This window comes from Molossus molossus, unplaced genomic scaffold, assembly GCF_014108415.1.
Source record: "Molossus molossus isolate mMolMol1 unplaced genomic scaffold, mMolMol1.p scaffold_m16_p_8, whole genome shotgun sequence".
Taxonomy (NCBI): Eukaryota; Metazoa; Chordata; class Mammalia; order Chiroptera; family Molossidae; genus Molossus; species Molossus molossus.
Window position 1 is genome coordinate 20,469,481 of NW_023425402.1, and position 72,089 is coordinate 20,541,569.

Below are 72,089 nucleotides of genomic sequence, written 5' to 3' on the forward strand. Positions count from 1 at the left end.
AACCGAAGGGCCATTTCTGGGAGAATATAGGGTATTTAGCTCACCTGCTTAAGTGACATAGTAACTCATGTTTACAAAGTGAGGGGTCACATCTGGCCGGTGTGGCTCAGTAGTTGAGCATTGACCCATGCACCAGGAGGTCGCCGATTTGATCCCTGGTCAGGACACATGCCCAGGTTGTGGGCTCAAACCCCAGTGGGGGACATGCAGGAGGCAGCCAGTCAATGTTCTCTCTTGTCGATGCTTCCATCTCTCCCTCCTTCTCCCTTCCTCTCTCTAAAAAACCAATGAAGAAAAAAAAAAAATTAAACAAAACAAAGTGAGGGGTCACTCTGATAAATAGCATCTGTCCATTTAATATATTTGTTAAACATCTACTATGTGCCAGGCACCGTGTTCAGAGACCTGCAGGAAATAAAGCAAGTGAGACAGATTCCAGCGAGGTGGAGCGTCCACATGGACGAGAAACCACGGATCTGTAAACACGCGGAAATGAGCCTTACAGGTGCTCCGTGCACTGTGAGAATGAACATATGAGCCTCGGTACTTCAAATCAACAAGAAGGGAAAATAACTACCTCCTGTAATAAGTCTTGAACAATGGGGTGAGAATAAAATAATGCCACTAGAGGAAAAAATTAATCAAAGTGAATGAGGTAGGTTATATTATTTTGACTGCAACTCCCACAGCATGTGTCTAAACAGCCCGGATGTTTTCCCCTCAGATACTCTCTGTTCTACCCTTTCTTTTATCAGCTTCATCGGTCAGGAAAGTAAGTGGTTGTTGTATCAATATATTTCTTATATTAAGGCCATCTGCCAGCTCAATTACTCGAATACATTCTCACAGTATGAGATTTCTCGGAGGAGTAATTCTATTGTAACACTGCAGAAATTATATAAATGTCCTATGTGACTGAGAGGAAAGAAATATTCAGAATGACAATTGCTGATAACCTAAAGAGATCTGGAGCGCATTGTTTTATTGTGTTTTTTCCCCTGGACTTTTGAACTTTATTTTGATTTTGACATTTTAAAACTGAATATTGAGCTTTTGTTTAGTTTCATTTAATTTAATGAGATAATATATTCACGTTGTAAAATTAGAAAGACACAATGTGTAGACATTTAAAGGCAGTACCACTTAATGAGATAAATAATGGTAGAACTGAGAAATAAATCTATTTCTGTCTCTATGATTAAAGTTATGCATGACCTTTACTTCTATAAGCCTCAGTTTCTTCGTCTCTAACAGGATGAGATTAATTGGGAATTTGTGGTTGAGGTGCTAGTACCAGGGGGAGCTTTATTCTGAATTATGGACCTACCTGATACTCTCTTTCCACATATAAAAAAAATGTTTAATTTTAAAAATAGATTGTTAAAAACTACAAACACAATTTACAGTACTTTAATGACTTGATAGAAAAAAAATATATAGTATAAGAAATTACAGTTTTAGCCCAGCTGGTATGGCTCAGTTGTTGAGTGTCGACCCATGCACTAAGATGTCTCCAGTTTGATTCCCAGTCAGGGCATATGCCCAGGTTGTGCACCAAATCCCCAGTGGGGCGAGTGCAGGAGGTGGCCAATCAATATTCTCTCTCATCGATGTTTCTATCTCTCTCTCCCTCTCCCTTCCCCTCTCTCTAAAAATCAATGAAGAAAAAAATGTTTTAAAAAAATAATTACAGTTTTATAATGTAAAAGGGAATACTTGGTAGAAATAGTCATGGAAAAGAAGGAATGATGTAGAAAATATGTTCAAAATGCATCAGGGGATTTGATTTAAACACAGAATTATTGTTGTGGGTATGAAACTGTAATAAAGGCTTCTGTTGAAGGTTATGACATTCTTTTATCTTAAAGAATATAATTGTTCCTGAAACAAACAAATACTGCATCAACTCAGCTCCAGGAAGCATATTCTTATTTTGTTTATGTTCAAGAAAAAAATCTCCACATTTAGATGTAGTCAAGCAGTCTTAATTTTTTTTTTTTTTTAACTTTGAGTTTTGGCAAAAGAATAGAAATGAGTTTAATAGGAATCTGAGTTCAGCAATTCTGTACTTATTGCTCATACCACATTTTGGCTTAAAATTCAGCATATACCTGGGTGTTTAGTAATAGGTGTCCATGTGATCCTGCTATGAAGCTGAGATAAAGACAGGTGACTTCTGGTACTGTCTCCCACAGCCGAGAGTCTGTCTGTTGGTTTACATTCAGTAATCGGTAGGAGTGTCCAAACTACTCAATCTAATTGTTTCCATTTTCTCCTGGGATGATGTTCCTCTGTGCCCAGGTAAAAATGTGTCAATCCAAACTGAGACCTTTCATTTTCCTCCTGAAATTCTCTCTCTGCTCCAGGGTACTCTAGACATCTTGAACAAGTGCCACTGCATGGATTTTCTTTATTACATACACAAGAAGTTGTAGAGGAAAAGTCACTGTTCTGCTCTTTCTTATATTTTTAAGGTGCCCAAAGTAATTTTTAAAAAAAATTAATCCCCACCCCCAAGGATAGCTCTATGATTGCGTAGGGTGATGGGTCAGTTCAGATTTTTTTTTGAACTGAGAAAAGGTCATCGGTATAATCCAGCCTCTACACACATTTCGTGAAGAAAAGAGCTCGTCTTTCCAAGCCATAGACGCAGCCTTCCCTGCCTTTGCTTTAAATGTAGGTCTCTGTTTTTTTAGAGAATATAGTACAGGAACAATTTTCTGAGATGATTTTTGAAAAGTTTTCCTGGAAGTACTTACATGAGTAATAGACAAGATATTTTTTCCCTTTATTGATTTTAGAGAGAGAGGAAGGGAGAGGGAGAGAGAGATGGAAACATCGATGAGAGAGAACATCGATTGGCCGCTTCCAGCAGGCCCCCAACTGGGGATCAGGCCCACAACCTGGGCATGTGTCCTGACTAGGAATCGAACTGGCGACCTCTTGGTGCATGGGTCAAAGTTCAACCACTGAGCCACACTGGTCAGGCAACAAGATTATAAACTACGATAAAATATATAAATGGAAAGAATTGCAATTACTTTATTAATAGGTTGAACCTAAAAGTTATGAAAATTCTGCCCCTTGTGGGTCTGTTTTCAGCGCAGGGGTTCCACCCTGTGTGTGCGTACCTGAAGGTGGAAAGAACACTCTGCTGACACCTAGAGGAGGCTTGTTCTGCACAGAGCTAATCTTGCGTGAGTTTAAGATTCCAAGATTGCCTTGACTTCTTCACCAAAGGCCATGCCTTAGAAATTATTATTATTAGGGTGACTAATGGGTTAGTCCAGGAAAAGCTTGCCAACTTTCCTTAAGTAAAAAATAGCATGTAATAAAGATAAAATAATATTGTTTATAAGTCACCCTTTTCATGAACAGAGCAGCTCAAGGTAAGGGCAACTGCTCCGGGAACTCTGGTCACTTCAGGCCCCTGAAACTACCCCAAAGATTTAGGTAAATATTTGTCCAACTTGTAACCCACTGAGGGCATGTTAATATTAGCCAACAAAGTAAATAGCTGTAGAATAAAGAAAAGTATAGATAAATATATTTTTTATTTCCATCATGAGAGTTTCATTGCCACCATAGGCCCTAAGAATAAAGAAAAGTAAGCCAGAAAACACAAAACTCTTAGTAATAGAAGAAAATCACCTTCGACGGTGCTGGTACATCATGGATAATGATGCCTACAAATGTTCATGAGTTCATGAGTATGTGCTTAGTGTGGATTGTGTATGAAGTATACATCCACATGAATGTCAGAGGTAGGTGTGTGTGTGTGTGTGAGTGTGTGTGTGTGTGTGTGTATGTTTGGGCGTGCACCTGCATTGGAGCTTTGAAATAGGGAAGAAGAATCCTGTAAATCAAACCTCTATCTTCTTGTTTCTCGGGCCAGTCCTATCTACAGTATCTGCCTCTAGGATGACTACATCAAAGGATCTCCCACACCATATGGAGACGAGATACTCACCTGGAGCTACATCTGAGCAGAGTTTTGAAGCAGAGGAGTAAAGCATAGACCATTTTCTTTAAAAAGTGTTTAAAAATGGGAGAAGTACTAAGAAACAGAAATGCTAGAAGTAGAAAATTACAAAGAAGAGCATTTAGAAAGTCAGAAGGAAGATGGCAACTGAGAGTAGGGGGTCATCCCTTCTGTGCCCCTCACCGTTACCTGAACCTCCACTGAGCAAGCTAACACTCACAGATGCCAGTTTCCGTGTGCATTAAGGAGGGCTCTAGGGATATTGAGGACACTGACATAAACCTACACTACTCCTGGGGATCCCCAGAAAATTCTAAAGTAACAATAGGCCGAATGCAGGATTCAGAAGAAGATAAGCAGTATCTCACATTTCAAGAGGCTTTTTACAACAGAAGTATTTTTTTGTTTTTTTTTTAAGGTCTTGGTGGAAGACAGATTTTATTTTTTTCCCCCTAGGCCGGCTGTGCTGCAAATTTTCTCAGTCTTTTGGAATTTACTGCTCTTTTCACCTAAAATCACTGTAAATGTTGTGATGTGTCTAAAAAAGTGTCTGCCTCTCTGCTTGATCTAGCTCCAAACTCTTATTCTTTCTAATTTGACCATGCACTTTCAAAAAAGTTCCTTACTATATTCCTTGCTATGGCCTGGTGTTTATTTTTCATATGGGAAACAGCTTTTTATTTGACTTGAGTGAGGTGCCACAGAAGGAGATTCACTGATCTATAAATCAAATTATTTTTTACACATTCTGAGCACAGGAAAGACATAACAAGCTAGAGAAATAAACTTTCTTGCATCAAACAAATTAAGGTAAAAAAAAATATGGGAAAGCAGAACTGTAATTTAAATTGTATTGCTAAATTGACAAATAATGTTGGTAACACTGACTTGGTTTTTAGAGTGGAAAGGGACAGTATTAATACTTATTCAAGGACAATAATTTAAACTGAGATTTTTCCCAAACTGGAAAATATGGTCAACCTATAGATAGTCTTTATCTTTCTCTGCACTTAGTTGTATAACTTGGGTGAATTAGTTAATCTCTATGAGAATTAACTAGTGATTAAGAATGTGAGTTCCAGTGCTGGACTTAAAACTTGGCTGTATCACTTACTAGTTATGGGAGCAAAGGCCCCCAGGTAGAGTAGGGTACATGGTGAGTAACATAGATTAAAGCAAATTGAAGTGGATTAATAAGGAAGCATTTATTCTGCCTTGCCACACCACCATTACACACTAAATAAAGAGCTATGGGAAATGTCCTTGGAGTTATATTTCAGAAGATATTTGGCCATTGCTTTTTCTCCTAAAATTCCTCACTCTCAGAAATAAAAAAAACAAAAACAAAAAAAACCAGGCCTAATGATATTGATGAACTAGTCAATTTTCTGTTATTCTCCTCACTATTATACCTACCCTCCCACCTATATCCACTCTATCTGAGCTTTACCCAGCCCAGCTCAAGAAGAAAACCAGGATATACACATGCAAATCAAAGAATGTCTATAGACTTCCCTTTTAATATTATTATGAGAATATAATATTTATAAATGTGGGAAATTTAGCATAGTGTTGAAAACCAGGAAGATTTTCTTCTATTACCTTGTCTTACAATTACTCTTGTTTCTAAAGAGTAACAGTGACTTATTTACTTTTGGTTAAATCACCTTATTATTTTACGTTGCGTATTAGTTGGGGGAAGTGTAAAAGTTCTTTCCCACCAAAATGGAGTTATACAACTTGAAATTAGGAAAAAGAAAATGTAAGTGACTTTTATTCTTAGGCCCAAGTTTTCCAATTAAGAAGTTACCACACATTTCTTGAGTTTTCTCCACTTTCATTAAAGTGTTAGGAAATCTTAGTCTTTTTTGTGCGTAGAAAAACAAGTTCCTCTTGGATTACACACAGGCCCAGCTTACAGCAGTCATTCAATCAAAAGGAAGTGCTTCCTGTGCGTTTTACTGCTTTGTAATATTCTGTAAGAAGCCATAAGCTACTTCACTAGATGAAAGGAAGCAAATGAAGACACTCTGTGTGTGTGTGTGTGTGTGTGTGTGTGTGTGTGTGTGTGTCCCAAAGAAGCTTCCTTCTTCTAGATCATCAGCAGGAACCAAGGAGTTGATACAGGTTACTTATGCAAAAATTCCCTAGTCATAAAAAAAAACCACTGGGTTTAATGAGGCCAGTTTATGATATAAAAATGGAATGCTATTTTTCAAACAGCTCATAAGAGAAAATTATATAGAAAAATGGGGAAATCAAAATACCGAAGATGATTGAATAAGAAGAAATTACTTCTAATATTTCCCCCTCAAAAAAGGCACTTATAGACCTAGTTTAATGGTCTAGTTGCTTTATTTAACGTGCAGATTTGTGAAACAAAATTCAGTGGCTGATGTATAATATCATTAAGCTATGAAGAAAAAATCCAACTGGGCTTTGCAGAGGGTTGGTTAAATAAATAATTCTCTAATATTAGTGAGTTTGTGACTTAATATATTATCAAAAGAGCTTTTAAAATTATTTTATTGATTTTTTTTTTTTAGAGAGAGAGGAAGGGAGAGAGAGATAGAAATATGGATGTGAGAGAGACACATCGATTGGCTGCCCCCTGCACATGCCCCACAGGGATCGAGCACACAACCTGGGCATGTGCCCTAACCAGGAAATCGAACCAGGACCTTTCAGTCCATGGGACAATGCTCAGTCCACTGAGCCACATTGGCTGGGCTCTAAAGAGTTTTTGTTGTTAATTGTTGTTTGTTTGTTTTGTTCTTCACCCAAGGATAGTTTTCTATTTAGCATTAGATAGATAGAGTGGGAGGGAGGGAGAGAGACAGAGAGAAACATCAATGTGATAGAGCCACATTGACTGGCTGCCTCCTGCATGACCCGACCAGGGCCGGGGATGAACTGCAACCAAGGTACATGCCCTTGACTGGTCTTGAACACACAAGTCATTGGTCTACAAGCCGACACCATCCACTGAGCAACCAGCCAGAGCAAGACAGGTTTTTAATAATCATTTTTTAGAGCTAGCAATAGAAAAAAAAAAAAATATATATATATATATATATTTGCAAATATATGTAATTATAGGACTTTGAGGCACTAAATTCTTGATTACATATACATATAAGGGCAATACAAAATATAAGCAACAGTAATTCAAAATAGTTTTTGTTAATTGAAATGCATCATGTATGCTTCTTCAAGTGTTTTTTGAAAAGCAAATATTAAAATAAATTGATAGGAGAAAGAATCCTCTCAGTATTATACAGGTGTTACTTAATTTTTGTATAGTCAATGACACTTATTAAAATATAAAAAACCACAAACTTAAGTTACAAGCAGGTTAAATGGGCTGCCTAGGTCACCCAACACCTGGTATAAATACCAGCTCTGTTACTTTCTAACTGTATATCTTTGGGAATGGGGTCGAAATTCTTGGCTCCTCAGCTTTTCTCTCTTTGTTTTCCATGTCTAAAGATTAAATGGAAGTTATTAATAGAATTACTAATCTAGAAAAGCATTTTGCCCTGACCGGTTCGTTCAGTGGTTAGAGCGTTGGCCCACAGACCAATGAGTCGGGGGTTTGATTCTGGTCAAGAGCACGTAACTACCTGGTTACAATTTGTCCTCGGCCCTGGTTGGGGTCATGTGGGAGGCAGCCACTTGATGTGTCTCTTTCACATAGATCTCTCTCTCTCTTCCTGTCTCTCCTTCCCACTCTATCTGAACAAAAATGAAAAAAAGTCCTTGGGTGAGGATAAAAAAAAAAAAAAAAAAAGAAAAGCATTTTGATATCAACTAGTCCAATACTTCATTTTACAGGTGATAGGTCTAAGGTCTAGAGATTTAACTGACTTTACCAAGGTCAAACAAAGCATTATCAGCACAGGTGGTGTCTGGCCAGTTTCCTTCATCACATTCATGTGCTTTCTATTCTAGCAGAATGTCTGCAGATAGTTTAGCAATTAGAATTCTTGATTCAATTTCTGAAACACTTAGGTTCAAACCTACAAATACTTAATTTTTCTATATGTTTTTCTCCAAAGCATTTTCACTATTTGGGGTATTATTCAACCTAAACTGAGAACTTCAAACATCAATAAAACTTTAGTTAGACTTGGTTATATCCATCTGATGAAATCTCTCAGAAGTAACACCAGTGGTTTCTGTTTTCCCTAAACTGTAGCTGATGTTTCTCTGAACTGGAGACTTCAGTATGTGCAATTACAGAATGTCTTCACATAGAATTAATATACATAAATTCAAATACTTTTAAAGTTACTGTAATAGAATGCGCTGTTTGTTGTGTATTTCATTTTTTAAGATATTGGGCTTAAAATCTCCATTTATTGAAGTAAAGAACATGTGGCTGTTTGGAACTATCCATTCTTTTCTAATACTTTCTTTTCTTTTTAAATACTTTTTAATTGATTTTTTAGAGAGAGAGGAAGGGAGAGAGAGAGAGAAACATCAATGTGAGAAATATCCATTGGCTGCCTCCTGCACACCCCCTACTGGGGATCAAGCCCACAACCCGGGCATGTGCCCTGATTGGGAATCAAACCAAGACTTCTCAGTCCATGGGATGATGCTCACTCCACTGAGCCATACCAGCCAGGCTCTATGTGTGTGTGTGTGTGTGTGTGTGTGTTTCAAGTACTAGCTGTTTTGAGGAAAAGATAATATAAACAAATTCATACAAAATTATAAATTATTGTCAGTAGTTTAATCTACTATCCTTTCCAAAGAGAACAGAATTTTATTAGGCAATAGCAAGACTTAAGCAGAAAGAACAGAACTATAATGATTGAGTTCTACAGAGGAAGACAATCAAGGTCAGTAGATCTTTCAAGTCATGCTAGAGTGACTATCTCCTTAATCCAGACTCTGAACAAATTATTCTCTACCATTAGTGCATATCAGAAACACCTGAAGGGCTTATTAAAATATCCACTCATTGGTCCCACCCTAAGCATCTGATTTAAGTTTCTGAGGTGATGCTAATGCTGCTGGTCAGTCAGTGGGTCATACTTTGAGAAACTTTGGCCCAGACTGGCCACCAATATAAATGATAATATGATAGTTTAAAAAATACTAGCATTACTCTTATAGGCAACTGTGTATTATAGATACAATATAGAAAAGTGGGACTGGGATGTTTAAAGATCAGATCTGTAAAATGATCATAGCAGGAAGGCGGTCATTGGCCATGGAACCTGTAATGTATCCCAAATCAAATGGAACACAGGAACAAATGAGTGGGAAATAGTTGTTCTGACACCAGTAAAGTATACAAAACTGGGTAAATTGAAGTATCCAAGACCTGAGCTACTAACCCTCAGAATCTGAAGAGGCAACCTGCCCACACAGTGGGAATATAAAACTCCGCTGCAGCAGAAGTTACTTCCTTTGGAGCCCATATCTAGAGTCCCTATCTCCCTTCTTGCTTTCTTAACCTAATAACGCTCTTCACCATCAACCTCTAAGTTTGCGCTTCCAATATGGATTCTGCTGTTCACCAGAAGGCCTTGATTATTAACTCTTTCAAACCTTAGCATGTTAATCTCTGAATTAGGCACCCAGAGAGTACAAGTTCTTGACTACGGCCTGTACCTTGCTCTCAGCTTGTAAAGAAAGCCAAGCATTTATTCTTGTTACCATCTCCAAGGTTGCAAGCTGTGAGTGATATTGAGGATATCCACTCAGAAGACTAAATGATCTGTGAGAACTGACAACCCTCCCAGACACACCCTCCCCCTACATCCAGGACACTTTCTGGGGAAGCAAGAAGAAATTGTACCATGAAGTGTTAGTAATGGATTTGAGAGGTGGAATTAAACAATTTTTCCAGGTCTATGTGCTTTTCAAGTGCTCTGAATTTATTAGCATATTATATGTTTTGCATATTGTACTTTTACTTTTACAATATTCTTTGAAGATAATTTCTTTTATCACTATTTTACCAATGAAGAAACTAAGACACAGAGGGGATTTGCTGTAGGTCAGCAAGTAATGGGAAACTAGAATGAAACCATATGTAAGCTTATTTCCTTAAAAATTATCATTAATATTTGAAATTAAAATCAAGTATGTCATTGAAATTCATAATTACTACTAGTGTTCTCATTTTTCTAAATGAAGAAGAATCAGAATGCCACCAGAAACCACATTTCTTACTGCCTTTCTCAACAGTAATAAGTACCTCACAGGCATTACTTTAAATATTTTTACATACTCTCACAAAAGCCTTATGAAGGGTTGCTTTTTGTTTTTTTTAAGAATGAGTAAACTGGGGTATCAAGCCCTTCAGAAAGACATTCATCTAAGTGACAGTTGAAGTATTCAAATCTAGATCTGTATGATTCCAGAGACTAAGATTGTATCCACTCAACTCTTGGACTTCTGATACAGGTAATTTATCCATTAGTATCCTGAGAGGCTAAGATCCTACAAAAATAATGAAATCCAAGGGCACCAATGAATATATCTTGTGCCAAGACTGGCTTTGCAGTGAGTATTCCTAAAACATAAGTATGATATGCTGACTTGCTACAGGGTTCAGTGTCTTCTTTCTACCAAAGAATTAATAAATAGATTATTTTCACTGTCTGTAAAGCTCTTCATAGTTCTTCATGTGCCTGCAAGGCCATGTCCCCTCTGAAGATGTCTGCCCACCAACAGACCTCGAGATAGCCGATTAGATAAGGAATATGCATCCGACCCAAAGGCAGCAATCCACAGGCTTTCCAGGGTCCACTAGCTTGGGGTCCTATGAGCTGTTTCAATCAGAACTTCTAAAATGTAAACTGAGAACAAAGGGAAGATGTAAAGTAAAAACGGAGACAAGGAAAGAATAACTCATGAGTGGGACATGGCATGTGCCTCAGGTTGGGCTCCAGAGACAAACTCTAGGGTGAAACTCCCGACAGGGAGCACATGAATAAACTCTGAGGCATGAAACATTGCAGTTTATGTGCTCCACTGCATACTTTTTTTTTTTTTTTAATCCTCATCTGAGGATATTTTTCTATTTATCTTCAGATAGAACTGGAGGGAGGTAAGGAGGAAGAGAGAAAGTGAGAGAAACATCGATGTGAGAGAGACACATCGATTGGTTGCCACCTGCAGGACCCCAAGTGAGGCCAGAGACAAACCATAACCAAATTACATGCCCTTGGACAGAATCGAACCCAGAACTCTTTGGTCTGCCAGCTGATGCTCTAACCGCTGAGCCAAACTGGCCAGGGCTCCACTGCATACTTTCAAAGCATGTGTTAATATTCTCCTAATATTTATTAAGAAAATGAGTTTTACTGGAAAGACACAAGCCAAGCAATGAAATTGGACCCCTATCTTACACCACTCACAAGAATGAACTCAAATGGATGAAAAACCTTATGCATAATTAACACCAACACTATAAAACTCCCAGAAGAAAATGTAGAAAAGAAGCTCCTTGACATTCGTCTTGGTAATGATTTACAGGGATGACACCAAAAGCACAAACAAAAAAAACAAAAATTGGCAAATGGGACTATGTGAAACTTAAAATCTTGGTTCAGCAAAAGAAACAATTAACAAAATTAAAAGCAACCTGTAGAATGGGAGAAAATGTTAGCAAATCATATATCAGACAAAGGCTTAAAATTGAAAATGTATAAAGAACTCATAAGTCCAGCCGGTGTGACTCAGTTGAGCTCCATGCACCAAGCCGTTGCCGGTTTGATTGCTGTGGGCCAAATCCCCAATGGGGGATTGCAGGAGGCAGCCAGTCGATGTCCTCTCTCATCAATGTTTCTATCTCTCTCTGTCTCTCCCTTCCTCTCTCTCTAAAAATCAAAAGTAAATATATAAATATATATATATATTTAAAAATGAAGAACTCATTAAACTCAACATTTAAAATCCAATTTAAAAAGGACAGAAGAACTAAATAAACATTTTTCCAAAAATGATATCTAAATAGTCAAAAGATACATGAAAAGATTCTTAACATCACTAATAATCAGGGAAATGTAAATGGAAACCACAATGAGATATCACCTCACACCTGATTAAATATCCATCATTAAGAAGACAAGAGATAGTCCGGCCGGTGTGGCTCAGTGGATTGAACGCTGTCCCATGGGCTAAGAGGTCCCGATTCCTGGTCAGGGCACATACTCAGGTTGCAGGCTCAATCTTCAGTGAGAGGCACGCAGGAGGCAGCCAATCAATGTTTCTCTCTCACATTGATATTTCTATCTCTCTGCCACTTCCTTTCTCAAAAAAAAAAAAAAAAAAAAAATCAATAAAAAATATTTTTAAAAAAGAAAAATAAGAGATAAAAAATATTGTCAGGATGTGTTGAAAAGGGAACCCTTGTGTAATGTTTGTTGGAATGTAAATTGGTGCAGCCATTATGGAAAACAGTATGAAGGTTTCCAAAAAAATTTTTTTAATCTACCATAGGATCCAGCAACTCTACTTCTGACAATATACTTAAAAGAATTTAAAACAAAATTTCAAAAAGATATGTGCACTCCAATGTTTATTGCAGTATTATTCACAGTAGTCACAGATGGAAACAACCTAAGTGCGTCAACAGATGAATGAATAAAGAAACTGTGCTGTCTATCAATCGATCGTGCCACAGTGGAATATTACTTAGCCTTGAGAAAGGAAGACATCCAGCTATTTGTAATAACATGGGCGGATCTTGACCACATTACACTGAGATAAGTCAGAGAAAGACATTTATAGTATGATCACACTTTTATGTGAAATTTAAAAAATCCAAACTTCTGCAAACAGAGGATAAAATGGTGCTTACCAGGAATAGAGAGTTAGGGGACAGGGCAGTTTAGGGTACCAACTTACAATGAGTAGTAATTAAACCCTAGTGATCTAATGTACTGTATAGTGAATATAGAGCACACTTGCTAAGGGATCAGAACTTAATTATTCCAATTACTAACAAGAAAGAATAATTATATAATGTGAAAGGGATACTAATTATCACTACGATGCTAATCATATTACAATATATAAATAAAACAAATTAGCATGTTTTGTACCTTACTTTTATACAATGTTATATATCAAACGCATTTCAATTAAAAAAGAAAAAATGAAATGAATTTTAAATTCCATGTCAGAACCGTAAAATAACATTAGTCTGTTTTGTCAGCTATTATCCTTTAAGAATCACTCAAATTAAAAAAAAAAAAAAAAAATGGTCATAGATATATAGAATTAATATAAATTTTTTTCTTTATTAATTTTTAGAGAGAGAGGAAGGGAGAGGAAGAGATAGAAACATCAATGAGAGAGAACATCAATTGGTTGCCTCCTATACAACCCCAACTGGGGATTGGGCCCACAACCTGGGCATGTGCCCTGACCGGGAATCAAACCTTTTGGTGCATGGGTCGATGCTTAACCACTGAACCACACTGGCCAGGCTAGAATTAATATTAATATTTAAGTGATTTAAAAAAAATCTATAAAGTAAGAAAAGGGAAGACTTTATGCTCCCAATGTCCTTTAATAAATATGAGTAATTTTAAACTATATAATGGATTTAAAAATATATGTATAAATACACTTGCTTTGTCAGTCTCTGATTCTTCACATGGATTTAAGGTCATAACCCAGTATCATGGTTTCCTCTCCAATAAGACACAAAGGAAAACCCAAGGACTCTGGGGTCATTCCTGGGTTCAGATCATCCCCTGATACTTATTAGGTAAATGACTGCAGACGAGAAGCATTCACTCTGGCCAATTCGTTACTTCTCTGTAAAAGATAAGTTATGCTAATTAATACTCAACCTCATTGGCATTGTGTAGGCTACAGGAGAACCATGAAGAGTATAATGTACCTCTTTTAGTTACCTCATGTTTTATCATATAAAATATAGTTCCAATATATTTAACCTAGGGTTTAAAGTCATTTTTACTATATACAGAGTGTGGCTTTAATAGTTTATGAAAAAGTAGGTCTGATATATGCTTAGAATATCAGTTGTCTCACCTCTTCCTATCATATTCAGGGATGTGTAAATCCAATGTATACTTAGAGTGGACATCATTTAATAAAATCAGCATTTTCCTTGAGTGACACACAAAAAAGGCTTTCAGAAATCAGTTTTTGAAATACAGCCTATCTCCGGAAACCTGGTCAAAAACTCACAAATTTCAATTTTCTACTCATCATGCTGGTTCAGGTTTCATGCAATCTGTTGTTTTTTGGCTTCCCTGAGACTGCTGATCTGACTTCCAGATCTGTGTACTTCTTTCCGTACCTTTCTCACGAGTTCTTCATTCTTGCAGAAAGAACATGAGACAAATGATATTTACACCTCACTTGGAAACTTCAAGCTCGAGTGCCCAGTCTCCTGTTCACCAAACGCAGTCAGGGGAAGCTGCTTTCTCAACACTGTTAATGCTTCATTACCAAGCCCAATGTGGGTGACAGCAGCATTTTTTTGACAGTTCAAATGGCACATTTCTGAGAGAGTGTTTAATTCAGGACTACAACTGGACAGAGCTATCCAGACCTCTTCAGCACTCTTATTATGGGTTTCAATTTTGTTGCTGGTATTTTCCCCCTTTTTAATAGGTGAGGCAGCTGACAACTGAATTAGTACACTCTTCTTAGCATGCCAGTGGCTCATGACAATAGCCTCCGGGGGAAGATATAGATAACTGAGAAGTTTTCTCACTGTTGTGATATATTTTTTCATATGGTTAATAAGGCAATTGAAATGACATTCTGTCACAGCGGTGTAATACAGTGAGCTTGTGATTTCCCTTGTGCTACCACTAGGAGGAGATGCATTTTGTTTAATACTTGTTTTATAAAGAGGAAGAAGAAGAAAGGGAATATGCTTTGAGAGGTGACATTCTGCAAATGTGAATATGCTTGGTGTAATCACACATCAGCAATAGCTACTGTTAGTGCGAGGGGGCTGTGTGCCAGGCTGGGCTTGTTCTGGTGATGAAATGGTTGAGCAGAATTAATAAAGAAAACCAAAGAAATTAGATCTTTATCAAACAGCATTAGAGGTAGAAAAGCTAAACAATTGTGAACAGCTCTTTTTAAACAAAAGAATCTTCTCTATCAGTAAGTGAGATTTTGTAGGCAGGACCAATTTACAAACTCCTTTTGCCCTAAACCCTCTTACTAGTAGAGGACCACATCAACTATTAAAATGTACTAGCATCCCACATTATATAAACATCTGTGTATGTATGTATAGTGGAATAAGTTAAGTCATAGTTAACTGGTTTGTATATTACATGTTGAGGACATTTAACTAAACACACATAGATTATAATTCTGCAATGTCCATTTATAATTAGAAGCCAACATTTTCTTCCCTATGTTCTTTATATATTTAATTTTTTTCCTTTATTAATTTTACAGAGAGAGGAAGGAGAGAGAAATATCAATGAGAGACAACATTGACTGGACACTTCCTGCATTGCACCCCACTAGGGATTGGGTCTACAACCTGGGCATGTACCCTCACCAGGAATCAAACTGGTGATCTCTTGGTGCATGGGTCGACATTCAACCACTGAGCCACACTAGCTGGACTTGTTCTTTATATTTTTATTAGCCCTTGAAAATCTTTCAAATCCTTCTATATCTTCCAGATAAATTAACATCATTGAGAAATGTATTTTTCAGTATGAGTCTGTTCAAAAGCTAGAAAATCAGAATTCTTCACTGTGATGAGAAAAAGGTTTTCACTTGGTCTCGTGGTAAAGTCTCATGATACAATATGAATATTTAGACTGTGAAGATTACATTATCAAATATTAGTATCAACTACATATTATTTAGTGATATAATTGTATATGTTAAAATTAGAATATTATCAAATTAGCTATATCAGTTAAAATAGTTTTGGAGGCAGGGTGAATAGGGGTGAACTAGCTATGTAGGAAATAACCTAATCAAGCTTATATAAGCAGTTCCTAAATGAAGAAGTATTAGGGAGAGTTTATTATCCACATGTGTTCAACTTCAGGCTTTCAATGTACTCACCTTTACCATGTATCTTGCCTGATGACCTCTTTCAGACCTATGAAAATAGACATTTGTCACCTGCTGCTAATATAGCACATAGAGTTCACTTTTGAGGTTTATATTCTGTGACAGACATTATTCTTTTCCAAAAAGAATGATTTTGGTGAGACCCTAAAAACTCAGGAAACAGTAGTATAGCTCAATAATATACTCACCTTCTAAATAACTTTGCAATTTTCAGCTTGTCTCCAATATGTAGATTTTGTTATCCTCACTCCAAAAAGAGAAAACTGGACACCATGACACTGTGATTTAGCTAGGGTAACAGAACTAATTAAATGGCAGAGTTGCAACTAATGTACACTGATATTCTAATTCTACTTTTCATGAACTCATGTTCTTAAGTAGGTAAAGAAAGAAGGGGGACTCCCAGTATTGAAACATATGACCCTTTCCCCCCATTTTCTACATTTTACTTTTGTTGATTTGTCTCCCAGAAATAACAGATAATAAACTTCCATACTCATTAGGAGATTTCTGGGAATTGTACATAAATGTGATCTAGTCTGACCCTGAATTATGTCATTAGTAGACTGCACTTTGAGGGCTGTTCAGATAATGCAGTTTAAATAGTTCTTTATGAATGTCAGCATTTTGTGAGGACTTCAAATAACAATGACTATAAGAAATTGGTAAGAAATGATGAAATTTTAAAGCAGTAAATTATTTACGGATTATGTGACCTCAAATACCTATTACTGTCCAATAGAAAGATTGGCATGTGCCCTAGTTTCTTGCAATCCCCATGAGTAACACAGAGACCTGCTAGAGGGAGAGGCCAGGAGCCCTCACACTGGCTGGGGTCTAAGAAGGGGGATCTGGGTAAGGCAGTAATGCTTTGGAAAAGAAAAGTCCCAAGCATCAAATTCCAGGAGCAGATTAAAACAGGTGCTAAAGGGAAGGGTCAGCAATCTAAAAATGTTTTTATTCTGCTCAACAGGTTGGGGATGAGGGCGGAGGGGAAGCTTGCACTGTTATTTCCAAGTCCTGGATTTGACATTCAAAGGTTGTTTATTGTTGTTTTGTTTTGTGTTTTGTTTTTTATTTTTTTATTTTTTTTATCCTCACCCGAGGACATTTTTCCACTTTTTTGTACAGATAGAGTGGGAGGGAGAGAGAGAGAGAGAGAAACATCGACGTGAAAGAGACACATCGAGTGGCTGCCACCCGCACGACCAACCAGGGCCGGGGACAAACTGCAACCGAAGTATGTGCCCTTAGCGGGAACCGAACCCGGGTCTCTCCAGACCACAGGCCAACGCTCTAACCGCTGAGCCAAACCGGCCAGGGCTGTTTTGTTTGTTTTTTACAGTTGAGCCAACTGGGAAATAGCTCCTTAGAGCTTTTAGATGATACTGACTCAAGTCACCTATTGCCTCAGCTACATGGCATGAGAGAGGCTATGGCGGGAGTCACAGGCATGATTACTGGGGGTCTTTTCCATGCCTATAAATGACCTCTGCTGCACTTCTCATAAGCCAAGTTAGAGAGGAGTTTGTATGTACAGGAAACACACCACCTTCCCACTTATATTACAGGGCAGATTTGAGGAAGAGAAAAAAATCTGCTTAGGTATGGACTCATTGGCCTCAGCTGAATCAGGCAGATGGGTCCTTGGTAACAAAATACATATCATCATAAAAGTAAATTTTGAACAAGTTATATCTCCTTAGTACAGTATTAAATTTAAGATTTAATAATTTGCAAAATATAAGAACAAAATTATGTTCTTCAAATAACCTTTAAAAGTCTGAATAAATCAGAAAATTGTGTTCAGTTCTTTTTCTCATCTCGTTATAAGTTAAGTGGACATATTCTTAGTTGCTGCTTTTTAATACATTGATAATTAATGCTCACCTGTTCTTTGCAGGTAGAAACATACTATTCACTCTGTTGAGTTGCTCTGTCTTATGGGTAACTTAGGAGAAAACTAGCTACAATATTCACCTTTGGTGAATTGAACTAGAAAAAGGCATCTACCACCTTGCTGCCACTGGTTGGACCAGAATCCTCTGCCCACTTTCAGGGTTGCTAAAAGGTGAATCAAGGATAGCTAACCTTGCCTTTCTTTTTTAAAAAATTTTGTCCTTTATTGATTTCAGAGATAAAGTAAGTGAGCGAGAGAGAGAAATAAGAACATCAATGAGAGAGAACATTGATTGGCTGCCTCCTGCATGCCCCCACTTGGGATTGGGCTCACAACCTGGGCAAGTGTCCTGACCGGGAATCAAACTGGTGACCTCTTGGTGCATGGGTTAATGCTCAACCACTGAGCCACACCAGCTGAGTGATCTCTGTTTTATATGAAGCAGTTTAGTAAGTACAGGAGCTTGGTATCATTGCCACAAAGCCAAAGGTGAAATAATTGACATCTGAGGAACTTGTTGATCAAAAAAGAAGGGGGGTAGATTCTGTATATATTCAAATACCATTAGCAGATCTATTAGGACATCTATTTTACAAAATATTTAAACATATACAAAAATGTCCTGGCTGGTTTGGCTCAGTGGTTAGAGTGTTGGCCTGTGGACCAAAGGGTCTCAGGTTCAATTCCAGGTCAAGGGCACATTCCTGCGTTGCAGGTTCCATCCCTGCCCCAGTCAGGGTCAGGTGGAAGGGAACCAGTTGATGTGTCTCTTTCACATCAATGTTTGTCTCTTGCTCACCACTCCACCTTCTATTCTGTCTAAAAGTCAATGGAAAAATATCCTCAGATAAGGATCAACAATAACAACAACAACAACAAATATAAAAGTTTAACAAGTAGAAATTGAGCAGGAGAAGAACATCCAGAAAAGTGCATAGGTAATAAAGTGTGAATGTGTATGTATCTTTTATATAATAAATATTACTAAATCGACTTTAGTTTCTTCTGAAAGTCAGAATGAATCAGAATATTTCATTCAATTCTTTTTCTCATCTTGTAACAAGTTTTGTGGAAATAAAGATATCCTTAGTTACTACTTTCTAATACATTGAAAATGCTCCTCTGTTCTTCTCAAACTCTATTCCGAACCTCCATCCACCCACCCTACCCTGGCCCTTACCTGCATCAGCACAATAGTGGATATCGATTGATTGTGTATTATACCTATCACTGCCCATCCCAAACACTCTGCTGTTAGTCTCCTCACTGGTCTGTGAGGTCCAGAGCAGTGCCCCTCATCTATCGATGATATAACTAAGCATGAAACAAGCCTGGCTAGGAAAGCTGAAGGAGACACGGAAGAGAAGAAGCACTCTCAGGAAATCAAAAGCCAGAGGGAAGTTTGTTCTGGACAAGAGTACTTATCGAGGGGTTTATCTCCCCTTATCTCCAGAGCATGTGTATAAAGGGACCCTCTCTGAGACTTGTCCATTTTCTTAAGAAACTCTGAACTGAATGTCACAGAACTTTGTAATGGTCCTACGATTCTGCAGACCTTATTTCTGGGAATTGCCAATCCATTGTCTCCTTCTGAGGAGGATGCCTCAAGAAGTTACTTTACTCTTAAGTTTTTCTTGGAACAAAAGAATTAGCTTGCTGTGACGATCAAAATCATTAGGTGCCCCACTCGCCTCTACTGTCTCTACGCGTAGTACATAACCCAAGGACAGAACAAATTCCTGCCCTCAGGGATCTTACAATCTCTCTCAAAACACTGGATATGCATTAACATTTTAATAGTGCAATAATTCTGCCATGCTGCTGGAAGTGCTTTACTTAAATGGGCGCAACAGCTACATTTTATTCTAATGGAGACTCATTGGCAGTACGGATTAGTATTTGCCAGTGGGAAGTGGCTATTAACCTTGATGTATGTGAGTCCACCCACATGTAGTGGCCCTATCTGTATAGGGAGTACATTTCTAAGGTATAACATGGGGGTGGAGAGAATGAGGGAGAGAGCATTGCCATGCTCTATTTTTTGTCATTGGTGTGATTGAAATGAGAGGGGAATGGAGAGATGGTTCCACCCTCAGGCACAGGTAAAGGACCAAACTTGCCTGATCTATAACACATCTTAAATCTCTGCCTTTCGAGATCAGAAAAAAAGAAAGAAAGAAAAGGGTCCTTGTTCTTTCATTTTCAACTTACTGAGAGTCAATTTTACTCTGGCCTTTTTTTTTTTCCCCCTTAGTCATCTGGATGTGTGGCATAAGTGCACTAACCCCCAGGTTGGTTTTTGATAATGATAATAGTGCCGGTACTGAGGATATCGGCTACAATGGATAAGGCTGTTAAAAATGCATGTGGCGCTTTCTGTATGAGAGTCCATTTCATTCTCACAACTGTAAAGTACGTGTTATGCTTGCCCAAGATTTCACAATGTGTGCCAGTGGGTCCTGGATTTCTGCGTAGCTTTGTCAAATCCAACATCCCTGCTCTCTTCCCTTTACTGTAAGATTGACATCAGTCCTATGATCACTAGAATAGGCAGTCTCTCTTATACACAAACAGAGCCACACATCTCTGCTTATAGATAAGAACCTCATAAATAAAAATGCCAATAAATCATATAAAGCCCTCAGTACTACAACCTCTCTAAAAATATGTTAATTACATAAAGACATTTGAATATCAGGATTACCAATACAGCAAAGATGTATCAAGCTAGAATTAACAGAAGAGTCCCTTTTCAACAGCAATGATCCTGAGACTTCATGCCCCTAGGATTTATCCCAGACTTAGAAACAGAGAAAACACTCCAGTGCAGCTCATCCATTTTGGAATACTATGTTGCTAGCCTTCCAACCCCCTTGACACTGCCTTTGGTTTCAGTGATAGGGTTCCTTTTGTTTGTTGTTTCTCTGCTTGCCTTTCTTATTTTCACTTGCTTTGATGTCTCTAATCCTACTGATCCACGCAGGTGACCAAACTTTCATCCGTAATCTGTAGCATTCAAATTAAAGGAATGGTTTATAGATTCTAGGATTTTCTGAGCACCTCAAATAAATCCTTCCTAGGCCCCTCATGAACAGATAAAACCAGGAGCAGAGGATGAAGTTAAATTGATCCCAATCAATGTACCACAAAGCATCAAATTGTATTCACTGCCAGTCAACAAGCAAATCGAGACCTTTTCCTTCTTATTTTAAAAATAAATCTTGTTGTTTTTCTTTATTATGTTTTACTTTTTTTTTCTGGTACTACTTGATTACAAGTTGAATTTTCTAGTAGGTAAAGAAAGATTCAAGGGAATAATTCATTCTTCATTAGATGATAAACAGCTTTTAGGTTTCCATAGCATTCTGTTCCTTATTGCTCCCTTCAACCGAACACTTCTGAAATGCTTATGCTCTGTGTTACATTAAGAACAAATATAATCTTTTTTTCATAGCAAAATTCTACATCTCTTTAGAGAAAACAGATAGAATGGAAATAAGTGCACTTTTTCTCAGTCACATTAAACAGAAAGGTTAAGCTCCTACTGACAGGAAAGATGTATTTGCAAGTGATTAGTTATATTTCTATCATAGAACTTGTCTGTGTTCTTCCTTTGATGTTTAAACAAAGCTCTTGAACATGCTGGGTTGTACGCTCTGATGTTGATTTATAGGTAGAATTGAATTCCAAACACTAAGCCAGTAGGTAGGCTTTCATAACAGGCACAGACTTTCCCCCTGCTGGTTAGTGTGTGACGAAGTGATACTGTTCTAGGGCCCAGTCTGTTAAGATAGGGATGCAGTGGGGGGTCCTTCAGACACAAAGGCCTGAGTTATTCTGAGGGCCATGTTCTTCTCTACAGTATTGCTGCATTTTAAACCCTTAGAATAAAAATAAAGTGCATTAAAAAACCTGTTTTTTTTTTTTTTGTTCAACCATTATGTTGATATACTTTTATTTAGAAGGAAACTTGTACCTAGGAGGGAGAAGCTGAAGATAATCAGGAAGTCAGACAGCAGATGAGATTCAGACCAGGCATGGCCAATCTTAAAAAATAAATGGTAGAGCATCTTCCATAGGCTTATCCACACCCCACTGACTAACATGGCTCAGTGTGCTGGAGGCTGGGATCCAGGCAGCCTCATGAGCAGCTCAAAAAAGCCATCTTCTCGAGCCACAGAAGGAGAAAATCATGCAATGCAGGTATTTGATTAAATTAGCAGAAGCATCCCATCTGGTCAAACCCATGGAGGTATGAATCACTCTAATCATAAAAAGAGAGCATGTGTAACACCTCAGTCTACTGACTTCATGACTTCAATTCATGAAATGCTCAGGACCACACCATCTCTGAAGAAAGAAAGAGCAGCTCACTATTGCCAGAAATTCTTCATCTTCACCTGGATTTTTTGCCATGCATCTTCCAAATAGTAGATTACACTTTCTACTTGATACCGAGTCTGTTTGGGGACACTCTTGGTGCAAGCCCAGAAATGTAATAAATGTAAGCTCTTTAAGGCCAGGGAATAGATCTTAAACAAGTCGACAAATTAAAAAAAATATATATATATATTTTATTGATTTAAGAGAGAGAGAAAAGCATCAATTTGTTGTTCCACTTATTTATGTATTCATTGGTTGATTCTTTTTTTTTTTTTTTTTTTTTTATCCTCACCCGAGGACATTTTTCCATTTTTTGTTCAGGTAGAGTTGGGGGGGAGAGAGAGGAACAGAGAGAAAGAGAGAGAAACATCGACGTGAAAGGGACACATCGAGTGGCTGCCACCTGCACAACCGACCAGGGCCGGGGACAAACTGCAACCCGAGGTACACGCCCTTAGCGGGAACCGAACCCGGGTCTCTCAGGACCGCAGGCCGACGCTCTAACCGCTGAGCCAAACTGGCCAGGGCTGGTTGATTCTTATATGCGTGCGCCCTGACAGGGGATCAAACCCATAACCTTGGCATATCTGGACAATGTTCTAACCAACTGAGCAACCTGGCCAGAGCCAATAAGCAAATGACTTAATAATGCTAGCACCTATTGTTTTGGTGAAGGGAATGAATACATATGTTGTATAAAATGTGAAAAAAAAAAAAAACAGAAAATTTACAAAAAGAGAATAATTCCATCAGCTTAAATTAACCACTTTTGCATTGCTTTCTAAATCTTTTTAGATCATTTGCATAGGATATCAACATATAGATGTATATATGTATAAATATATAGATAAAAGAATAAAATTCAATCAAGTAAATTTGAAGATTTAATTGGCCTTATTAAGTAATATTGAATTGAGCTGCATCCCATCTAGCAACTAGAAGGGCACACCTTTGTACAGTACAAATGAAAGGGTTTTATAGCAAGAAGGGTGGGGTAAGGGAGCTATTAACAAAAGAAAAGAAAGGATGCCCGCCGGTGTGGCTCAGTGGTTGAGCATCGACCCATGCACCAAGAGGCCACCGGTTCAATTCCCGGTCAGGGCACATGCCCGGATTGTGGACCCAACCCCAGTGAAGGGCATACAGAAGGTGGCCAATCAATGTTCTCTATCATTGATGTTTCTATCTCCCTCTCCCTTCTTCTGTCTCTCTAACATCAATAAAGAAACTAAATTTTTTTTTTAAGTAAGAAGAAAGAATTATTTTAGGACTGATACATCTCCTTTTGGGAGGGAAGGCAATAGAAAGGGTTTTTATTATGCAGACTGACATGTTTTTCTATGGAGGATGGAGAGGGTCCTTGTGATTGCTTTACTGGTGTGAGCAACCTGAACGTTCCAGACTGGTTGACAAAGATTTTATTTCTAAGAAAGGTTTGGAACAGCAATTAGCGCCCTGGCCAGTTTGGCTCAGCAGTTAGAGCATCGGCCTGCAGTCTCAAGAGACCGGGTTTGGTTTCCACTAAGGGCATGTACCTCGGTTGCAGTTTGTCCCTGACCATGGTTGGTTGTGTGGGTGGCAGCCACTCGATGTGTCCCTTTCACATCGATGTTTCTCTTTCTCTCTCTCTGTTCCTCTCTCTCCCTCCCACTCTACCTGAACAAAAAATGGAAAAATGTCCTCAGGTAAGGATAAAAAAAAGACACAGCAATTAGTTCAGATATTAAATTTAGGTTTGATGTCATTGGCTTTAGCACAGGTGATGCCACTAGAGGCCTGTGGGTTACCCTTTCACAAGATTTACAAACACAGTGTGTAGGTTCTGTTTTGCAAATTCCTTTTCCCACTCTTCGTTTTTTATGAATACATTCCATGTTAAAAAAAAAAAAAAGTTTACAATTCCATTCTAGTTGTGAAATATTCTCAATAATTGCAAGTTTAGATTCTTGTCCAAACATTATTATTGTAAACGTGTTCAAACGATCTTAAATACAGATGTGGTGGTGGTGGTGAGAACGGGCACCAGGTGTTAGACCTGCCGGGTCAGACTGAGACAGGCCAGTGAGCCAGGACAAGGGCAATAGAGAAACAGATAGTAAAACAGCAGTTTGCAGCCATGTAGAAAATCTAGATGCCAAGCAGTCTAGTAAATCCTATCTTCCCTAAACCAAGGACATTTAACTACCAGATGGTAAATAGCTTAAATCACCCAGCTCAGAGAGACAGACAGCAGAAATTCAATTAGTGCCATTTGCTAACCACACCCAAGGACAGATGAAGTTTAGAGAATAAGCCATTTTGGTACATCAACATAAAGCTGATGAATATTCTATTGAGATCTTCCCCTAAGACCTCCCTTAAACCCTCAGCCTTTAAAACCCCTCAGAAGGAAGGTCCCAGGGTACACTCTCCCTCCTATGTCTTCCCTCCACGGGCATGCATCTCCTAAAGTCTAAGGGACCCGTGAGACTTGCAACCAGGGTGCCAATGGGCAGCAGTTCATCCTGGGCAAACCCCCTAAACCTGTCCCCAAGGCCCCTTTTTTCCCTGACTTCTTAGTGAGCCAGAGCAGCCCAGCCTAAGCTCATTCCCCAGCCCTTTCTGGTTTCCCGTCTCCAGCTTTAATAAACGTCCTCTGAAATTCACCTGGACCCATGCTGTGAAATTTTTCCTGCAGGAAGTCAAGAGCCCACACACTACCAGCCAGCCCTAGGCAGACTCACCAGGGGCCAGGTCCCCTTTCCGGTAACAAGACCAAACCTTCATTCAGCAACCTCGATACTTGAGTTCTGACTAGAAAAGAATTCAGAGCCTCATCTCAAAATATAAGAGAAAATGTATTTACTAAGTCACAGAGGTAGAGGAAGAGGACTCAGGAACCAATGTACCTGGGAATGGGGAGAGGAGGGGAAGGGGCAAGTATGGGCGTGCTCCTAGGAGAGAGATCACACTAGGTCCTCCATCCTAAAAGCTTTTAAGGGTGGAGATCTTAGGGGAGGTCCCACAGGAAGATCTCAATAGAATATTTCCAGGTGCGTCCTTTCCAGGTCCTGGTCTGTACTGATTATTCAGCATCAGGGCAGGGGATCATTTGTCCGTGCAGCGGGCGTGGCGTCACCCACCCAGTTTTGCTGCTTTTCTAGGCCTGGAGCTGAAATACACTGAGGTCTAAATGTTATCTCTAAGAAAGAAAGGTCAGGGGGTCTAAACTGCATGACCAGTGATATGAGAGATCAGGGGATTCAAACCCCGGGACCAGCGATATGCTAAGGGAGGAAAGTAACCTGGAGGTGGGGTCCTTGTTTTTCCAGTTCTGCCCATTGCTGGGCACGCAGGGCTTCCCGGCCTGGTGACCTTCTGTTCCTGACCCATCATCTTTGCTCTGCTCATGTCTGTCTAACTGCCTACCACAGATTTAAATATTTGCTTTTTGAATATGTGAATGCATGAAAATGAGCATCCTTTAGTACATATTTGTTTTTTTCTAAGCCCGATTTTCCCTTTAAACGTACAAAGTAGGTTTACAGTTGTCCATATAAAAAGTAATACAATAATTAAAAAATAATAACATAAGAATAAATTCTGTGTTTTGAGTACTCACAACTATAAACATATTTTTTGCCCCACTCTGTAATTAATATATATTTTTCTAGATGATGTTTCATTAACAACTGGGAATTATTCATTTGGACTTAAAAAATACATTTTTCTTTATTCCTAATATGCTCTAAGGAGTTTCTACCACATTGTATACTTTTTTTCTAGATGGATCTTAAAAATGGAAAGAACTTGTGCATACTCTTGTCTTCACTCAAAAGGTTAAGAAAATGCTATTAAAAAAATCAAAGGACCAAAACACACCTTAATAAAGCCTTCTTAAAAATTGGTGATTGAGCCCAGGTCGATTTGGCTCAGCAGTTAGAGCATCAATCCATGGTCCAGAGAGACCCGGGTTCGGATCCCGCTAAGGGCGTGTACCTCAGTCGCAGTTTGTCCCCGACCAACCAGGGTCGTACGGGTGGCAGTGTCCCTTTCACATCGATGTTTCTCTCTCTATCTGTCTTCCTCTCTTTTCCTCCCACTCGGTCTGAACAAAAAATGGAAAAATGTCCTCTGGTGAGGATGAAAAAAAGGAAGAAAAAAAATTGATGTTTGATACTCAGGTATCTTTCATCAGCACATCTTTTCATAATTTTATTTCAATGCATATCTAAACTTAGTTTTTAATTCCATGATTATAAAATAAAAGCATTTGTTTTTTATGCCTACTGTTCCATGTGTCAATATTTATGACCATTTTGTCTAAATTCCACTGGTCACACACCTATAGGTGTTTCGATTCTTTATTAATTAATGCTACTTTTGTATTCTTAGTCATCTTTTTTAAAGTTTGTATCCACTAACCCAGGGATCAACAGAATATTGCTCATAGGTCAAATCCAACCTGTGTCCTTGTTTTGTATGGGCCTCAAGCTAAAATTTTTAAAAATTTTTTTAAAATGTTATAAAAAGAAATAAAGAATATGCAAAAATGAAGAGACCATATGTGGCCTACAAATCCTACAATATTTACTGTCTGGCCTTTTACAGAAGAAGAGCCTGACCCCTGTTCTAATCCCACAGCAGTTTAGGCTAATGCTAGATTTGCCAAAGTAATTCTTAGAAACAGCAGTTGACCAGTATTAACTGTGATAATGATGATAGTTTTGGGGAGAGAAGGAGATAGGGATGGCATTTCGTTGTCAAATAAGTTTAGAACACACTGAATTAAACAACGTTAATCCATGTTTTTAATATAGTGCATCTTCATATTTTAATATGCTGGTATGCAAGAGAAAGGACTACTCAACCAAAAGCTTTGGTCTCAATCTTACCAATATGGACATTTTGTTTTAGAGAGATGATGGTCTGTGAAAATTTGCTTAGACACATCCTTGAAAATAAGAAGGAAATAATATCAAAAGTAAAAAAAAGCTATGAAATATTTATTTTTAGCATAGTGATATACTGTAGTCTTATTATGTTCATCCTATTTATTTTCAGGAATAACTAGTTTAACATACTTTCAAGAGAATAAGTATATCTACACACACAAAATAAAATGTCAACTTTAGAACTTATCTAGATTTTCTAGGGTCATTTTTAATGTAACCTAAATTTTACAATACTGATGATCAAAATTTGAGAACAAAGAGAGATAGGAGAACAGAAATATATTAATGTTGAATTCTGAAATCAATTGCTTGCTCTTTTCATTACAAGTCAGCTTTTACCCACTGTTAGATATAACTTTTAATCTGTCTTAGCTCCATTCTCCACTGGTTGTTCTGAGGGAAAGAACTACATTCAATGACATAAACTTAAACACTAATAAAAGAAGTTGGCTGATGAAGTGTCACATTTTCCAGTTCTCAGGTGGCTACATCTTACTTGAATGCTATCTGTTTATCAGCTTGGTTTGCAAGTTATACCCACGTATTGGACTCCTTTGAGTTGAGGACTGTTCTAATTACCACATGTTACATTTGTCTATCGAGACATAATATTGTTGTGTGCATGTTCACATTTTATTTCACCCTTGGCATACTTAACATCAGAGCAATTTAGTGAACTGTAAAACGTGTATTTGCAAAAACAACATGAAAAAGTTGTTCAACAATTTTTCTTACAAATTTTAAAAAATAGTTTGTGTTTCTTATTCTTTAAATTGTTAACATTCAACATTCCTCAAGTCATGAAGTTGGACTAGAGCATCTCTAGAATCTAGTCTGGAACTATGATTACAGGATGCTTTTGGCACCTGTTGTATATAATCAGACACTTTACATTTAACCTAGCTTTCCATTTATTTGCCTACTTTCACAAACTCTTTACACACTCATTTAAAAGCTCCTCAGTTCAAATCTTCAAAAAACAAAAAAGCCATTTCCTATTTTACAGGGTAAGAAGATGGTATTTAACATTTTCCCCCTCAATTATCAATTGGCCTCCAAAGAGGAGGGCCGTCTTGAGGGACTGAGCCCTTTACCTATTGACTTTCCTGCTGTCTCCAGTTAGATAGTATCAGAAATGAGTTGAACTGAAGACACCTAGCTGGTGTCCTGAGCATTGCTGGGTGGTAAAGGGGGGTGGGACCTTTTATTAACTGACAGTGATACTGGGTGCTCCAAATCCAAATAACTCTTTTAAAAGATTAATATATAAAATTATATAAACCTTGGATTTAACACTCTTCTTAAATAATAACATTGTGTTTTTTAGGTTTCATCAAAGACCTAGATAAATGATTTCCAAATCTAATATTTTCAGTTTTTAAAAGTATTCACCAACTAAAAAGTGACCTTGGATTCTTTAGCTTATTAACCAGGATAGCTTCAACTCTAAGAAGCTATAATTGTATCCTCATGGAAGAACTTTTCTAGATTCATAAATTCAACGCAGTCACCTCAAATTCAACATCCTCACTCTCTCCCCAGCTGTGGGATCTCTATAAAGTATTTTGTCCCTTGAAATCTTAGTTTCCATATCTGTAAAATAAAAGAAATAAAAGAAACAATGTTTCTTTTTAAAAATCTTTATTGTTGAATGTGTTACAGATGTTTCTCATTTTTCCCCCATTGATACCCTCCTTCCCACACATACCCCCCTCCTGTATGCATATAAGTTCTTTGGTTTATTACGTCCCACCACCTAACCCCCTTCTCTTTGAGATTTGTCAGTCTAGCAACCAATTTGTTCTTCTTAATCCCTTCACCTTTTTCACCCATTCCCTCAAGCCCCCTCCCATCTGGAAACCAACGAAATGTTCTCTGTATCTATGAGAATGTTTCTGTTCTGCCTGTTCATTTTGCTTGTAGATTCCATTGCCAATAGATATGTATTCATTGCCATTTTGTTTGTTCATATATTTTATCTTTTTCTTCAAAAAGACCCTTCAATATTTCATATAATAACGGTTTGGTGGTGATGAACTCCTTTAACTTTTTATTGTCTGGGAAAGTCTTTATATGGCCATCGATTCTAAATGACAGCTTTGCAGGATAGAATAATCTTGGTTGTGGGTTCTTGCTTTTCATCACTCTGAATATTTCTTGCCACTCCCTTCTGGCCTGCAAAGTTTCTTTTGAGAAATCAGCTGACAGTCTTATGGGAAGTTCCTTGTAGGTAACTAACTGCTTTTCTCTTGCAGCTTTTAAGATTCTCTCTTTATCTTGAACATTTTGCATTTTGATGATGATGTGTCTTGGTGTGGGCCTCTTGAGGTTCATCTTGTTTGGGACTCTCTGTGCTTCCTAGACTTGTATGTCTGTTTCCTTCACCAAGTTAGGGAAGTTTTCTGCCATTATTGTTTCAAATAGGTTTTTGGTTTCTTGTTCTCTCTCTTCTCCTTCTGGCACCCCCAAGATGCGAATGTTGGCACGCTTGAAGTTGTTCCAGAGGCTCCTTATGCTCTCCTCAGTTTTTTGGCTTCTTTTTTCTTTTTGCTGTTTTGATTGGGTGTTTTTTGCTTCCTTGTATTCCAAATCGATGGTTTGTTTCTTGGCTTTACCTATTCTACTATTGAATCTGTGTAAATTATTCTTTATTTCAGTTAGTGCCTCCTTCGTTTCTGACTGTGCATCCATCATTTCTGACTGGTCCTTCTTAATGCTCTTGAGGCCCTCACTAAGTGCATTCAGCATCCTTATAAGCAGTATTTTGAACTCAGCATCTGTTAGGTTGCTTACCTCCATTTCGCTTAGTTCTTTTCCTGGAGTTTCTGTTCTTTCATTTGGGACCTGTTTCTTTGTCTCCTCATTTTGGCTGCCTCTCTGAGTTTGTTTCTGTGTATTACTTAGCAAGAGGTATGGGGCTATCTGAGACCAGATGCTGCTTGTTTGAAAGAATTTAGGTAAACCCGAACCAGGATCCAAGACAGTCCAATCCTATGGTTAAGCACCTGGCAACAGCTTGGGTGGCCTGAAAGTTGGGTGGGGCGGGGCTTCAGGGAATCACCAGGGCAGGGCTACCAGTGTGAGCCAGGTTGCTGGAGTCCCAGATGTGGTGGCTGTCTGCCGCCCCAGGGAAGGGCTCACCAAAGGAACAAAGGCCTCTGACAGCACCTTTGTCCCAGAGAAAGCCCCCTCTCCAGCCCTCACTCCAGTGCCAGACAGCTCAGTTCTTCCCTGTATGTCTCTGGTGCACTTTGAGCTGCCTCCCATCTGAACTTAGAGGGAGAGAGTCCGATAAGTCGGTGCGCGGGCCCTTTAAGAGGAGCTGCCTGGGGCTCCAGCCGCCTCAGCCTCCCTGAGCCTCAGTTCCCACTGGTTTTGCTAGCCATAATTGATGGGGATTCTCTCCCTGGCACTAGTACCCTGAGCGGGGTATCTGGTGTGGAACTGGGACCCCCTCAGTCCTCAGGAAGAACCTTCCCAGCTGAGGTGTCCTCCTGACTTTTATCTGCCACACGTGGGTGCGGGACCAGCCCGTCTGCCTCCGCCCCTCCTATCAGTCTGGATGTAGCTGCTTTAATTCCATAGTTGTAGGACTTCCTTTCAGCTTGATTTCAGGCGGTTCTGAATGACGGTTGTTCTATAGTTTAGTTGTTACTTTGATGTGGTTGTGGGAGGACGTGATACCGCCTTTACCTACACCACCATCTTGACCGGATGTTGAAACAATATTTCTTATCTCAGAGATTACTTAGAAGTATTAAATTACTTAGAAGAAGTATTAAATGTGAAAGTTCCCATAAAGCCATTAGACTTGGGGTAATTTATTTAATTTATAGATTTGTTTCTAACCCAAAATCAAACTCATTCATTCCCCTGCTGCTTAATGACATCAATCAAAATGAAAGAATAAGACCCACGAGTTCCAAAAATGTGTATCAATCAGAATTCCACCAGATAACAGAACCCATAATATTTACCTATAGAGAGAGATTTTTTGCAAGTAATTGGCCTAAAAAATTTAGGGGAAAATTAGACAAATTCAAGATTCATAGAGCAAACTCTGAGGGAGTGTTAGCATGGAAAGTCTAGGGCATGAGATGGTGCTGCAGACAATAGGTAGCCTCTCTTCTTCTCCAGGGAAATCTCAGTTCGGTTCTTTTTCATCTATTTTATAAAATTTATTTTTAATTATAGTTGATAGATAATATATTAGTTTCAGGTGTATAATAGAGTGATTCAACATCTATATACCTTATAAAGTGGTTACCACAATAAGTCCAGTAACCATTTATCACCATACATGGTTATTACGATATTATTGACAATTTTCTCTATGTCGTAATTATATCCCTATTACTTATCTTATAACTGGAAGTTTGTACTTCTTATGCCTTACCCTTTTGTTCCCATTCCTCTACCTCTGGCAGCTATCAGTTTGTTCTCTGTATCTATGAGTTTGTTTCTGTTTCATTTTGTTTGTTTGTTTGTTTTATTTTGTAGATTCCACGTGAAAGTGAAATCATAGTGTTTGTCTTTCTCTGTGCAACTTATTTCACTTAATGAAATACTCCCTAGGTCATGTTGTCACAAGGGGCAAGATTTCACTTTTTTATGGCTGACTAATATTCCATTGTGTAAGTATGTATATATCCATTCACCTACCCATTGACACCTAAGTTGCTTCCGTGTCTTGGCTATTGTAAACAATACTACAATGAACATAAGGGCACATACATCTTTTAGCATTGCTGTTGTTGTTTCTTTTTTCATAAAATACCCAGAAGTGAAATAGGTGGGTCATATGATAGATAATTCTACTTCTAATTTGTTGAGGAATCTCCATGCTGTTTTCCATGGTGGTTACACTAATATGCATCCTTATAAATAATGCTCCAGGGTTCCTTTTCCTCCACATCCTTGCCTACACTTTTCGCTTCTTGTCTTTTTGATAATAGTCATCCTGACAGGTGTGAGGTAATATCTTATTTTGTTTTTGATTTTCATTTCCCTTATGTTTACTAATGTTGAGCATCTGTTAATGTGTCCATTGGCCATCTGTATGTAATCTTTAGAAAAATGTCTATTCAAGACCTCTTCCCATGTTTTAATGAGACTATTGGTTTTTTTTGGTGTTTAGTATGAGTTATTTATATATTTTGGATATTAACCCCTTGTCAGATATATTGTTTGCAAATGTCTTTTCCCATTCAGTAGGTTGTTTTGCTTTTCTGTTCTTAAAATTTTTCAACTGATTGGATCAGGCCCACTCAGACTATCAAGGATAATCTGCTTTACATAAAGCCAACTGATTATATATGTCAATCACATTTACAAACACTTTTACCACAATACCTAGGTTAGTGTTTGACTGAATAACTGGACACCATACTCAAGTTTATACATTAAAATACTAGAACTTTATTTTAAGTAATAAAAAAGAGAAAGAAATGCAAATATGAAAACTCATTAAATGTCAATAATACTTAATAGTACAAATTCTCATAAAACCATTTATATTTAGTTTATAATTCCAGAGTTAATAATTGAATTTTCATTTTCATCATATATATATTTTTCTTTTTAAAGTATTCTTAGAAATATCTTTATTAATTTTATTTATCATTAGCTACTCTGTAAAAAGTAGTGCATGACTCCCTCCCTCATCCGGCCTAATGAGGTGTGAGGCAAGCTTCTGTCACCATTAACACCACAAAGTCAACATTAGCAGAAAGGAAGAAAGATAAGCAGCAACTTTTGTATTTCTTAATGAAAGATAGTACCTAATTAAACAATGACAGCTTATATGTTCTCAACAATTCAGGGGAGTGAAAATTTGGACTGAGAGACTACTTGCTCAAAATAATAAAATATATTTAGTGACAAGAAAGATGCCACTCTTGCCCTCACTGAGTGCCTCAGTTGGTTGGAGCAGTATCTTGTACACCAGAAAGGTTGTGGGTTTGATTCCTAGTCAGGGCATTATCTGGGTTTTGTGTTTGATCCCTGGTCAGGGTACATGCAGGAGGCAATTGATCAATGTTTCTCTCAAATTGATGTTTCTCCCTTTCTCTCTCTCACGTTCTCTCTTTCTAAAATCAATAAAAACATTTTCAAATGAAGATTTTAAAAAAAGGTGCCACTTTCTCCAGATATAAACTATATATATATATATATATATATATGTCTATAACTGTATCAATATCTATCTTTATCTATATATCTACATCTATATGTATAGATATATATATATATATATCCCCCCAAAAAATATATATCAGGTGTAATAATCCATAAATTAGATTATATACTAGTGTCATTTATACCAAGTAATTCAGTCTAATATTAATGACAGTCTAGTAATAATTTATATAAAGAAAATACTTTGTTTTAGAATTCTGTGGTCATTTTATTAATGTTTCTAATTGTCATAAGTGTAATCATGAAGATGGCTTCACCCCAGTAATAGTATTATTCAAAATTCTTCAGTTTACTGAAATGATGACTTTTAAATTTTTAAATATTTTTTGTGTCATTTTTACAAACATCACTTAAATGCGTAATAAAGCATACCCACCAGTCTAATATCATACCCAAAGCTTCCCATTTATTTCTAAATACAAAATCAATCTTATCTCTTGTTAATTTTTAAATCTGCAATTTTGAATTAGCATTTTCTGACTTTACTCTGACTACCAGGGTAGTATTTTCCCCTGTCATTTCTGAAATATAAAATGAGAAATCTGCTTTTATTAATCTAGTGAGAGGAGTGAACTTCAGACTTCCAAAATGCAGCAAAGAAATTGAGTCAGGCAGAAAAAAAATAATGAGAAAGTTAGGATGCCTTCGTGAGCAGGCAGAGTCATTTTATGTAGAGGTTTCCCTCAAGCAACTAAATCGAGCCCAAACAAGCCTATTTCTCTGAAACTTGCTTTACCCGCCATTCCGTCACAAAATACATTGTAATAATATCATAAAACAGCTTGAGACGAAGAAAGATTCTGATTGACTGTTCAACATTCCAAAAGGGTAGATTAATATCTGTGACTCTCACAGCTGAAGCATTTTAATGCAGACTTGCAGTTTGTGGGAATTGAATCTGTCCGCCAAAATCATTTATTTATATATAGAAAATGGGAGGGGGGGGTAGACATTTCATAATAGCAATGAGTCCAGGGGATGCTGTTATCATGAGCTAATCACATCCCATGGGCATGCTAGCACTCAGCTGTGTCCCCTGTCTTGTATTGCTCCAGAGGAATGATTATCTCATGATAATAACCCTTATCGTGGCTTAGTGGGTAATAAAAAAAATAACTTTCTTCCCAAGTTCCTTGGTATTTATTTATCAACTTTTTCCCTCTTGAGTTCTGGTCATATGTTACTTTCTGCTTAGAAAACACAAAGAAATTCTCTGTTCTGATATTATTTTCTGTTAGCAAAGTGCAAAAAATATATATATATATATATATATATATATATATATATATATATAGTGTGACTATATTGATTGGATTGTGAAAAAGCCTCACTGCAGACCAGCTCTGCTCTCCTGAGACCTGTGTACGGAAGATCCATACTTGCATTGACATTTTATGGGATGTCTAGACTGGCTAATCCACTTTGGAGAAACAAATGTATTTTGTAGCATGGAAACAATAAGGCAAACAGATGCTTATAAAACACCACACTTGTTTCTGTGCTGTAACGCAGAACTACCCAATATGTACATTTAATTGAAGCTTACACACCATGCAAGTTAAAACCTGGCTGTCCCACTTAGACAAAAACTTTCCACCAATGACCCTCACCCCACCAAACTGCCAGGTCCGTCAACAGAGATTCAAGGCTATGTCAGTCACAACAGGAGGATGACCAGAGCTCTGTCATATCGGCAGTTTACAATGCAAAGGCAACAGGAACACTGAGGCAAAGTCATGGAGAAGCAGGAAAAAAAAAAATAGAGTAAAGACATTAAGGGGAAAAAATAAATGGAAAAGAGAGTTTACAACACATTTCTACTAGTTTATTTTTGCCTATGTGATAACCCTCAAATTTCCTAATCTGCCATTTTGCTAACAAATAAATCTGTGCTTTTTTTGTTGTTTTACAAGTGTATTTTTAATACAGTGCTTTCTACAAAAAGAACACTATTTACAAAACACACTTATTTTTTTATACATTAAGACCAGTTTATACTAATGTGCAGTATTTAATGTTTAAACATTTAAAGGTAGATCCAATTAAAAATGAATTGCCCTGTTAAACATAGACTAAAAATATCTAAATGATTCATTTGAAAAAAAAATGAATTGTAGTATATGTATGTAGTAAGATAAAACTAAATACGTGGGAACAATATTAATAACTATTGGTGCTTGGAATTTTTATTCTGCAAAATGTACAAATTCTAAGACTCCAAAGACCATATTGTACATGTTTACACACAAAAACACAGATTGTAGTGTATCGTGGGCTAAAAGAAAGAATAAGAGATTGTGTAGACTCTCTGCTTGACTATCAATAGGGCAAGTGGACTTGGGCAAATTCTTTCATCTTTGTCTTCATCAGTTTCAGTTTTGTTTTGTTTTTAATTACAGTTCAGACTAAGTAAGTTCTCATGCTCTGACCAAGTGACTTTCTAAGATTTTATAATTCTATATAGATCTCACTTTAGTGTATCTCACAGCCCACTATAAACAATAATAGAAACAAAGAAACACAACATAAATATAAGACCAAAAACAGAAAGAAAAAATAATATGAACATGGGGAACATTTGTGGTTATGTCAGCAAATTGCAAATTTGCCAAGTTGGTCAGTTCAGTTAAATGACTAGCCTTCTGTTAAAATATATATATATATAAAATGTCATGTTAAAATTATTTATTACACTTAAAAACTCTAAATTGTTAGGTAAGTAAAATATATGTATATCATTTCTCATATTTTGCACATTGGCTGCTAATATTTTTATATAATACAGAAAATAAATGAGCTATTTTCAATGCAAATTGCAGAATGGTGATTTGTGCAATCACCTCATAAAATTGATTAGAAGGAAAAGAATATTGAATTGGAAGAAAAAAAAAACAGTTATGTTAATTTGGCTGGTCTAAAATATGTTAGGTCAATGTATTCAGAAGAGACATTTGATGAAATCTGTAAGTTTAGAGAGTGTTTACATTATGACTAAAAGAAGGAAGTGACCTAGTTTAGTTGGGGTTCTCGAAAATGTAGACAATCTACCTAAATCCCAACTATACCAACACCTTTATGGTCACCCTATTATGAAAATATTCTTCATATTGATGATTTTATAATGAGGTAAGTTGTATGCAAAAGCATAATAAATAATTAAGGTTAATTACATACAGTCTAGCTCCATGCTACGGTATATTAGAGAAAAAAATTTAAGGGGGTTGGAAGTGGAAGAGGGATAAAATCACAAAGGATAAATTATTTTTTTAATCATCACCTGAGGATATTTATTTATTTATTTATTTATTGGAGAGAGAGTATCAATGTAAGAGACAAACATTGATCTCCTGTAGACACCCCCACAGGGGATGAAACCCAAAAGCTAAGTATGGGCCCTGACCTGAAATGAAACTTGCAACTCTTTTCAGTATATGGGAAAATATTTCAACCATCTCAGCCACCCAGTCACAGGCCAGGGCTTATTTAAATTTCTTTAAAACAGGGATACTATAGAGATGGTAGTATGACAATATAGTTTATCAGTCTCTCCAAATCCCTACCCACATAAAACTAACTAGCAATTGGATAGCATAGGCTAAAACATAAGGCAACATTTAAAACAAAATTAGGAGGGTGAGGGAAAACCATCTTCACATAATATGGCACCTCCATGTTGTGGAGAAGGAAGTAATGGGAGCAACAACAAATGAACTTGAGAATAAGAGAACCACAAACTAGTTCATCGATATCACGTGGCCAACTGGAGAACAGCAACTGTAAGTAGAAACAGCATTGTCTTCTCCTATAGGAGATGAGTGCAGAGTGACCTTCTACGAAGAAGGAAATGGATTGGTGAGGTTTAGCTCCTATGAACTCTCAAAACTCACTAATCAGAGGTCTGTCCGAGAACAGAGTCCCATGGTGAGGAGGAACTTTGGGAAGTGGAATCAAAATTGAACAAGAGAGAAGAAAATGCAAGTTCAAGGTCAAATGGTGGATGGGAACAGAGTCAGTAAATAAACAATAGAAGATGGAGTTCTGTGAAGTGGGAAAATGTTTCCTAAACCCTGTTTCATTTTAAAAACCCAGAAAAAGTAATTTCATATAAAATGAGCAACAGAAACTGATTAAGATCCAATTTTATGCAAATTTATTTTAAAATAAAAGAAGCATAACACTCCCATAGACATTGAAAGTATACCAGTAAGATTTGCTTACAAAACAGATAAAATACAATTCAAACCAGTTAAAAGAGTTTCAGAAAATGATACTGAACACAAAAAACAACACAGATTACAATTAGAAAAAAAAATTTAAACTGAGAAGCTAAAACTAAGGTAAGAATAAGAAACAAAAGAAAGTCATTTCAAAAATAAGGGGCAAACTACAAAAAAACGCATGAGCTATAAATACAACATTTATAGATAACACATTAAAACACATGAAGGGAAATTGAAGATGAAAAATAAATAAATTCAAAGACAAATGGAAAAAAAAGATAAATAGAATGTGACAAAAAATGACAATATTGAGTATTGGCAAAAATAGAAAAACCAAAGCAATAAAACAAGCAAAAAGAAAAAAAAAAACAAAAACAAGAAACAAAAAACACCCTGTAATTCAAGGCATCAAATTTAAAAAAAAAAAAAAGAGAAAGAACTAAAGAATTCATAAACATGGAGAACGGTGTGGTGATTGCGGGAGGACGGGACGAGAGCAGGTGGACGAGTGTATAGGGGGATAAATGGTGAGGGGGAAATAAAATAAAAATTATCTGCTCTGGAAAAATAAAATATTTAAAACTATATTGAAAGACTGCATTTCATATTTGATAATATTGACCTTGAACAAAAAATACCTTGATATAGTACAGCAAAATTATTAAACTTAAAACAATTTCTTTGTAGATAAAAAGAACACATGAATAATAAGAAAAAAGAAAACTAAATTATTATTAGACTTTTTAACACAAATGTTTTATCTCAGAATAAAATAAGTTAACACATTAAAATATAGAGAAAATAAAGTGTGGAAAGGGATTTTATATCCAGTAAAATAGATTTTTAAGGAAAATGGGGACAAAGACTGCTATTAGTATTGCAAGAACTTAGGAAATACTGTTCACATTTTTTGCTGATAAACAGACTACAGAAAGAAGTCTGAACATCAACATCGGCCATGAGACTTAAATATACAGTTACCTACAGAAGTAAGTTTATAAGGGCTACAAAGGCAAGAGTATACTATACAATGATTATATGCTCTGACAATGCAGATATGATACAACTAAAAAATAGGGGGTGAAATATGAAAACATACACACAAAAAATAAAGTTTTCAGTTATCATATTGGTGGTAGAATTATATTTGTTATTCTGAGATATTTGCTTGTAAAATATCAGGTAGAAAAAACGAGCAATTATCAAATATTCTAATCCTATCATCCCCTATCGCTGAGAACCAAACTTTTTAGTCTGGAAGAAAGAAGATAAAGATGTAGTAGAGAAGAGATTGAGAATAAAAGACACATAGTTCTGAATTTTGATTGGAAGTATCAACATGAACTGAAGTGGCTTCTTAAGGAAAAAAGTAGATATCTAGAAGGGAAAGAAATATATAAGTTGAGCCTGGGACATTTTATTCTGCTGATGGTAAGGATACCATTGGTGACAGAGAATTCATGAGTTACCTTGAAAGGTTCCCACTGAACAAATATGGCAAATTATACATTTCAATAATGATAAAAATTGCAATAGAACAGAATCCATTAAAATCTTTAAGTCCATGCTTATAATGCTATTTTTTAAATTAGTCACCTTTGGAAGATGATAGGGATCAAGTTTATTCTCTTGAAATCTAGGAAACATAGAAATAAATAGTGTCAATTTTGCCTTTTCTATATAAGCCCTAACACAGGATAAGCAAATAGTACCTGAGGAGATGTCCTTATAAAAATATCCCCACTAATAAAAAAAGATATAATTAGAACATCAACATTTTTAATCCCTAATGAGTAGATACAGGCATCAGGCATCAATGGTTGCTCTCATCATAAAAAAGAAAACCAGACCCCATGTCACTCCTATATTTTTGCCAAATATCATCAACAGTGGTGTAAAAAACACTGAACCTGAATATTATCCAGTTTTTAGATCATAGTCCATTTGCTAAAGATTATGAGAGAGAAACATCTTAAATTGCACTATGAGTGTGTAAGTACCAAAATCCAGATAGTTAGAAATGCTACAGGGCAAATGACACAGATTTTTCAGCAAGTAAAAGACAGGGTTGGAGAGGGAACCCAAGATTAAAAGGGAATGAACAGACATCAGATTTCAAAAGAAATGAGCAAGATTATAATGCTAAGGAGGCATCATTGGATGGTAAGCTTCTTTTAAACATTCAAAGAAGTAAACACTATATAAGTTAGGTAATTATTACCCAGTGTGACTGGGATGAAGCACAGGGACTGTTCTATAGTGAATTACAAAAAGTTCTATTGTTTTATCTGGTGATACTAGTAAGGTGTTTACCTTAGAATAATTCATTAGATCACATTTTTATTTGATGTATTTTTCCCAATGTGTGTTTTACTTTGCAAATTAAAATGTAGTAAATGAATAAGTAAATATAAAACTGTATTATCAACTTAAATAAAATGAAAATATTTTTGAAAGACACAAATAACAAAAACCAACAAAAGAAGGATAAAATAGCACAATAGCTATTAAAGAAAGGTGTCTATGCAATCATCCACGATACTAGCAAATCTAATCCAGTAATATGCACAAAAAATTATATACCATGACCATAAGCAATTTATCACAGGCATGCAAAGTCATATTAAAATTTAAAAATAAAAATAAAATGTAAGTACATCAACAAAAGAACAGAACAATACCATTTGATTATCTCAGTGGATACAGAATAAGAAGTTGACAAAATTTAACATCAATTGTTGATGAAAACTGTTAGCACACTAGTATTATGAGGGTACTCTCTTAATCTGTTAAACAGTATTTACTAAATAACTACAGATTTGTGAAATGGTGAACATCAATATAATATTCTTCACCATGATTGGAAAAGAAAGAGAAAAATAACCCTTTTACTGTTTATATCAAATATCCTATTGGAGTTCCTAGACAGTACAATAAGGAAATAAAAATCAATAAAACACACATATTGGAAAATAAGTGATAAAAACATATTTTTTCCATATCTTATATGTATAAAATTTTAAGTACTCTCTAAAATAAACTAGGTCTAATGAATGAATTAGCAACAGGCACCCAATAAAAGGTCAATGTATAAACATCAATTATATTTCTATACAGTAGAAGCAACTGATTGTAAAGTAAAAAAATATTTTCAATAATGTAGAAAGACTTAAAATACATAGAAATTTATTTAAAAGGTGTGTAATAATTCTAAGCAAACAATTAGAGAACACTGCTGAGAAAAATTAATATCTAAATACATAGAGAAAAAATGACCAGCTCGTGCCCTGGCCGGTTTGGCTCAGCGGTTAGAGCGTCGGCCTGCGGTCCTGAGAGACCCGGGTTCGGATCCCGCTAAGGGCACGTACCTCGGTTGCAGTTTGTCCCCGGCCCTGGTCGGTTGTGTGGGTGGCAACCACTCGATGTGTCCCTTCACATCGATGTTTCTCTCTCTCTGTTCCTCTCTCTCCCTCCCACTCTACCTGAACAAAAAATGGAAAAATGTCCTCAGGTGAGGATTTAAAAAAAAAAAAATGACCAGCTCGTAGAATAGAAATCTCAATATTTTTAGATGATAATTCTTATTCAAATTGATCTAGAGTTTTTATACAACCCCAATCAAAATACAAGCAGAGATTTTTATAGACATTGCCCAGTGGATTATAAAATACAAAAAATCTAGAATGATCAAAGGTATTTTGAAAATAAACAAAATTGGAGGATTTTCACTGTTAATTTCAAGACTTACTATAAATCTACAGTCAGCAAAGAAGCATGAATTTGACATCATGGTAGACATATGCATCAATAAAACAGAATAGGCAATCTAGTGTAAATCTACACATATAAAGTCAATTATTTACAACATACATGCTAATGTTTATAATAATAGCCTTGTCTAACAAATGAAACTGGAAAATCAGGACATCTGTTTGGGGGGAAACATAAATATTGACCTTTATCTCACAACAAAGTTAAAAATAAGTTATAGAACAAAATATAGAAGGATATCTTAATAAAATTCAATTAACCAAAAGTATTTTACCTATGACACAAAAGTAAAAACCATAAGGTAAAAATTAATATATTGGACTCTATAAGGTAAAACTTTCTTCCCTTCAAAGACACCGTTAAAAAATGAGCAGTCACTACCACAGAAAAACAAATAATCCAATTTAAATATGGGCAGAGGCCCTGGCCCATTTGGCTCAGCGGTTGGAGCATCAGCCTGCGGTCCACAGAGACCCGGGTTCGGTTCCCGCTAAGGGCATGTACCTTGGCTGCAGTTTGCCCCCGGCCCTGGTTGGGTCGTGTGGGTGGCAGCCACTCGATGTGTCCCTTTCGCATCGATGTTTCTCTCTCTTCCTCTCTCTCCTTCCCACTCTGAGTAAAAAATGGAAAAAATGTCCTCAGGTGAGGATAAAAAAAAAAAAAAAAAAAAAATGGGCAGAGGACCTAAACAGACATCTCTCCCAGGAAGACACAAAAATGGCCAAAATATAAATAAAAAGATACTCAACTTCACTGCCTTTTAAGGAAATGCAAACCAAAAATATAAAGAGATACCACCTCAAACCTGTTTGAATGGCTATTACCAATAAGACAAGCAATAACACGTGTTGGAGAGGTTGTGGAGTAAAGGGAACCCTCATTCACTGCTGGTTGAAATGTAAACTGGTACAGCCACTATGGAAAACAGTACGGAAATTCTTCAGAAACTAAGAATAGGGTTACCATACGACCCAGCAACTTATGCTGAGAAAAAGAAGCCGGACAAACAAGAGTAATGCTGTATGATTTCATTTATGTTAAATTCTTTAAAAAAATATTTTTAATTTAGAATTGACATTCACTATTATATTAAATTCTTGAACAAAAAAAAAATGAATCAGTGGTGATAGAAAGCAGACCTTTGACTCCCTGAAACCAGAGGTTGGGGGGGCTTGACGGCAAAGAAGTATGAGGAAATTTTGATGGTGATGGAAATATCCTATCTATTATACAAGCAATACAGTATTGATTATGGTGGTAATTACATAGTTGTATACTTTAGTCAAAACTAATAAAAGTTTATACTTCCAATGGTTACTTTTCATTTTGCATATGACTACTTCAGTGTCTTTTAATTTTTAAAAATTAGAAGGCCAATGTAGTACCAAGAACCACCACAACCACTACAGTGACCTGCACACCTGATATCTGCTCCGCAGACAGTTACAGCCCTCACTATCAGCCTGCTCAGCATAAATACAGTAAATGAAAGTAGGTGCCTCCCCTTTTCTACCAGAAGGTCATTACTGGAAACTCCTGGACAAGGAGACGATCCAGCCTATTTGTGTGATGGCTTTTGGAATTATTTGAAGTTTCTAGATGTGTGCAAAAGGTTCAGATTTTATTTCTTGTTTTGGTTGTTACTGCAATTCAAGAAAGTTCTAGCCGAGTCAGTAGGGGTCCTGAGTAAAGGAAAAAATGGGTGAACAATTTAATAAACAATCAAGAATCATCAGTCAAGAAAAATTGTTATTGTCAAAAAACCCCCAAAAAACTAAGAAATAAAAAACAGGAAAATTGACTCTGAACAATAAAGATAATGCCACTTGCAATGTTACAACAAATTCCAATTATTATCCTTAAAGATCATTAGGAACATATTTCATTAATAAATATATAACAGTGTACCATGTAAAATGCAAAATCAGAACACAAGGAAAAGTCAAATAATTAAAAAAAAAAATTCAAATTAGAGGTTCAAATATGAAATGGTGTCCCTGAAAACAAAGATGAATGCATAAATAAAATTTGGGAAACTGTTATATTCCAACCTTTAATTTGAAAGTCTTTCTGATGAACTAATATATATAAAGAAAGCTGAATGAAAGAAAGTAGTGAGGCATGTGAAGTTTGGGAAATGTGCTTTTTGTTAAAACCATAGTCACATGCAGAAGCCCTAAGGGAATAAGCTTGAGATATTGCTAAGTCAGTAAGATCAATGTGACTAGCACAGAATGACTAAGGAGAGAATGTAGGAGGAAATGACCGACGAAGGCAGGAGCTCTTTAAGCTATTGGAAGGGCTCTGTATTTTCTTACTAATGTGATGGGAAACCATTGGAGCATTCTGAACATGGAAGAGTTGTGGCCTGGTTTCTATTTTAAAAATGGCCAGCCAGTGTGGCTCAGTGGATTGAGCGTTGTCCCAAGGACTGAGAGTTCCCAGTTCAATTCCCTGTCAGGGCACATGCCCTGATTGGGGGTTCAATTGTCAGCAGGGGGTATGCAGGAGGCAGCCCATGGATGTCTCTCCGTCACATCAATGTTTCTATCTATCTCCTCCTAAAAAAAAAGAAAAGAAAAGAAAGAAAAAGGATGACATGAAAATAAAATCTGGTAAAAATGTGACTCTAAAGAAAATAAAGAGAAGTCTCAGGATGTGCAGGAGAAGAGAAGGCAAAAGAAAGAAAAACTCTTGGAAAAGAAGATAGTGTGGAAAAAAAGATACTATTATTGAGATATTAGAAGAAGTTGAAAATATGACAAAAGAAAGTGTGATAAAAATGAGGGAAGAGTTATATAAACACTAACCACTCACCACTACCATCGGACACTCTCCCCCAAAATTAAACTGTGCAAGGCAGAATGTCAAGATGACTCAATGCTCCAAACCTTAAAGAGAAGTCAGGCAAGAATGCGCATAATCTACCAATAGGTAGAATGAGTAAGAAGTTGAAAGATACTGGCAATAAGATAAAAATACACATTTTATAAAAGCTAACATACATTTATCAACCATTTTCATGCAATGCTATAAGTTATTTACAATTATTTACTAATTTTGTTCATCACACAAAATCTATGAAATATGCTTTACTATTAATCCAATTTTAATGATGGGGAAACAGGCATCTTGAGTAGCTTGTTTAACGTCACACAGCTAGTAAGTGGCAAAGGCATCATTTGAACTTAACAGTCGAGCTAAATTTTAAATACTCATCACCATGGAGTTAGACAGCTAGAAACTTCAGTAGAGGTACAATTCTAATACAAAAGAAACACACTAAACTGTGGCATGCTTTTAAAAAATTCTGTAGTTATTTTTATAAAAGGAAAAAATCTATTTGGAATAAAAAGGAAGTGATGAAACTAGAATAGAGAAGAAACGTGTACTCAATGCGTATACTTTGCAGTAAACACTTGACACACTTATTGTAATGTAAATTCTAATTGCTATTTTTCAGTTACAAAATTAACTGATTATAAAAAGAACCAAATCTGATTTTCAAATTATCGAAAATAAAAGCTAGCAGCCTACAGACCTGAAAATATGTGAACACTTGTTATAGAATGAAAGTAGTATTGCAAATCAATGAACAATGTGTACTATTCAATAAATGTGAAAATTAGTTGTCCATATGGACTAATAATAATTCCAAGTAAATTTGATTCTCCAGAAATAAAGACCAAGCATAGTGAACAAGTACAAATAGGCAGAACTGCATAATATTTAGAACAAAATGGAGAATAATTTTATGACCCCATATTAGGAAATCATTTCATAGCCAAGGCACCAAAGCAGAAACCAGGACTAAAAAAGTGCTAAATTTGACCACATTATAATCAGAAAAATCTTCACACTTAAAGACACTCTAAACAAAGTAAAAAACAAATCATAGGAAGAGATATTTGCAATGTAAATGGCCCACACTGGCTAGGCCATTTTTAAAATAGAAACCAGGCCACGACTTGTCCATGTTCAGAATGCTCCAATGGTTTCCCATCACACTAGTAAGAAAATACAGAGCCCTTCCAATAGCTTAAAGAGCCCTGCTTTCCTCGGTCATTTCCTCCTACATTCTCTCCTAGTCATTCTGTACTAGCCACATTGATCTTACTGACTTAGCAATATCTCAAGCTTATTCCCTTCTTAGGGTTTCTGAATGTGAATATGGTTTAAAAAAAGACACATTTCCCAAACTTCACATGCCTCACTACTTTGCAGTTAACATTGCAAATATCTCTTCCTATTTAGAAGAGTCTCTCTATGTATAGCATATATATGAGTCTGAAGGTATCTATAGATACTTATATATAAATATACATACATATATACACTTTGTTTTATAATAATTTTATTTTATCTTGACTAAAGAGGTCACCAGCAAAAATGATTAAATAAAATTTCAGGAAAACATAAGTTACATTTTTATCTACATGTCAGATACTTTACACACAGACTAAGTTTCATAAGAGATATCGTCTCCCAGAGATAAATTTCTCAAAGCTGAAGTGTGAGCTCATTAATTCTACTTTAACTATTCTCCAATCATCATCCATTAAAAAAATAAAATGACAGTTTCTCTTTTGAAACACATATGATTTTGTTTTGTTTTTGTTCTGTTTGGAGTATACATACACGATACACTGGTAACATATTCAATTAAGGGGTGGGCAAAAATAGGTTTACAATTGTTCATATGGAAATAATACAATTAATAAATAAGTAATAAATAAATAATAATACAAGAATAAACTCTGTTTTGTGTACTTATAACTGGAAACCTATTTGATCTCACCCTGCTTGACAAGCTAAGGAATGGACAGGCTGGAGCAATCGCTGTTTCCTCCAGCTTTTGAAAAAAAGCTTCTTAATTTTCTTATCTACACTGCTATCAAAAATTACTATTAGTGATGGCAGGTTGCAATAGGGTCAGGCATAGAAAAGCTTAAAGGCATTTCAGCCAGATTCTGTAAAAGTTTCATTATTCTCCAAAATTATGAATAAAAGAAATTTTCCAAAGATTCCCAAAGAGAATCTTCTATACAAAATTCCTAAATAGATTTAACTTTGGTTATTTTATTCTGAGTTACAATGACTAGACTTATTTATTTATCAGCTTTTAGAAGTAACCTAAATGACAGGATCTGACAAGTAGAATATTTGGTTTTTGCTAACCTTTTGCAAAATATCTTCCTTATGTTTTTATTGTCTAATTGTTTAGTCATTTTCATTAATATTATTTGACCATTTTGCTATTAAAATATTTATTTTGCAAACACTCTAGGGAATAGCCCTGGCTGGTTTGGCTCAGCGGTTAGAGCAACCGCCTGCAGAGCAGAGAGGCCTGGGTTCAGTTCCCGCTAAGGGCACGTACCTTCGTTGAAGTTTGTCCCCGGCCCTGGTTGGGTTAATGTGGGTGGCAACCACTGGATATGTCTCTCTCACATCGATGTTTCTCTGTCTCTGTTCCTCCCTCTGTCCCTCCCACTCTATCTCAAGATAAATGCAAAAATGTCCTCGGGTGAGGATAAAAAAAAAACAAAAAACATTTTAGGGAATAAAATGTTTTAGGAAAGGGTTTTTGGACAAAGCTTTATGATATAATATGTACACTTAAAAGATTACATGTGCTTCTAGGGACACAGGGTCATTTTGCAAAGCATTTCTAAATTTAAGATTAAATAGCAAGAGACAATTCCCCCACAAGATTCTAGCATTCTTAAGCTTTCTCAGAACTGAGTCAGATGGAAAGAGGAAGAGGAGAAATAAGGAAGAAGTTAGAGAGGGGGAAAACAAATAGCTGCTATTATACTAACAATTCCCAGTTACCATGTTAACTAACACAAAAATATAAAATATCTCTGTATGATCCTAACATATATGCAATGGTATAATTACAATGATATATTTTACTCTTCAGACAACTGAGACATGGAGGATAGGTAGATAGCCAAAGATTATATATATGCAAACATTAGAATGAGATCCAAGTCCACACAGACGCTTGGAAATCCTGGGAACGTTCAGGATGCTACACAGTCATGTGACAGATGGTGTTCACTTATGTTCATTTGTACAAATAATAAGGTTGACCACATAGAAAAAAAAATAGGCTCCACGTCCTACATAATTCCTAATTTAATAATTATAATTTCACCATCTTTCGTTAACAATGATGTATGTAAATGCAAGGTAATGAAAACAATGTCATTGTAAAAATTACCTTAAATACTCTTTAACGTATGTGGGAGATAATACCAAAACGTTCACATCTATGACTATTTTTAGTAACAAACTTGCTATATACTAGCAAAAAACACCTCTGGTGGCTTCCTGTTCTCTGTGACTCCTTATCTTCATGGAAAACACAGAAGTATAAATTTCATCCCCAACGATGCTTAGTTCTTTGGTTACACCCTAGGGAGCTATGTATCAATTTCAGTGGTGAATCTGAGCCCAACAAGCAAGCATCTTCTCATAGCAGAGGATGGTGGTTATGAGTGAAAGTCTAGAGTCCCACTAGGAGCCCTGCCACTTACTAGGTTTGTGACTTAGGGAAAGAACTTACCTTGTCCATACCTCTACTTTTTCATTTCCAAACTGGGAGTAATAATAGCAGCTCTATATTACAGGTGGCTTCCCTGGGAAATAGACCAGGAAGTCACATGGAGGAGGTGTAAGGAGTGACCTTCGAATCAACACTTGTGGAAGGGTGGAGACAGAGCAGGAGCAGGCAGAGAAAGAAGTCAGGTAATACAACACTAAGAACAGATTTGGAAAATCCCACGGGGAGCCATGAGGTTAGATTGGCCTTTCTGTAGTGTCCAGAGTTGGGCTAAGAAGACCAGGACTTTTTATGCTGGCATCAATCAGTCATCAGTCATTCTTGAAAAGGGCATGAGCTTGTGGGTAGTGGCTGTCTGCAGCTGAGGCGATCCCTGTAGGCGCTGAGCTGGAGACTCTGCTACTGCACCCCATTAAGCCTGGGTAACAAGTCCTTCCTTGAAAGGGGACCTGGGTGGCACACTACAGCATCTACTACACTATCTCATAGGATTGTTGTGGGTTAGATGAGAATGAGAGAGAGAGAGAGAGAGAGAGAGAGAGAGGAAAACGTTATAAAGTTATAAAAATTATTGGCATATAATCAAAACTATGTAGAATGTTGACTATCACTATTATTATTATTGAACAAATAGGCACTCTTATGTAAAATGTAATGTTCACATGGAAGCCTAAAAAATGGGAGGTGTGGCTATAGTGAACATTTATTATCGTGACATCCTTGGATAACATTTGTGAATCAGTGGTCTCCAATTCCAACCATGTAGTTCCAGAGGAGCTATGAACCATTACCCTCCCTATTCTCCTCCAACGCAATGGACATGTGACTTACCCAGGGCCAGTAATGGAACTGCCTTTTAACCACCAAGCTATTTTAGTCTGAAGTAGGAGTATGATACAAATTCTTGACTAGGAAATTTCAATGGGGAACGGTAAGGAAGATTCCTTTCTCTCCAGCAATAAAAAAAAAAAGAGAGAGAATATGGACTCCATAAGCTCACTGTAGTTAAATGCATACCCTGGGCTCTTGAAATAGCCATAATGGATGAGAAATTGGTTGAAGAGAGAACATAACCCAGGATGCTAATGACCATGCCACCTACCGATTCCAGGAGCCACCATGCAAAAAGTCTGGGAAGCTGTGGGTGATTGATGTGAACTTGCCTTGGTTCATTCTTTAGGAAGTCTAGAGTGAGAGCCTTCCACAAAGGATTTTGCTCACAGGACCAGAAACCACATTGGCAAGTCACCTGGGACCTGAGCCTTGTCAGAACGGATATGCAAATCCATAGCGCCCTGGAACACTGTCTTGCTGCCTCGGAGGGATCCTGCTGTGTGTAGTCGCACTTGCAGTTCGAGGTATTAACACTAGAGGTCTCTCCCTCCTCGTGAGCCCTTCTCCCCGCTGAGGGCTCTGCCTCACACCCTAGCCAGCTGTGCTTTTGTTCACCCCGGTCTCCAGGATCTACACCAAATGCGAATTGTGCTAAGATTAGAAAATGTCCAAGACACAGAACCTTGAAATGTCAAATCCTTGATCTTCCTAAAGCCACGCCACAGTCTATAATAGACATACAGAAAGTACACTTCGCCATAACCCCCACTATATTAATAACATAAAACTTAAAAGCCAATATTAATATACTGCGCCACCCCACCCCCCCGACCAAAAAGAGAGCCACTGGGGCTGGCTGGACCCAGAGAGTCACAAAGGCTCCCTTTGCCTGGAGTCCATGCTTCCAGAGCAAAAACAGCAGCTAAGTGACCACCTGAGGGTCTTCCGCCTCGTACTTAGACGTTAATAGCATCCCCCTTAGGTGTGCTGTGAACCACCCACAGAGATGTACACTTAAGCCTGGGCCATTCCAGATCATAGCCTTACAGGTATTCCATTCAGATAGAGCGGAAGTCAAAGCCGAAGAAAACGAAGGGGGATATAGAAATTTTAACTAAGGCCTGGACTAGAGCATTCGGCAGGCCTGTTTACAGCATCAATCTATTTATGTGGCACTATAGAGAGGAACAGGCACCAATCCAAAAAATTCAAGAGAGAGAGAGAGAAGTACCGAGTTGCACAATCTCAGGCAGAGTTGGCATTAACTCCTTACCCTTCAAATTCCCTGGGACTTGATTCATCCCTTTAAGTATCCCTCCTCCTTCGAACCGAAGGCGGAGTGGAAAGGGTGAGGAAGAGGGGCCTCAGCAGGGCTGGGCTGGAGGGCAGCCTGGAATTTCACCTGCAAGCCAACCATCTCATGCAGCTTGACGAAGTTAAGTATCTGCACCTTCATTTTATGCCTTTGTACATCTTGCCCCCAAATGGAATATGGAACTTAATTAGAAAATGTGTGAATTTGTCTTGAGCTAGGCCTTCTCTCTTAAAACCTCGACACGATTACATCTTTTCTGCTTAGTGAATGGAGACGTGTTGGACGTGGTGCTCCAAAGTGGAGCTAGATTTGCGGAACCGACCTATACATGTTTAACTTTGCAAAGACTCTCCAGAACACGTGTTAAGCAGAACATGCATTAAAATAACAACAGAAAAGGCAGCACAGATTATTGACCTTCCTAAGGATTCATCTCACAGTATGTGTTATTTAAATGTCAGAACTCCGCATGCTTCACAAGTGATTCAATTTATCACAGCTCTAAATTCAGACTACTTTTCAGCACCACATAGATTGCACTTGGTGAAATTAACCTGCACTTATAACCAAAAAAAAAAACAGAAGAATAAGAAATGTTATGAACCTCATGCTCTCATGGTCATCATTCACAAGGAACATTAATTTTTATCAACTAAAGGGTATCTAATCCTACAACATTAAAAGTCTGTTCAGGCTGATTTTTAATGCTGGTTCTTACTGGAAAGAGTCAGTAGCTGCAGGGCGGGAAGTATTTGCTGGAGGTAGCAGTGAACTTCCTGAGGAAGAGGGCCTTTCAACCCTGGGGTATTAGGACACTGCAGTTGTTTTCTAGAAGCTTTAACGTTTTAAATTCACTTTCATCAACAAATATGCTGTAACTGTGGCTCTTTGAGGGTGTACCACGTGAACCCTCAAAGGAGTTTCTGGACAATTATCCTGACACCTGCTTTGCGTGCCTTATATGTGATAGGAAAGAGATATATGTGCATATACATGGTTTTCCTTTCACTGTCAAGTCAGTGGCACGCTTCATCATGCTTTTAAAAATGCGATCTTGATGTTATTCACCAACATTCTGCCCACCGTCCTACGGACACGACTGTATTACTTGCAAAGGATGTGCCACCTCACCCCTTTGGCCTAGAAGGCAGCCAGACAATGCACCTCTCACATGCCCCATCCTCATTGTGATTCTGCCCAAGCTCTGCCTGTTCCCTGGCCTCTGCAAAGGTCAGCCTGAGGTCCTCAGGCCACCACCAATGGGTGCATGCAGCCTGCTCCCTGCTCCTGCTGGGGCAGAGCCGCTCAGTCCCCTCACATCTCTCTTTCCCTGGCTCCCTCCTCTCCGCCCTCCTCTCCTCTCTCCTATGCTAGCTCTCTCTTTCTCTGCCTTGCAAATGACTCTGAGGAGCTAGACTGGTGGATGATTTTTATTAAGAAAAAAAAAAAAAAAACAGCACTCAATTTTTTTTGAACTGCGCTCCCTGAGAGCACTTGGGGCTGCCTCGTACTGCTGAGCGCCTACCTGCTCAACTGCAGGGAAACAAGCTTCTGAAGGCTTTAATGGGATTTTGCCCGAGGCTGTTTTATTAAGATGTCGGCTTTTTCTGCTGCCTCTGCAGCTGACACCATTCTCTGTCAGCTGTCCCCTCCCCTCCCACCCCCACGGCCACCCCCCCAACAATGCACCAAATTATTCGCTTCATTTAGTGCTCATGGCTCAGTGTGGGCAAACTGGGAGAAGGAGCCCTAGTGGGCCAGATGAACCAGGCGGAGAGGTGAAAAGCCACTGTGCCACTTAACTGGGGGCCTAAAGGGAGTGGAGAGGCAAAAAAGGACTAAATTAATGCCACTGGGGCACACTTCCATTCTATTAGGAAGAATCGTATTCAGTACCAACATAGCCATTTTGGAAGTTCATTTACATTACTCATTTACATGAAACCTTCATTTTGGCAAGTCTATACAAAGCTTTGTATAATTACCTACGGTATATAATGTGTATTGTATACACTTTGCAAGTCGTTTTGGAAATTATGCTATTCAATTAACCCTATCAGTGATTTTCAACCTTTTTCATCTCACGCACACTTAAAGTGATTACTAAAATTCTGTGGCACACCAAAAAAACATATTCTTTGCCGATCTAACAAAAGAAAAGTTATAATTTTGATTCATTCACACTGGACGGCTATTGTTGTGTTGGCTGTTGTCATTTTTTATTTGACAATCTAAGGGAAAAGAGGTCAATGCCCCTGACTAAATAGTCAGGTATTGCATGTTTTTAAAATGCTTGCAGCACACCGGTGGAAAATCGCTGAACTATATATTTGTTACAAGAGTAAATCAGCATGGAATTATATATTTTAATGAATATTCTCTCTCTCTCTCTACATATATAGATATTATATATACTATATATAGAGAGAGTATCTTCTGGAGAGGAGTTGACTACAAATGGAAACTACATAGGTAGTGCTGGTGGTAATAAAGATAGTGATTTTTCTGTGTTTGTATGTGTACATGTGTATGTATAGATGTATGTACATGTGTATGTGTACATGTGTACACAGAGAAGTGTGTGTGTTTGAGATATGTTTTCAAAATGGGAAGAGTGTTTACAACAAAACAATTTATTCTTAATTACCTGCCATGTTTACAGCAAGAATAAATTGAATGCCACTCAACAGGGGTAGTGATCAGACTGTGATGACAATGGTGATAACTAATTAGTAGTAAAACATTTATGTTTATGCAGAACATATCTATTAAGTGCTCAGGATATTTTAAAAGTAATTTACAGTGAGGGATAACCCAGGAAAAACTTGCCATGCTCCCATTTCATGGGTGGGACCTAACGGCATAATTGGAAGAAATAATTGACTCAAGGTTATATAGATGCTGAGAAACCATTGCAGTCCAGTTTCTTTGACTGACTTGCCCAATAACTGCATAGGATAGAAATACTTACAGTGCGAGGTCATCTCCTCACTCAACACACAGTTACTGAGTTCTTTATTTTGCACCTTCTATGTACAAACCCACATGTTAGGCTCAAGGTGAAGAATGGAAAGCAAACATTGCCCTTCTGTCTACTCTCTGGACTTCCAACTCAATGGAGAAAACAGACCTTGGTGAAGCAATCAAACTTGTATCTGCTGGAAGAGGTACAACTTAAAGGGAGCCCTTTTCAGGGAAATTTGAGGCAGTTTGGAGAAACAGATTAGGCTTCCCTGAGAAAGTGGTGGTGTATCTGAGATCTGAAGGATCAACAGGAGGTGACTCGATGAAGCTGTGTGTATGTGGGGTGAGTGTCAGGATATACATATACAGAGTCCCTCTGGCAGGCATGAGGTGATGCTTTTAATCTAGGTAAATAATATGTAACAATGCAAAATAAAATAATTCAAAAACATAATATCAAGTAGATGCATGTGTATGTGTACATGTTGTGTATGGAGAACTGTGTGTATTTGAGGTATGTTTGGAAAATGGGGACAGTTCAAAGTTCTCCTAGAGAGGTCAGGTTCAGAGCTCAAAGAGCTTAGGAGGTCTTTATCCCCAAAGAACTGAGAAGCCTTATACCATTGAGAGATTTTTAAACTGCAGGATTGTGTGTGTGTGTGTACTATAATCCAATTCTTATTAACTAGAAGCCACTTGGTCGGTGAGGATAAATTGAAAGGGTGCAAGAGTGAAAGCACAGATACATCTAAGGGCCTTCTGCAGAGGTTCAGGGAGGGTAATGGTAGGTTAAACTTGAGTGATGACAAAGAAGTTGGAAAGAGGTGGACAGTATGAAGAGACATGTGGTAGGTAAATTGGCAGGTGCTACTAAGAGTGAGAGTGGGAGTCTGAGATGTCAAGGGTAATTTCTAGGCTTCTGGCTTGCAAAGTGATGGCCCCATTTGCGGTGATGAAGTAATACTGGAGGGGAGGCCTGGAGATATGTGTGGATTATCTACACACTGGTGGCAGTTGATGCCAAGAGAATTTAGTAACATTGATTAGAAGGAATAAAGGAGAATATAGAAATACCAGTGTTTGTTGGGTAGCTATAAGAAACTGCACCAAAAAGGAAACTGAGAAGAAAAAAACTTCAGAAATGAGTGATGATGCCAAGAAGTAAAGTTTTTCAAAAAGACAAAGTGCTCAGCAGTTTCACAGAGATGTCAAGGGCAAAACACACCTAGCAAACACCCACTGAGTTGTGCAGCATGGAGCCCACTGTTTAGTGATCACTGGGAGCTGTAGAAGGCAGACTGGAGTGGACCCAAAAGCCTCACCAAGGAACACTGAGCATTCTCTCAGTCATCCCAATGTATACCTGTTGTCCCCATACAGGTATCAGTATCACCTCTGTCACTCCCAAAAGTATCATGGTGTTTAAATAATAACATTCATAAGCACAGAAATTTTGAGTCTGAGGCCTCTCACACATGTTTTTACAACTGCCCTTCTCTTACCCATAACCAATCTCTATCAATTCTGCCTTACAGGTTTCAAATGTGGCTACTCTCTTTCATTCATGTTACCGATGATCAAGTGCAAATCACAGTCATCCCCTGTCTTTCCTGGTTCCATTTCAATTTATTCTTTTTGTAGCATCCACAGTTTAACATTTTAATCATAGTCAGATCATGTTACTCCCTGCAAACTATGAATGAAAGAATGACTGATTGTCTTTAAAAGCTTTCCACTGACCTTAAAATAAAAACGAAACTTCTTAATAGTGGCTACAATGTTTGCCACAATACTAGCTCTGTATATCAGTCAGACTTCATTTTATCTCATGCATCTGGTCTCTCTCCCTACACCATAGCCAAATTAAACTTGTACACAATATTTAACGTGACACAAACCTTCCTCATGTAGATACCACATGAATTGTTTCCTTGCCTAGAAATATTTAGCTCACTTTTTACTTGGTGAACTCTTATTCATTTCTTAGATCTAAGTCCAAAATCTAAGTCCTCAGCTATGTCCTATATTTTCACCTTCTAAATTAATTATTTCTATTATTCTCTTATTCAGTGTCCTGTTCTTTTTTATAGCAATTTTCATAGTTGTTGGGGTGTTTACATATTTTACATCCATCTTATTGGTAGAGTCCAATCTCAATGAAGATAGGAATAATGCCTATGTGTTCAATATTGTATATCCCAATCACCGTACCTCTGGGTTCACAGAATATGTTTAAACAAATATTGATTGCATGTTAAATGTATGCTGAACACTATGTTATTGTCTAGGTAAGGATTTCCTGACCTGATGACCATTCTAGAGTTAAAACTTATCGAGTAAACTCAGTTTTATTACAAGCCATTCACTGGTTACCAAATAAAGAGTTAAACTAAGGATCTCATATATAAAGACAATGGATGCATCCATCCTATTTAAGTTATTATTTGAATTTACACATCCAGTTTATGTTTGTAAGGACAACATGTGATTGAATTTTAGGCATACATTTTTAAAGGTTTGGTGAATGTTTTTTTTTTTTGTTTTTTTTTTGCATAACCATTCTTAATTATCTTGGATACTCCAACTTCTAATTACCTTCCACACAAAATAATTATTTTATTGACCTCCTCTTGGTCAGCTCTAGTAACAGTCACGAGCATAAATGACCATCTCTCTAGAATAATCTAAAGCACCTAGAAAAAGCCATGATGTGGCTGTAACAACTCTAGGATCTACTGACAGAAAGGACATCTTCCTCTGACTGAGAAAGCATGGCTTTCAGGAAAATGTTTCTATCATCTTTAATCAGTGCTGGAGGGCACCCACTTTCCTGATTTTCAATTCTTTACTCACCTCTAGTTTGGAATCTTGTCTTTGCCTTCACTAGGTCAGAAAGTTTGAAAGGCTAAAATAAACTTGCTTGAGTTTTATCCATCTTTTGAATTGTGCCCTTTGATAGCTCTACTCACGCACAAGGAAAGCAGCTGTTCTGACTTTATCCCTATAATTAGAATATTCATTTGTAAACTGTGAAACATAGGTGTTACGAACTAGGTACTGGTAATTTAAATGTGACAGATAAAAAAATGCCAAAGTTCAGAAGAGGAAAAGAATCTTTGACTAGAATATTTATGAACAAATTTGTAGGTAATTTGGTTCCTCTAGATATTCACAGAAGCATATAATTAATGTGGGCATGTGTGCACACACGGACACACACACATACGCACACACGAGAAAAATACTGACTCTCATAAATGACAGTGGTGACTACGGGCATTTTATCCATTCATTCTTTCTTTCATGTTGACATGCATTCACTATGCTAAATGTCAGGACTATACTAGTTTTGTGGCTAAAATGATAAATATTCAGATGCTGCTTTCCAAGAGCTTATAAACATGTGGGTATTTGTGCATGTTGTGGTATGTGGGCTTCCAAGTCATTAAGGTACATAGAAAAGTATTTAAAGTGAATGTAAGCATGAATGTTTTATTTGTAGGAGTAGAGTTGCCCTTTTGGGAAGTCAAAAACTGCCTATGAGCCTTACTGCATTATAATTTTTGGTATTTTATGGAAAGTGTTTCTGGATTTGCTCCTTCCAGAAAACAACCATTAGAAATGACTGCAGAAAACACTGTGAATTCCATGTCTTTAGTGGGACTATTTCCATTGTGATTTCAGTCTTCAATGCAGTGATGAGTTGGTGTCAAGTTCAAAATGAAGGTGACTCAAAGATTAAATTTTTTGTTTTGTTTTGAGGATTCTGGAAGTCATACTACATGCGAGATGAAGGGTTTTGTTTTTGTTTTTGTTTTTGTTTTTTAGCCTGTTATAATCCCCAGTCTTGCAATTCTGAGGGTCTAATGCTAAAGACATACAATTTCACGGAAATACTATCTCACCTCACCTCCGATTTCTACTCCTTCTTTATGTTCCTCTATCATCCTTTGGAATGAGGACATCTTTGGGTTTGAGGGAGAATTCAACAAGGATAGCTTCCATCCTTAGAGGTAAGGCTACCCTCTAGAGTACATTACGATATTTCCAGGGATAGCATGGGAAACTTAGTTAACATTTTGCACCACTGAGGGGAGGAAAATGGCCTATGAGTCCATTGTATTTGCAATTAGTGAACCTATCCCAGTACAAATCTGAGCCTGTGCTAACTTACCACCATACTTATAGAAAAACTCTGTAGATATAAGACAGTAGGCATAGTGTCTTCTAGTTTGTCCTTCTTATTTATCTTCTTACCATTGTATCTTATCACCTTGACTGTCAAAGAAAAAGTGTCATGTATTTAAGGAGGAACAAACATATAACGGAACGTCTTGATTTTTGTATAATTCATGTGTTACATTTTTAAAAATCATCACTAGATTGAAGCTTGAGAACAAACAGAATTTTATAACTTTTTTTAACAAGCACTTCCACTAATTTACATTCGGAAGTAATGTAGACTCTAATAAAATAGTCAATTTGGGGTTTCAATTTTGAGAATCTTTATTGGAGCTTGTTCTATCACGGAGTGAATGTGTGTTTCTTCCAAATGTTGCCAAGGTCATTTTAGATGCAAAATAGGGGTACTATTAGATGAAAGTGGCTGGCATCATGGGCAGAGATTTTCTGAGATGGGGTGAAAGTATGATAAACCCACATGATGAGAAAGATTAAAAAGGAAAGAAGATAATTGAATTTAGGTACACAAATTTTAGTATATTTCATTTTCTTCTTTTCCTTATCTTTTGTGGGTGTGTGTGTAATAAGATTATAAATGAACAACTTGGAATCCCTGAGTGCCTGTCATTCTTTGGTTGACGGTTGATTGTTCATGGAGACATAGTCATCCGTTGGCCACCAAGGTCCCATAGACTGCCCTGGAACATTTCTGCCTTAGGCTTTGAGAGAAAAACTTATAATAGTAACTCATTAAAATGTACTTCAGTTAACTGAAAGAGTTAAGATCCTTCTCGGCCCCTGACACTCAGAAAGAGTGTGGGTTTAGGAATAATTGGGCCCTCTGAAAATTATCAGTTCAATTCTACTGTGAAGGTATTTTAAATTATTTCAAGAGAAAGAGAATAAATTAGTGCACATAGAGGTTCATATGAGATTTAAAATATCTGTAGCTGCTTCTTGCTCCTAGTATATAACTTTATGATTTTGGATAAATTCATTAATAAATAAGTTAATAAAGCAATATTATCATTATATTTAACAGCTTAAACCTGTATAGGAGTGGCCATGGCTGGAATAGTCCTAAGTTAGAACTATTTTTTTTAATGTTTTTTGTTGTGGTTTGTTATCTGTTTGTTTGTCTGTTTTACTATGACCCTATTACTAATCATGGTTTCTATACAAGGAGAAAATGAATTCAATTTCAAATATATTATCTCTATAAATTTTCCATGACAGATGTGGTAGAAAGAGAGAGAGAGAGAAGGAAAGCAACTCTAAGAGAATATGACATCTCAGGTAATAGTGCAAATTAAAATATAGTTGAACCTTAATGACCCTTAAACAACATGGGTTTGAACTGTATGGTTTCACTTATACATGATATTTTTCAACAAATATATACAGTACTGCAGATGTACTTCCTCTTCCTTATAATTTTCTTAGTAACATTTACTTGTCTCTAGTTTACTTTATTATAAAAATGCGGTCTACAAAATATGTGTTACTTGGCTGTTTACGTTAATGTTAAGGCCAGGGTAAATTATTACTACTTGAGTTTTGGGGGAGGCAAAAGTAAATAAATGAAAATGATGTGCATTTCCCTGATGATAAATGATTTTGAGAATCTTTAGTGATGTCCATTCTTATCTAGAAAAGTGAAAAGAGCAAGTGACTCTAAGAAGGTCAAATTAGTGATATTGAAATGACCGATTTATTTTGCCTAAGGAAATACTCAGCTTTCATGTGCATGATATACATATAAATTAGAGGTTTTGTATGTGTTTGCAGAGTGGTTGACGTCACTGTTTCTACCAAAGGAAGCATAGCTGCACCTTTGGAAAATCAGAATCAAATCCTAGTAGTCACCTGTTTCCTCAGATGCATGCTGAGTATTCTTGTTACAATGCTGCTCCCTCCTACCCATGAGAAAATTGAGACATAGTTCTAAGTGATTTTTCTTATTTCTAAATCCATAAGCACGGCACAGATAAAAGGCCTGGGATCAAACATTACTTGGGTGCGGAGATGTGGAACTACTCAAAAGCTAGCACTCATTGGTTTTATGTCTTCAAATTTCTAACATCATGAAAAAATAGCAAATTTTATTTGGGACTGAATTGTATGTTTCTTTTTCTTTTCTTTTTTTTTATCCTCACCCCAAGACATTTTTGCATTTATCTTCAGATAGAGCGGGAGGGAGAGTGGGAGAAGGAGAGAGAAACATCATTGTGAGAGAGACACATCGAGTGGCTGCCACCCACACAACCCAACCGGGGCCAGGGACAAACTGCAACCGAGGTACATGCCCTTAGCGGGAACTGAACCTAGGATTCTCCGGTCCGCAGTCCGACACTCTCACCGCTGAGCCAAACCGGCCAGGGTGGAATTATATGTTTTCAATGCAAATGGCTTGTTCTATGTTTTTGACATTTCTGGCAGTTGCTATTCTTTGTCCTGGGAAACTAAGGCTGGTTGTGGGGAACAAAAGCAGCATGTTTCCCAAAAAACTTCTTGTTGAACCTATTAGGATATACTTTGATACAGCAATCAGCGAAAGTACGCAGGATCATAGAACGATAAGGCGCGGGGTGGAAATGAACCTTAGATGTCTCTAGTCTTCTCTCCTTCTATCACTTCTTTAAATAGCTCCTGGTTGGCCCAGCTGGTGTGGCTCAGTGGTTGAGCAGCGACCCATGGACCAAAGAACCATTGATTTCCAATCAGGGCACATACACAAGTTGTGGGCCAAATCCCCAGTGAGGGGCATGCAGGAGGCAGACAATCTGTGATCTCTCTCACTGATATTTCTATCTCTCTCTCCTTCTGCCTTCCTTTCTCTCTAAAATCAATAAAGGGAAAATATTTAAAATTAATAAATACAAGAGCTCCTGGTTCTATGATTGTGAGTGAGATTATGTTATCTCCTACTCCTAACCTCAAAAGACAATGCAATTAAACTGGGAAATAGAGGGGTCAGGGTGAGTATCTGTGAGTTCAACTTAATGGCTTGAGGTATTCACTTAAAAAAAATTTAGGTTGATTATCTTCTCTATGACTTATGCCCTGCTGTTTTCAGTTATTAAAGGTGAGGTAGTGAGTTATCGTGTACTTTTCAGAAACACACAAACATACAAAATGCCTCTTCTTTGATTTATTTAAAAAGTGTGTGTGATTTTTCATTTTGTTCTACCTCTCTTTCTTTTTCTTTACATTTATTAGTAATTTTATATGGAATACTGTGCAGAGACCTAGAAGACAAGTAATATCAACTAAGTCTTAACACTATTTAAAGTCTTAACTTGCTATAATCTTATAGTATATATACACATATTAAAATTAATATCATTTCTAATCTCTTTCAATTAAAGAGGCATGGTTGCCTTCAGCTTTATGAAATTTATGATATAAGACACCTTAGATGTGTTGTATGTGTTAAGCTAAATTTTATTTAGTATTTTGATTACACATTAGGGAAATAACACATTAACTCCTTTCTGAGACTAAGATTAAAACAGCTCCATTCATTTGCTGTTGTTGCAATGTTTTGCAACCTACGTTATATTTATAATTGCCTTATGAAATCTTATACATTGTAAGTGATAATCATATTGCCCAGAGCTCATTAAAATATATAATGACATTTTAAGTCGTTGTATCTAAAACGGAAAATTTTGTTTTTAGCTTTTTAATAATGTTTTCGGTTGAGTGTTGGAATTAGTCATCAGCTATTCAGAAGAGAAATATTATTTCCACAAAGTACTTAGGTGATATTAAGAAGGAATCATAAGAAAGTCTTAGCCAGATAAGCACAGACTTTATCGAACAATTTCACTGTAGAAAAGAACAGAGTGCAGACCATTGTGGGCTAGAGATGACACAGGCAGACATAACCAGGTTCAGAGGCTCAAGAAACACTGGCTTCTGGCAACCCTCTCCCTTTCTTACTGTGTTTGGTTACCTCCTGGAACATGAACAGTTAAACCCCTAGGACTCTCCTCCTCCTCTTCCTGCACCTGTCCTACTCTTGAAACAAACATTCTCAGGGTTTTAGCCTTAAAACTCACCTCTCTTTTCAACTTCCCCATCATTATTCTTTTTCTATATTGTTATGTAAATGCAGGAGAATCTTAAATTAGTAATTTACTTCTGGCCCAAACAGCTTTCCCAAGTTCCAGAGAAGTGCCAACAATAGCTTGTTGAATGCATCCTCTTAGAATTTTTCCTGATGCCCTAAACTCACCATGTCCAGAAACTAACTTATCATCTCTTCGAAATAAGCTCTTTATTGTCATCTATTAATTATTTCAGAAGTCTTGCACTAACCAGTGAACCAAAGCATCTCTAGATTCAAAGGCAACCAGGGAGATTGACTCAGACTCAGTATATTTTCTTCATTTGAATTTGCCACCAAACCAGTCACCTAGAAATCAAAGGCATGGACAAAATCAAGAACTTAAACAAAAAAACCAATGATACAATTAAGCTGGCACAGACATTAGTGCCTCACTTCTTTCTTTTTGGAAGCATAATTTAGTTCTGGTCTTCTGAGAATCCTGAACAATCTCACCAGGTCAGAGAAGCCCAGGGCCAAAGTTTATATGCCTTCATTCAGGTAGGCTGGAAGATTCACCTTTTCTATAGTAACCCTTGTAATTTCTATTTCTTGTTTTATTATTGGGTCCACAGCACAACTGGCAATGGTTTTTCTACCACAGGGATTGTCACTTTTTTTGGTTGTCCCTGCAGCTTACAACAATGAAATCACCTTTGCTTCTTCCCTCTCTGTTGTCTCCATATGCAATTAATTTCAAAGTCTTACAGAGTCTAATTCCATATTGACAAACCACCCTATTTTCTATTCTATCTCTTCAGTTTAGATCATCAATATCAACGAATGCTAGAAGTCATAAACTTTATCAAACATGTAAAACCATTAGTTAAAAGACCAGGTTGTGTGCCTAGAAGGGTGTTATTGTTACAGCTGGTTTTATATATGCTGCAGGTGCATGGGGAAAAGAGAATCACAGTAGTCCATTAAAAACAGAATTTGTGTCTCTATAGTACTTACAGAGTAAGTGCTCATAAAATACTTGAATTACATTCACCAACTGAGAACGCTATAAATAAACCCATGACTTTCTTGGTGCAGCACCATCACAGGAGAGGTGTGGATTAATAAAGAAGAAGTGAGATGCCGTAATCTTAAATTGTGAAAAACAAAATAAAACTTCACTTGTTGGATACAATTTTTCATAAGAGATCATGGATACCTAAAACAGCCCCTAGTGCCCAGACCAAATTGTAAATATTCACTGGAGTCTCAAATGACAAACAATTCTTACTTATAAATGTTCAGCATAGGAAACAAACATAACTATAAATGATGAATTTATCATTTCTATTCCGCACTCAGGCATAGTCTAAGACCCATCCTAAGTAATCTCTAAAGTATGCAAAGTCTGTATGTTACTAGAAAAGTATCTCTTTTCCTATATTATGCAATCAATATCCTGCTGAAAAAGAAACATGAAAGAATTTCTATCACGTGTTTTTCAAAGAACATATCTGGAAAGGAGAGGAGGAAGAGATGATGAACAAGACCAGAAAATGTGCAGTCCTTGAAATCCAAGAACTTTGCAATGTGAACCCATGAGTTTACATGTATGCACAAAGGCTTACTTATAACTGTAAAATTTAGACTTCCTGGAGCGTATTTTCAGTAAAAGGTTTCCTCTTTTAAAACCATAAGATATGGAAATTCTCACTAGAAAGAACCATTAGTCCCTTTGAATCCTCTATTTTGCTAGAATATTGAGCAATTCTTTGAGGAAAGCAGTTTCGGAGTAAAGAAGTGGGCACATCTGGGCCAGCAGGGCTTGGGGAACAGGAGACGGGGAGCAGAAGGCCTGACCTGTACATGTATTGTTCTTGTTTTTCATAAGCAAAATTTAAACAAAGTCTTCTGAATATTGGGAAACTGAGCTGGAACAATGATGAAGGTGGTAGGAGGGGAAAAAAAAAAAAAAAACTTTATAAAACAAAACAACAAAAAATTAAACCTGAGCATATTAAAGAAGCCCTGGACTAGAAGATGGTCATTCTGGGTCTTAATACCGGTTCTATTAGTAATGAAATATGTCTCCAGAATAACTTTTGTTACATTTGGGTCCTCTGTGCCCTCATCAGTGGGGAAAAAATAGTCTGTGGAATTTGAACTCTGAGGATCCTTCGAGACCAACCTCCCACAAATTCCATAATCTGATAGTTTTTTTTTTTAATCCTCACCCAAGAATATGTTTATTGATTTATTGATTGATTTATTTTTTTAGGGAGAGAGGGAGAAACATTGATTAATTGCCTCCCATATGCTTCCTGACTGGGGATGGAACCTCCAGCCTGGGAGTGTGCCCTGACTGGGAATCAAGCACACAACCTTTCAGCATGGGGGATGATGCTCCAACCAACTAAGCAACACCAGCTAGGGCCACATTATGAGAGTTTTCTAAGTTAAGGATGCTTCATAATTCTGTCTTCATCCATATTGGGCACTTTCTCCTGACATGACTGGGCTGATTTTTTTTAGCAGACTTTAGGCCCTGAGAGTGAGAGAGGGACTGAAAGAAGAAGAAATCTTCAGTTTCCAGAGCAGGTTTTACATTCACTGTGACATTCAAAGATTGTTAAGAGAAGTCCTAGACTGGTTAAATAAATGATGGTCTATTCATAGAATAAAGTAAAAAGATATGATAAAGAGCACTACATATTGCTATAGCACATTCCCCAAGACATATGAAATCAAGACAATGTGTGGTATGCAATCATTTTTGTTAGGAGATGTGTGTGTGTGTGTGTGTGTTTGCTTATATTTTCAAACAAAATAATAGAAATAAAGCATAGGCTAATAAAGTGGAAGCTAGAGTTCTTTGCAGGAATCTTGATTTATAGTTTTCAATTTGGACCTATGCAAATTATTTACATACATTTTTAAATATATTTAGTCAACAGAAAAAAAAAATGTCTCCAAGAATTGAAGACAAACTTAATTATATTTCAACTTGGAAGCTAATTTACACATAGAAAATGATTTCAAGTGATTTTAAAAGATAGTCATTTGTCTATTCTAAGGACTATACACGTGCATACCCATACACATACAGTAATCCTAAAATGCAGTCACTGGGCTATTGTACTGATCTTGGTTCTATGTCAATAAAATCAAGAAATAAGTTTTTGACATAAGTAAAAAACAAAAACAAAAAGATGCAAATACAAAATCAAAGCAATTAATAAATGAAATCATGTTAATTTAATATATACTTTATGAATCCTAAATGTCACCATCGAGACCATTTTTTCAATTTTACTTTTAATTTTATTTTAAACCCTAAGCAGACATATGTTTATTAGATTAGTCTGGGTGACTGAGAAATGTTTGGATATATGGCAGAAAGAAAAATAGCATAATAGAAGTACGTATGGTAGCTATCATTTTTGCACACATACTTTGTGCTAGGTACTGTACTTTCCCAGCATTCTCTCATTAAATTCTCCCAAAAAACTTAGGAGATAGGTGCAATTATGATCTCCAGCTGTGAGCACTAAAGCTGTACAAATTTTGGTAAATGTTAATGTGGAAAAGCAGAAAAGGGGCTTAGAGCAAAGTAACTTAATGCAATTAAAAAACTTTGGATTCAGACTTACCTGAGTTTGGAACTGAATTTTATTTGCAAATATTCACTTATTCATGTTACTTAAACACTTCAAAAACTTGGTTTTCTCAAAGTTAAGAATACATATTTTAATATTTACTAAGAGTTAACCTGGGAGTTTAGGCTGACTGATATGCCTTCTTTTGGACTAGGTGGTATAGTATTATTTTATACTGTAGTGTTATAAGTAAAAATATATCACAAGAATAAAATCAAGAATAATTAGTATCTATTTAATAGTTTCATTCAATGAAGACCCTGAAGAAAAAGATTCCTGCAGTGGTTTTAGATATCTTTCCAGGAGAAAAGGACCAGAGTAAGCAGGAGATCTAGATCCCAGCAAAACATATGAGGTGCTAGTATGTCCAATGGGGAGAAAAAGTAGCTGAAATATGGGAAAAAAAATGCACCTTCTTTTTTCAAAGAGAAATTTGGCTTTTACCAAAAAAATGTGTTCAAACTATAATATTCCTTACATCCTCATCGTTCTGTGCTTCCTGCGGATTTCTTCTTCATGTTGATCGTCTTAAGGGTTTGGCTCATTCAATCTCTTCCTTTTGCTCTACCTGTGTCCCATTGCTATTCAATTATTTCCCTCCGTATAAAAAGCATGGCCTATTATCTATTGTTTGTTTGTTTGTCTGTTTTCTCTTTTTACTTAACCTGCTTCACATTAATTCTGTCTGCTGACAGCTACTGGCCCATTTCTTTTTTCTTTTCATCGCAAAACTAACCTAAACATGTATCTATTCTCTCCACCCCCACAAATCCTTTCTTATCTCCTCCGATTGGACTTCTCTGCCCTCAGACCTATGCAACTGCTCTTGAAAATAACCCATAACCACTAACTTTCACTAATAAGTCCAGCGGTCAGTTTTCTTTTCTCTCTCTATTCCATCTTTCAGCATATTTACATATCCATATGATGCACTTCTTGCCACACCGTGGGTCCTGTTGGAGGCAGAGTCTATTGTGGAGGAAGTTGAAATTATTTGATTGACACTGGGGTTTATAGCTTAATGGCTTTATGGTTCTTCCCCCTTTTATTCTTCTCTAGCACCTCACTTCTGTGCCCAAAACATATACATTCCGTTTATGTAAGTCCCATTCTTTCTTCAAAGTTCTCTTTGACCCCCCACTTTTCCTCAGCGTTTGGATATTATCCATATTACTATTTACCAGGCATTTACTATATGCTATTATGAACTCAGTTGTTTTTGATGTTCTCTATCTACTATATGTATATGTATGTGTATATTTATATCTATATAGCTATTGTTTATCTCTCCTCTGTCTCTCCATCCATCCATCCTAAACATGAGTTATTTTGTACAGAGTTTTATTGTGAATCTCTTGGTTTTTATTCCACATAGATATGCATTTGACCCAGAACCATTTACTGGAAAATAATAATATTTCCTGATTATACTGCAGTGTCATATTTGTCATAAATTAAGTGACTACATTTAAATGGGTCTGTTACTGTACTGCTGAATTCATTCTACTGTTAATCTGTCAACTCTTGTGTAATACTAAATAATTGAGGATGAAGGAATAAACACGCATTAAAGGTGAGACTGAGAAGAAGATACTACATGTCTCGAACTTAGTTCAGAGGAACTTCCTAGGGATAGTGAGGTAACAAGGTCAGCTCTCCCACTTATAAATATGGAAGGAACCAGAAACATTTCTACTTCTTTCCAGATGTACACATCTCTTTCATGCCTTATCAAGGACCAAATTTGTGACTGAGTAAATGGAGAAAAAAGGTTTTCCTTCTCAAACTGAGACTTTATAGTCTTTATCAATTAGAACTTCAGAAAAAAAAAAACTTAATAAAAAGTAATTGGGACTATAAGATTTCCTCTTCAACAAGGAGAAAGAGTGTCGTTTTGGTCCTATCTAATTATTCCGAGAACACTGGAAATGTTACAGGAATTTTTCTATACATCTTTATATCATGATCAAAAGAAGAGAAGGGAAAACTAACATGTGTTAGGTGTCTTAACCTGCTAGCCAATTTTGCTAAATGTTTCATACATGTTATTTTAAGTTTTATAACAGCCTTGACCAGTAGGGGATATTATATCCATTTTACACATGAAGCACAGAAAAATTAAGAAGGTTCCAATTCCAGGGCAAGATGGCACAGAGCAACTGTTCTTTCTAAATACAAACACATATCCTGGAAAAAAATTTAACAGAAATCATAAAAGGACTGGAAAAATGTGGAAAGGGAAAGATAGTGAAATAAAGGCCCAAGATTTAAGGAATCCATGAGGTCTCTATGTTTTCTTTTTATCTTTCATATATTGGTCAAAGAGGTCTGTAACCCAGAACTGTCAATAGCCACAGGCATAACAAACAGGAGGAAATACAAGAAAAGTCTGCTCTCTCTTGCTAAAACTAGAAAAGGAGCAACCATGCAGAGTCCTTGAGAGGATCCTCCAACTCTGGCCCAACACTCAGAAACATCTGCAAACTTGATAGGCTGGTACCAGAGTGCCAAGTATCTCAGCCCTCTCCTCAGGGGCAGAAAGTTATTCAGGCCCAGTCTTCACCGAACTTTCCATCCATGGGCACCAGGCAGTTCAGAAGATGCCTAAAGAAACTCAGTGGCAGTCACAGAGGCAACAGAAAAACCAAGCAGACCAATGCAGCAATGCAAGAGATTGGAAAACTACACTGTCACTGGAATCACAGCTTTGAAAAGTACACAGGATGGCGGTCCACTAAAATAGAATACTCAGATAGGATCAAGAGTCTCCTAACATACAGAATATCCAGAATGCAATGAAACATAACTTCATATTCAGAACCAGGAAATACACAACTTAAATAAAAAACAGCAATCAATTGACCATCCCCAAAACAAAGAGGTTGGAATTATCTGACAAGAACTTTAAAATAGCCATTATGAAAGTACTTAAATAAGCAGGTAGCAACTTCTTCTAAAAATAGTTATTTTTTTTTAAATCTTAGCAAAGACATAGAATTTATGTTTGCAAAAGGAACCTATAGAATTAAAAAATACAATTACCAAAATAAAACAAAATCTTGCTGAATGGCCTCTGTAGTAGAGTGGAAATGACAGAGGGTTGAATCCGTGACCTTAGGATAGGGCAAGAGAGTTTACTCATTCTGAATAATAGAGACAATGGACTGTACACAAATAAGCACAGACTCAGCGGCTTATGAAATAAAGAAACAAAAGATGCAGCATTCATATTAACAGAGCCATAGGAGGAGAAAAAAAGAATGTGGGGCTGAAAATGTCTTAAAGAAATAATATCTAAACACATCCCAAGTGTGGTGAAAAAGACAAAAACCTGCAGATTTAGAAGCTGAGCAAATCTAAATAGGATAAACCAAAGAAACCCACTCCAAGACACTTTCTCAAAATTAAAGACAAAGTCAAAAAGAGCCAGAGAGAAATTGATGAAATACCTATAGAGGAATCTCAATTTGCATGATAGTGAATTTCTTATTGGAAACCATGGAAAACAGAAGAAAGGGGCATAACATTTTTTCAAGTACTTGAAAGTGAAGAACTGTCAATCATGAATTCTATATTTGATAAAAATATTCTCTAAGGATAAAGAAGAAATAAAGACATTCTCAGATAAATAAAATTAAGAGAATTTGTCTTTAGCAGACTATCCTTTTTTAAAAAACTTACCTTTATTATTGAATGTATTACAGATATCCCTCTTTTTTTCACCCTTGACTCCCTCCTCCCCAACCCCTTAAAGAATGGCTAAAGGAGACTTTCAGAAACTGAAAGACACTAATAACAAAAATGCTTGCAATTTCTTAAAGAAAAAAATGGATGAAAATAGTAATAAATACAATAGATAAAACCTTTACCTCATAAGTTTTTGAATCATATTTGATAGTTGATGCAAAAATTATAACATAATTTGATGTGGTGCTTAATGTCTGATGAAGACATGCTTAAGAAAATCATATTTTTGAGATGAGGAAAATAAGCAGACCTAAATGGAGAAAACTTTCAATACTTCACTTGACGTAGTCAAACATTAGTAACAGTAGGCTATGTATGTACACTGTAATAATTAGAGTAACCACTAGGAAAACTGTACAAAACAACATATTCAAAACATTATAAATAAATCTACATGAAACTCTAAAAAAATGTTCAAGTAACTCATAAGTAAGTAAGAAGAGAGAAACCTAAAAATGAGAAATAGAGATATCAGAGAAAGCAAAATATCAAATCAAACACTTAAGCCCTAATACATCACAATTATTTGAAATGTAAGTAGTCTAAATACACAAATTAAAATCAGGATTGGCAGAGTTTCTTTAAAAACAAACCTTATAATTCAACTATATGCTGTCTAAAAATGTCACTTCAAATATTATGTCATCTATAGGTTGAATTTAAAAGGATAGAAAAATATATTATGCAAATATTAATTTAAAAAAAGCAAGAGTGACTATATTAATATCATACAATGCAGACTACAAAGCAAAGAAAATGACTAGACGAATTTCATAATGAAAATACCAAGTTATAAAGAAGATACAGCCATCCTGAATGTGCATGTACCAACAACAGAATTTCAAAATGCATAGAGCAGACTCTGACAAGCTACAAAAAGTGGGCATATCTACAGCTGTAGTTGGGAAGAGTAATACCCAGTCAATGGAAAAGTGAATAATTATTTAAATATCCACAGAACACAGAGAAAGAGAAGCTCTAATAATAAATTTTCATCCTTTATCCAAATATCTTTCACAAAGGCATAGCAACTCTCTGCCTTTATCTGCTAGTAAATGTATTTATGAAACATTGACCCACTCACAATAAAAACTGTCTGAAGCAAATAATAACTTTAAATAGTATAAATGAAAAAGGCTGTCTTATAGATGTTGTCATTAAAATTATCAAAGCCAGCTGAGCTTCTATCTTCAGATAAAATTAGCAGCAAATTACTTACAAGCACAACAGAAAAAATGTTCACAACCTTTACTTTAAAAAGAAAAAGTTAATATTAAAACTTTCCATAGTCTTCATATCTCTCCATCCATCTCTCACACATAAAATGTGATTTAAAACAATTTTGCAGATAAACTTTATCTAATGTCCTTTTTAAACAATGATTTAGCTACAATTTATTCAGCCTTTTTTATTTAATATTTTTAATTTTATAAAATAAATCACTTAGAAGGCAATTCAGCTAAAAAAAAAATTAGACAAAAGTAATTGGAACCTCAAACACTCCATAAGAATAAAAGCTGAGCTAAAAATCTCTAAATCAATTATTCCAATAATCCTGAAATCTACACAGCAAGACTAATATTCTTGCATGATCTTTATCAAATTTTTGATTTGCAATTACGAAGTTTTTGTTTCTGGGCAATCTATACTCATTTTTTAAAGTCAAATTAAACAGAATCCCACAACTTTATAAATTATCAAGCCATTTAGAATGCATAATTAATTGGTTAGTACTGTGCCATATTTATGAGGGTTATTCATGCACAGTATGAGATAATCATAAATTATTTTGTTAACAAAATCTCGAGAGACCTTTTAAAGAGCTTTCCCTTGAGTAACTTCCCTTGGTGTGACTGCTGTCTGATTTTTTTTTTTTTTTCCTGTTGGTTAAATTGGGAATGAGCTATTTATTACTTTATAATTATAAGTCTAATCTGAAAAATCCTAAAGCTATCTGCAGAGGAGGAGCAAAGCCATACTGGGATTCGAAAATTTCAAATATTTGATACAATTTGATGAAGAGAACAAAATGGTTCTTGTACATTTGATGTCTATATTTACATTCAACTTTATCTATAAGTTGCAACCGCATCTTGGTCTGTATTCCTTGGCACAACATTTATAAGAGCTGTGAGGGTTTTATAATTTTCTGGAGCAACTTCTTAAAAGCATAGGTCCAAGCAGAGTTCATGACATAAATATGAGAAGGGAAAGGATGTTTTTGCCTAATAAATGGAAGGCCAAAACACATCAAATAATATTTAATTGGGACTGGAAATACTCCAAGTTTTACTTTCAAAAGAAAGCTTTGATTTACAATAGTTCATGTTGGGCTCCTTTTGAGTCTGCCAAAAACCCAAGCTAGATCAAGCCTTTTTAGAAATAAACACAAGCTTAATCTGATGTCGGTATTTCCAAACTCCCACCGCTTTAGTTATAACATCATCTGTTGCTGAATGATTTATAAACCACCCTCTATGGACACATTTCTGCAAGATGGAGGGTGAGATATTTCAACCTGAGTACATCAGGATCTATCTAATATACATTAAAGCCACATTTGGAACAACTGTTCTTGAAAACAAAGATATTTTCCTGTCCATGCTATTTAGGACTGTGATTGCATCTGAAAATGTACAGTGCCTGAAACATTCCTCCCTTGTTCTTCAGTGACCAGTCATTGATGGTTATCCCTATTATTCCCCAGTACCAGTGAGGACTTGTCACTCAAAACCTGCTCAAAGCCCAGCACTCCACCATGTGCTTTCCCAGAACAATTAAGATTCTGAGCTCTTGAGTCAAACTAGGGGGCTTGAACACCAGCTTTCCCATTTATCTGCTGTGGACACTAGGCAAGTTACCTAAACATTAGGTGCCTTACCTTCCTTTCTGTTCAAGAGGAGAGAATAACAGTGTCTACCTCTTGGGAATGTTGTGAAGAAGAAATGATTTAATGCATATAAATCTCTTAGAGTAGTGCCTGGCATGGGAGCATTTATGGGATGTTAATTAGTATTGTTATTTTTACTATTATTTTACCCATTTTACAAAGGATTGACTTTGTAAAGTTAGTTCACTTTCCCAAGGACATATGGTATTTGAATAATGGCTTATCTGACACCATGAACTATGTCCTTAACCACAACCTTGAATGACCTGTTCATAATATGAGGCCATAATATAAGGATAACTAATAATTTTAAAAACTAAGACTTTCCATGGTCATATTCTCTGGTGTTCATCATTTAGTTACTTGTTGAACTGCAGAAGATCCAAAATATTGTGCCTAGGAACACTAGTGGAAGACATAACCTATTCAATAATCTG